Source organism: Phoenix dactylifera, chromosome 14, assembly GCF_051530095.1.
Source record: "Phoenix dactylifera cultivar Ajwa chromosome 14, Ajwa_hap1_PhDact_Kaust_v1.1, whole genome shotgun sequence".
In the NCBI taxonomy this organism is placed as follows: Eukaryota; Viridiplantae; Streptophyta; class Magnoliopsida; order Arecales; family Arecaceae; genus Phoenix; species Phoenix dactylifera.
Window position 1 is genome coordinate 22,188,161 of NC_143203.1, and position 60,076 is coordinate 22,248,236.

Genomic DNA, 60,076 nt, shown 5'->3' on the forward strand with positions numbered 1-60,076 from the left:
TGGGTCTCCTCCTTCTGGCTGTGTTCTAAATAAATAAATACACCTTTCTGGGCCGTTTGGCCGAGATGGAGTGGTTTTGTTTCAAATAAATCCGGACAGCTTCCTGTGGGATTTGTGAGAAGCGTCTCTCTTGTGTGTCTTCTTTTCGTGCCTGGCCCTTCATAAGTTCTCTCTCTCTTCTTCTTCTTCTTCTTTTTTTTTTTTTTTTTTTTGCGCTAAGACGGATGAATTATATTTATGAGTATGGATGCACCTAATAAAGTCGAAAAATAGATTGGAATGCTAAGAGTAACTCCTCATCACCAGTCCACAATATACTACCGAAGTGGTTAGCTACATAAGTAGCCATCCAATCTGCAGTCTCATTAGTTTTACGGAATATATGCTTGGCCTGAAAGGCTCCACTATTTCTCATCTAGCTCATATGTCTCGCAGCAAAAGATGAATGCGACCATTGCCTCTTGAGCCGGCCTCCGAATCCAACTGATGACAATGGCGAGGTTGTGGAGGACTGTTCGAGGAAAAGCGTATCCAAACGACACGTTTAACGCCACTACGCTTTCCATGGATTTGATGGTTCATGGTCACATCACCGCATCGCCTTGGTAGTTTGCTAGGTCCGCACATTCCATCTACATACTAAATGCCGGATGGTCAATTGTCCCGATTTCCATCAAAAAAAAAAAAAATTCTATTTTATTTGTCGTATAAATCAATATTTCTATCAAAACTCGTGCGTGGCATTGGGCACACATGCTGGATGGATGAAGGGGGGATGGGGAAAAGAATCTTTTGAGAAATCTATGTTCAAATAGGTTCTTAGGATATTTTTAAAAAAAATCAAGTAGGATTGGACTGAATTTCTTGTTGGATTTGTAGATTAGTTGGCCTATTTGGCTATGACGTGTTAATCTAATATCCTGCAGCTCGCATTCTGTGGGAAGGAAAAGACTTTTTATGGATTTTTTTTTCTCTCTTCCTGGAAACCAATAGGACCACAAGCTAGGATACCGGCTACATCTTGTGCGGGCCATTAAGAGACTTTGGCTAGGTGGGCTAATATGTCCAATTTCTTTAGGATATTCTGCAGGAATATTTAAACAGGCTCTTAATATTATCTTTTATCAATATGGTTATCTGATTGAGTCCATATATTTGGTTCAATAATTTTATGGTATTTGAATTGGACAGCATTACCTGATCATTTATCATGAAGGAGATTTATTTCTCTTACTGTTTTTAGTCTCCATTGGTTAACATTGTCATCCCTTGTTTGTCTTCCAACTCCTTGATCATACACCAAAAACATTATAAGTTGATATTTTTGAGGGGGAAGTTAATGATCAATCCCTATGTGGACCGAACACTAACAAAAAACCCTTATTGACCATTTTTTTCAAAACACTCGACTTATTTGGTGAAGTTTTTTTTTGACGGCTAGTCCCTCTTAAGCATACAAGTCATAGTTGTTATTCTACATAATACTCTTTTTCTTGCATGCAGGTCCACCGTATGTTAAATTACTGTATTTTTTTCCTAGCTGCTAGAAAAAGCTGGTGGTATCAAATCATATACCATAGGATTTAGCTTGGTTTTTCATGAGGATCTTCTATTTGTTTCTATTGTCAAGTTCAAGGGATTTAAACTTAGTGGTCATGAATCATGATGAGGTTGGCACATGGAACCGTGCTAGCTTATGGGCCATTTGACCTAGCCCTTGTTTTAAGTGGGTGGGGCAGATCTATATAGAGTAGGGCCTAGCTTTGGTCATAAATTTCTGGTCCTAATGAAAATTGGGCTAAGCTTGCTTGAGCCTCAGTTTATCTCTCTCTAGGAAAGAGATTGCATATTTTATGTTAACTTTTTGATCAAAAACCAATGATTTTGATGTTGATAATAGATCATGCAAATTGCAGATCCATATAATTCAAGATGAACTGAACTATAAAAAATCTCTAGAAATCAAAATTTATATATTTTAGTGGCCTCTAACTTATATATTTTAATATATTTTATTTAATCCATTCATTTTTGCTTCCAATAGATGCTTAGTAGAAAGCCCACAAAGTATATGAATCTTGACTTCTAAGTATTTTTTAAATATAAAATATTGTTTTATGATTTAGATTTCTATTTTGGATATTTTTATTAGGAAGCAGATTTTTCGAAGGAAAAACAAAAAAAGATGGCAACTTAACATCCCATTCAACTTTAACATGCAATCTTCTGTCCATTAGCATTTAATTTTATCCCACATACACTTATATAAAAATTTGCACACACTTACACTAGTTCTTCTACACAATTATGCTATCCCTACATATATTTATATCTGTATGTATGCAGTTATTTGTAACACTGTATATAGTGGGATGTAAACGTATATAGCTACTAGGAATCGGAAATTAAAAAAAATTGTAAAACTTGGAGCAGATGTTAAAGTCCCGATTTAGAGGGACTAAAAGTTGCAATCACGTCAATGGAGGGACTTGGCTATAAAATACACAAAATTAAAGGAGGCCACTTTCTAACAATGACGTCACCGCCTCTCGTTCATTCTGTATTTGTACAGAAAGAAAAGGGGGAAAAAGACCAACATTAACATAAGTTATAGTCGTATGAGTAGAGCATACCTCGTTTTAAGAGGCAAGAAAGCCCAACAAATTTTAAGATATCTGAAAACAGTTCATGCATGCGTTTTTAATCACGAGAACCAACTAGGATATGAGAGACTTGAGCAACGACCTCCGAAAGGGAAGTTTGACACAATTAAAGTTCAATGACCATTGTGCAAAAAGATGAGGATAATAATTTTTAACAGCCAATACAAGAAGCAGTAAGCCCTGGAAGCAGTTCTGCTTCCATTTACAAAGGTTTTTATTTTTTACAAGATATTAGACTACAAAATTATCTTACACAACTACACTCCTGATATCCATTTGAACCAGAATAAAGTTTAGATTTATCTCACAAGCTAGGAATTGGAAGGAGTGGGAAGAAAGTCCATAGGAAGTTTCCTTTTATGCAAATCTTAATACTGCCACTGCCATCAATGCTGCAGCTGTGAAGAGAATCTCCCTCATGCTTCTCTCGACCTTGCCCACTATCTCTTCCTCCTTGAGCTTTAGCTTGCTTGAGTTCTTACTGAGATAAATGACTGTATCTCGCAATCTGTTTACTGCCCATGAGAGCCAGAACAATCCAAAACCAAAGCTGGTATTCAGCAACTTGCCAGTGCTGAATGTTACCCTCCCATTAGCCATTTTGCATGCAACAGATAGGAGAACCGCAAGGCCCATTCCAGCAATCCCAGCAGAGAAATGGTTAAGGAGTTGGATAATCTCAGGGCCTGATTTCTTCAGTGAGATGCTTGCTGTCTTGCCCTTCTTGTCTAGAATCACAGACAGGAGGCCTTCACAGGCATGCAAATAGTTCTTATGGTAAAGATCCCGCTCTTTGCCTGCTTTTCTGTTTTGTTTCTTATTTGGCAATGGTTTCAGCTTGACATTTTCAGGGCTGAATATTTTTTTTAAAAAAAAAGTCAGGTAATGGAAAATGAACAGAAGACTGTACATGAATTAGAATAAAAGTCAGGTAAAGGAAAAGGAATAGAAGAGTGTACAACAATTAAGAGTATCATCATTACATAACAGCTCTAAGGCTAGGGAAACCCTATATAAATTCAGCCAGCAAGCCACAAGAAGACCCATGTACGACATCTGAAAATTAGTAGTCAAGGTGCGCTCCAAGACACACCCTCCTGCAAATGTGTGTCATGAAAGAAACCAACAGGGCCAATGGTTTTTCCTTGCAACAAGTATTTGTACTAATGCTTTAGTTGCCCAGCATTTTTCTGGCCTTTTAATTGGTGGCATTTTAATGGCTATTTTGTGTTCAGGAAATAGCCACTAAAAGCCAATGGCAAAAACAGATCAATAAAGTCATGAAATTCTAGATGTTTAGGCCTCAAATGGTAGCATTTGCATGAATGTATAAGGCACCTCATATAAATAAAAACTTTGAAATTCCTCTTTCGTGGATGCTAAACCTACTAAAATGTGGATACATGTGAATGTAGTATTATCACTCAGTAAAACTTGAATTTTAAGCAATCAATCGGAGAGATGACCTTTTTTTAGTATCAGGGATTTGTGCGAAGTTTTTACTCTATGGTCACTCCAGCACTCTCTTGCTCTCTAACATGCAGCAAGAAGGGATTTGAGAAACTTTCATATAGAAGATATGGCTTTACTTACAAAGATCTACTACCAGTGAGGAAATAGTGTGATGTTTAATTATATGTTTATAACACAAAAGCCGTATCAATGAATTGATCGGTAAGCTAACTTTCCTCACTCTAACTTTGCTAATAGTACTATCCACTAGTTCATTGCACATGTAGACAAGGATTGCCATATTCATGATATTATCACATATCCAGCAAATCTGTCAAACGGCACCAGCTTCCACACACAACTCATACAACTACCTCCCTTCCTTTACAAAGGTCACAATATTGTATCCACTAAACCAACTGTTAGTAATATTATAGCCAATCATACTTACACTGCATGCTACTTCAAATAAATCAGCATATTGAATATGTCCCAACAAATACAACAACATATAATTAAAAAATTAATGTGCAATTTACTGTGCCATCAAGTTATCTGAGTATACCTCTTTAAAGGAGCCACCGTTCCTGTTTGCAACTTCAAAGAAGACACTTGGTTGTTTGGTCGTGCATGTCCACGGCCCTTCCTGTTCACACAGCAGATGCACATCTTCATAAATAATACTCATGGCAATGTGAGGCAAAATTTAGACCACAGAAGTCCTTGAGTCATAGGCGAGCCAGTATGAAAATGAAACATAAAGAATACCCATGACAGTTCATGTTAAAAACTATCATGTTTTATTAGCCTGATCCGGATTTAGAAAATGATTATAGAAGTTCTAGATGTACAGTTGGTCTCGAAAAGGGGGAAAAGTATAGCAAATCCAACTTATATTCTATAACACAATTGCTCTAGGAAATGAACTAAATTCAAGTCCAGTTATGACGAACACAGGAGACATGATCAACTTACCTACACAGTTAACAGGTTATTGCAGTGAGCCACGAGAAGAAGGAAATATTTTAATCAGCATATTCAATAAGCAGAATTGTGTTTACAGTTTGGTAACTAAAACTCACAATAGTACTTTAGTACAAAACAAGAAAAAGGAAAGGTTGCCAGCCTTACGATCGCCAATATGGAGTATGGACTACCTAGCCACCTTGACAACTCTATAACCAGCATAAAGAACTTAAGCATGGAAAGCTTACATGCACTTTTCTTGTAACAAGGAGTGGATCATTTTATCAGGAGATAACTCCAAAGAATATAATGAAATTAATATAATCTTTTAAGTATCAAGAAAACAAAATATTTCTCCCAATAAAATGCAATCTAAATCTAATAATCAAGGGTTCCCGACCTGTGGGAAGGAGAAGAATACACAACTGCTAAAAATTCTATAAAGAGATTTAATGTAAATGGAAGTTTATTATTCCAAGAGCCCCAAAACTATAAAACCAAAGCAAAAAATTGAAATTGAAATTTATCATAGTCTTCAAAGACGGACATGTAAAATATTTAAGTGAAGGATGTAAATGTTGACTTGAAAAAGGATTTTTGAATTTAAGAATAGGCGATAATGATCTCTATACCTAGTAAAGTATGGAACTAGCACTGATTTCCTGTCATGATTAGTGGATCTTTTTGATATATTAAACTCTGCAGCGATTGAGAGTAGATTCTTCATCTCAGATCCACTGCCCGTGAACAAAACCTGGCCATCTGAATTTACTGTAATAAATGAAGTATGGGACAAGTTCTGAACAAAATCCAAAAGAGGCTCAGAAGCACAAAACTGCCTTTGATGGAGTAGCAAATGCTGGGAATCATCCATCCCAATCTCATAGAGGCAGAATTTATCATGCTTGGGAACATATGGCTGAGGCCACAATTCAACAGTGTGAAGTCCCATAAGGTCGGACAGTAAAGAAATATTCAGATTTCCTCCTTCAGCTATCTTGGATCCAGACCTAAGAAACTTCAGGATCTTCTCATGTTTTATGCACTGTTCCGCGATCCCAAAACTGAAAAGCACTGAGTCAGGGCGAGAATCTGTTGTCAAAAGCAAGTGCAACAAAATCATCATACAAACAACATGAAACAAAAATACGCTAAATTTACATAAATGTTTGAACAACAGATCATAAAGAAGTGTACTTCTTTCCAAAGAAAAAAGAAAATCCCACCAAATACTGAAGGCTTCTCAACCTCTTGGAAGTTGAACATCTCATCAATTACTATTATTCTTTCACTTTATTGAGAAACTCTGAAAGTTTTTTCTCATATATAAACAATCTTTAAAACACATCAGATGCTCATAAAAATAGCTGTATATAAGTAAGGTTTACATTTTTGTAAATCTCTTACAGAAAAAAATATGCTATTCTTTTTCCCAATATATTGTTTTGTTATTTGTGAGTTTATTATATGAACTATATATTATAGACTGTCTGCAAATGATAACTATTCCTGCACCCCTTAGAGTAGCATCCTCTTATAAGGTATGAGTCCTTTGATAATTGTTACCATATTTATTCTTTAATGTTCTAATAAGGTATCATGCTATGCAAATATTTTTTCCTCAAAGCTTTATCATAGCACACAAAATTGCTTATCAAAACTTCATTTCCACTTTGTAAGTCACTCCATCCTTTGGGAACTCCGAAGTGGACATAAATTCATCCCTTTTATATGCTGAAACTTACACAATCCAGTCGTCGGGCCATAATTAGAGTCAAGTGACCAGCCATCATTTAATCTTTCAAACCTCTGTCAGAATTAGGCAGAATGCAACCATGTTGTTTGCTGTCCTAATGAATCCAACTCCACATACTCACATTCACAAACAGACCACCCCAGAGAGAGAATTGAATTAATCTTGTTTAACCAGTGAATTTTGTCTGGATATTATTGACCAGCATTCAAATACCCAAACACCAAAGATAAAGCTTTTCAAATTTTTGTCCGACTCCTCTTTCATCTCCTACTACTTCTCGGAACATAATTATATAATTTACGAACTTGGCATCAACACTAAAATCGGCTTTCATACAAATCAATTCATGAACTTACTTTGAGCTACTGGTGAAGTATAAAAGGCTGCTTGTGTTTTATCTTCAGTCTTCACCATTTTATGCACCACTTTTTTAGTTTCCTCACTGGCTCCTAGATGTTCTCTTAAGGAATCCAAGCCATTGTCCAGAGCCTCTATTAAAAAATGCTCTCCCTCTCTCTTGCTCTCTTGCTACACCAATCTAAAATAAAAAATTATGGCTCTCATTTTGCTAATAACCTTCTTTCTTCTTTGTGTCGCCAAATGTTTGAAGCAATCTACTTGGCAGACTTAAATTTATTTATTGTGTACTAAGAGAAGATGTTTACAAGGTTGAGATACCTTTAGGGAACTCCACTGAGAGACCGGTTTGTCTTAAGCATGCTGAGGGAGACTCCTTTTTCATAAAATCCTCGAACATCAAGTCTGTGGTTCCCTAGGAACAAACCAATGCTACATTTTTGCTAGTTCAGAGCACTAGCAACAGAACTATGCTGCCGGGCATAAGTTGAGCGGATTATTGAGGACATAAGTTGAATGTTTCAATTGTTCCTGCTCCACATAATTTGGAGGACTCGTAAACACAAGACCTAGGAGAAGACATAATTTCCTCACAAAATTCTTGATGTCTGTAGGTATCAAAAATAAAACCTAGCTGATATATCTTCCTAGACATTGCTGCAATTACTGTTTAGAATATTTGCACAGGATAGAACTTAAGAACCTCCACTGGTGATTATGTAAAATATAGCTAGTTCAATGTATCATTGCTGATGCCAAGTCTGCTTTGCAGGGGTGTTCTTCCAGATCAGAAGAGAAACCTAAAGATGTTGCAATTCCGGAGTGCTGAGAAAACTTCTCAGCATCTAGGACTGCTGCATGAAGCTTGCCATTTGACTAGAACACTAAGAAAAGGTTGTTTAAGCTAATTCAAATGGTCATGTCACCCTCCAACTGCTGGTTATGGAGGAACCCTGTCAGTTTCATAAGGAACCCTTTTGATTTACATAAGTCATTAAAAAAAAAAACAAATTAAAGATTATGGAGCTGAAAGGACTCTTAGCTGGTATCGAGAATGCTTATCAAGTTGATGATAAATGTACCAGAGTTCCAATTGGAAATGGACTCAAGTGCATCAATCAGTAGAATTTGCAGGAATTTGTAATCTCTATATCATGCATTAATTACCTAGATCTGGACAGTATCAAGCAATAAGAGGGAAGGAAACAAGGTGATCAATCATCTTCTAGGAATATTCTTCCAAGTTGTGTTTTTTGAGTCAATTTCTAGGAGTCTCTGTAGTAGTGATGTATATGATCTATATGATCATAGCTGCACTAGCAGATGTGTTGTGTAACTAAGTCATATGTTATTTACTCTCTAAGAGAGAACATATATTGTTATTATTATCTTCTAGATGTGTCCATGTGAGAATGCATGCATGCATATGTTGGATAACAAAAGGGCATCCACATGTGCATGTCTCTTCTTTATTTTCTTTTACTTTTACTTTTGAGAACTAGGACACAAGGAAACGGCTGGAATTGAGTACAGGGTGAATGTGTCACACATGAAAACAATGCAGTTAACTTCACACTTAGTGCTAGACGTATATCCTTCTTAGATGACCAAATAAGTATCAGGCCCCAAGAAATAAACAGTTTTGCAATTGCATAAAGAAAATTTTACAAGGAATTGTACATTCTACGAACTCACTAAAGGCATTGAGCAATTTATGCAGTCAGGTTAGTGAATAAACCACTAAGAGCCTACACGGGCCTATTGGCACAAGATAGCATTAGCCCAGGTGCTTTAAACCTCCAATCCAAGCAAGAGTCCTACATAACACCAAATTGACTTCTCAGTTCCCTAATCCTGGAAGCTGATAGGCAATCTAATCCTCTTTCTCCAGCTAAAACTATACTTAGCTTAGTTACTATTTATGCTCCATTTTATATTTCTCAGTTTGAATTTAGATAGCAACGGCTTATTAAAATAAATAATTTCTGGTCTGACATATCAATTACAAAAGTTCCTCTACACATGTACATTAAGTACTTTTTTCCTTCTTAGTATCCTAGAACTGCTATTCTTTGTTCCTAGACTCAAATCTGCTCCAAGCTACTTCATCTAATGTGCTAAAGGAGAGATTTTTATAATATCATGATATACCAGAACCAATAAGTCCCATACATCAGTAATTGATAGATTCTAATAATTTAAAAATTCAATATAATTACCTATATGACTAATAAATTTGATATTTGATAACTCTCTATATAAAAAAGGCATCCTTAAAAGCAAACAAGAGTTGTCTCCCATAAGAACAAAAAAAAAAAAATACATTTCATATTTGAACCTTATCAAAACAAAGATTTCTATCAGATTAAGTGGCATTGCATAACTATGGTAAGCTGCAAACCTTGCACATTGGTTAGCACAGGATGTTTAACCATCTGATCTGGCAAAACTGACTTACTGCACTCTGGCAAAAGATGCATGGATTGCCCCATATTTTCAAAATTTTGTGCACTGAGCTGTAATGAACCAGGTTTCCATATTTCTGGTCTTTTGCCTTGAAGTGGCAATAAAGCTTGAAACTCCTACATTTTCAGATATAAATTCAACATCATAAGAAAAAAGGAGATGATATTTGAACAACTAATCATATTAAAGGCTAAACCAACCTTTCATTTTATTACAAAACTGTTGCATTCCAATACAATAATCACCATATAGTGGAACTGAAGATGCAGATAAATCCATGTGAACATAAAGGAATTAAGTTCAACACTGAAGGCAATACTCCACTTTGGCCGATAATAAGGTAGCTTAGTAGCAAATATTACGGCATGCTTATGAATGTTTATAGCAAAATTGATTTATAGGTAACTTTAGTAAATGTCTTTTTGGTTTTGAAATGGTCAAATTCAAGCTAGTTACAGCACACAAGTAAACCTTCACAGAAGCTTGAATTTGGGAACTTAAGTGTCGGTGACATTTTTGCGATTTCTATGCTAAATCAGCCAGTGAGAAAACAAACTAATTGAGTCTTCAAGTTTGATAAAATATAAAAGAAGTATCAGCATTCTTTATTTGTACCTGTGCTGGCTCTGAAAAGTCATACCATATGAAATGTTTGACAGAGAGAAGTTGCCTACGCAGGGTTTAACAAGTTATAAAATGTGGACTTTAGTATATCCATTAAATAGATTAGTTAGTGATGAAGCCTAAAGTGATCACTGCTCATACATGATCCAATAACAAGCAAACTTCGAGGAAGATTTGTAGTCATACAAGATCCAAGCATGAGAATTTAGGATTTGAAAGACAGTTTCTTTAGTTTTACCAATCTGTTGAGGTTTTGTGGATTGTTTACCATTACAGTTAACTGTTAACATATGCGGTTAGGAAGAAAAGGAGAAACTTTAAAATCAAGATTTTATTTTTAGTTGAGATTTCACAGGTATATTTTCAACTATATTTAACTGAATAACTTTGCAAATCAGGAAGGAGCACAGCAAGGAAAATGGCACATAACAGAAAAGAAAAAAAAATTGAGGACAGCTAGTATGAGAAGTTATTGATCATTTTCACAATTTTTACTGTCGCAATCATTAGGAGAACAAAATCTGATCACTGATTGTATTCAGTTTGAGGATCTTAAGATCTATACTAGGTTCAGATCCTGATCCTATTCAGAACCTGCATGAACCTGACCTCAACTTATACATATAGGAACTGAGACCTTTCATCTGAAGCAAATCTTTTGTTGCTCTGTAGCTTGGCCGGATGCTATAGTGTTGCAGCCATTTCAATTGTCTCTACATAGCATAAGATCGAAATATATTATCCAATAGGGCACGACAATTACAGACCCGTACAAAGTTTACTCAGAACTAAACTTCACCTGACCATCGTACGTACCTATAGAAGCTTCTCGCACATTGAAAAATATCATTAAATAATGAGATCCATATGACCCTGATTAAGTTGAATCGAAACTCTATAAACATGCCAAATTGATCGATATCAAATTAAAGAATTAACAAAAAAAATACAATTTTCCAAAAGCCTAAACATAAGCAGTCAAGAAACCCAAGTTATCATGAATCATAAGAATTAAAAAAAAGGGGGGGAATTTTGGATTGAGAGGCAGATCAAGAAACCGGGACGAGAAATCATCTTTCCCATTTCTCACCTTGGAAGCCCTACAGAGGCCCTTCTCCTGACAAAAATTTGTCGGACACAAGGCGGCGGAGGCCATGAGGGAGAGCTCCACCATCTTTGACGGATACCCCAATTCCGGGAGCTAGAGATGAAGGTCGAGGGGAATTTCCGCGAATCCCTGGCCTCAGAAGGCCAAGCACAAGATAAAGAATTCCCGAAAGGTGGATCCTTTGGAGGATTTTTATGGGTGGTAGAGGAAATTTGGAGGAGGGATAGAAAGGCGGAGGCGAGCGAGCGTGGGGCTTCTCCGGCTTCTGGAAATTTGTGGCCTTGGGGAATGCCCCCTTGGCCTCTTCCGCGGAAGTTTTTATCTTTTCCCTTTTGGGGGCAACGGTACTGTGAACCAGTATTTAGCCCTTGAGATGGACTCTTGCTTCTTGGTTTGGACTCGGTCTACCTGGCGAGTATTATGCCAACCGTGAGGCAAAATAAAAATGCTTCTATTGGAACACGTCGTCACTGCTCACTTTAAGAGCCGTGGAGAGGATAAATAATAGGCTTCTATTGACCCTAAAACCACTTACAGCAATTGTATACTGATTTTGATAAAATTTTCGCAAAATTAGTCCGAACCTTGTTGATATCATACATGACAAGATGCACTTGCTTTTGTCAAAATATTTGTTTCTTTTTATGAATTTTCATGGGTTTTAGCAAGATGAAGGGTTTTTTAAAGATATATATGCATGAATATAATACTTAAATTGGTCTTGTGTGTGTGTGTATATTATTATTATATTTGAGAGCTATTGAGTTGACGCATATGTAGAATATTAAACATAGCTATACAGAAAAATACTTGCTTTTCCATGCATAACAGAAACTCATTGATAATCCTTTTTCTAGTTTGAATTTTATCATCAATAACAATATCTGCTTTAGACATCCAAATTTTTAGTGCATGTGTACAGTAGTAATATATGTTGTTATGATTAGGCAGAATTTTCTTTTCCATTTATGAGGTTTTAGATATAAAACTTGGGAAGAAATGCCTTCTGAAAGCAAAATTTTTGATGTTTGCATCATAGGAAATGTAAATGAGAGAATATGTGCTTACATGCTTTAAATTCATGAAGATAAATATAAGCTAAATTGAAAATTTTCAAATAGATATTCATGTATTCCACCACCTAAGGATGATAATCTTCCATTGCTGATTGATTTTGTTTAGTGCATGATATCTTAAAAAGAATTTATCTTCTCCAATAAACAGATAATTCATTATCTTAACTATCAACTTTCAGTGATTCTCCATTCTTATAAAAATAATATACTTTGTGGCAGTTTTATCATGGACTCATGATATTGATGATTGACATGAAAAAAAGAGAGATCATTTTGCTTTTTGATTGATGACCGATCACATTTTGAATTTACTGCAGCAACTTTGTTCAGATGCCACAGAGTTGATTTTTGAAGCCTTGATGTAGAAAAGCAGAAGGGAAATATAATCAATTTTTTCGGTGCAAACAAAAGCAGCATGAACTGCCCTTCAATTTATTTTCATGCAAAAGAAGCACAACTTTCATATTCATTTGTAGCTAGTAACTACCACAGGCACCAAATGTTCAATACAAGCATAAATAAACACATCCATGTAGGATGGTTGCACCCTTATTCCAGCAGTAGATGCTGAATTGCACATTATACCGAGATCACACAAAAAGGGAAAGCAGCTCAAACATGGCAGTTGCATCATACTAACACATCAATACTCTTTGTTGCCAAAGTTCTTGCACCAAAGCTGTGAAGGAATTGGACGAACTGGATGATGAGGCCGTTGCTGCGAGCAATACAAAAACATAATAGTTTAGTGACTTAAACAAATCTGGGAGTTCTAGGACTAGCAGCTAGTAGAACATAAGGTAGCAGGACACATACATGATGGGGCATGCAAACATCGTTCCCCAAAAACAAAAGAAAGAAAAAAAGTGACATGCAAAGATTTTTCAGACCAGAAATAGCGCATTCATCGACCCGACTAAGAAAATCTGTATGGAGGTACAAATTTTACATTTAAAATAGCTTTCGGGGGGGGGAAAGAAAGGTCTAATATTAAACAAACTTCAGTAAAAAGCTATTCCTAGACATGCCAAATATTACTTAATTTAACAAAACTTGGCCGTAGTTGTCGAGAAACTATTTTCACGCTCCCAAGCATTACACAGGTTATTTTTAGATTTTGATTAAATTCATTGATTTTGATTCTTCATAATGTGGTAACAAATGGAAAACAGCAGGAACACATGCATAACAAATGTATGATAAAGAGTAGGCTAAAGGTTGTATGCATGTGAAGATTGATGAGGACGTGAGGAGAAAACTAGATCATGCTTAATCGCTATTCAAAAGATCTTGATAAACATTATCCAGGATGTTTTGCATGCTTCCCCTGCATTTCCTGCAATGTATTATTTTTTTCCAGAAGACTCTGATTCCTTCTCTAGCAAGGGTTTTGTGTACCATTTCCACTATTATGTGTGTCTTTGTTCACTTTTTTTAACTATAATGGTGGAGCTTCAAAATCAATAATTGTGTGCCCAGGTAACTCTGATTCTTGGAAATTTGATCAAACAACATTAAGATCAAAAGAATACATAAAAAAGTTTGCACCCTCTTATCTCAAAATAATATTTTAAAGAAGAAAAAAATAGAGATGGAATCTATGAAACAACTAAATATACATTTAGATTTGGCTGAGCCCTCAAAAAAATGGGGTCTTCGTTTGCAAGAACGAAAACGTTGCCACTATTTTGCTTTCCTTAGTTCTCAGTGGGCAGTCGTCTTGTAGTGTGTCAATACTAGTATGCTTCAAAATACTAATCCAATGCACTCCTATAACTTTGGTCAGTAATTTCTATCAGATATTTGAGATGAAAATGTTCTTTTAACTGATTTTAATTATTTTGGTAAAATTTTTGTTCCATTTGAGATAATAAGTCTGTTACTATGGGTGGCTAAGATATCTCAACATTATAAGCCCTAAAGAAGGTGAAGCCTAACACGGCTAAGATATCTCAACCACCGGGTTCTACTCAGTTTGGAGTGGTTTGGCCCCTTACCGACCTTAATAATAGAGAAAAAGGCATCCAGTGGCCTTCTCCTCTCTTTCCTTCAAATAGGAAGTGGGTTTTATGAGAAAAAAATCATGAAAGAGGGCTCTTCTGCCGATTTTGAGCCCAAATGCAAGCCAAATCAGGTATAATCCCCTTCATTCTCTTCATTCTTCTCTTTTTTCTCATTTTTATGCCTAAAAAAAGGGTAAATCATGCCAAAATTTGTAGTGCCCTCGTAGGAAAGAACTTTAAAACATTCATGGGAAGATTGAAATAAGTTGTACAATTCAGCCAATGAACTATAGGCAACAAAACACAGAGAGGCAAAAGGAAATGCGCTAACATATACATGCACATATCAACATTCAACAAAGACCTAGTAAGATGATTTAAATGTGCTTATAATTGGAAAAATGGCAAATAATATTAATACTAAGATACAAGGTAGCCAGTATTTTCATTCATACAAGCACAAAACATCAGGCCTTGACTTTTTGATTGCATTTGATGCATCAGGGAAAATGACAACAAAAATATTCTCCATAACCATAATCTTTAAAGTAAAAATTAAATGTCAATTTTTCCCTTGGATGTTGATTTAATCTAAGAGAAGTGTGAACATCATAATTTAAACATCCATAAATCTTAAAATAATCTTCAAAAACCAAAAAATGAAAATACAAAAAATGCTATGCCGATACTGAACCGATACACATTTGTGTATGATTGTCGATATGGTACAATTCAGTACAATACTGTATCGGTACCTAACCCATACGATACCTGGTACCAAAACTATGGACTTTGCTTGGATGTATACAAGGGCCATGAACACTTGACTTGGGCTTGAGTTTTTAAAGTGTGCATTTTCTATTAGAATATTGTATATTATGTCACTTTTCATTTGTAGATGCTGCTAGTTTCTTAAACCATTTTGATTCAATGAGTTATCAGTACCGATACCGGCACTCCAATATCACACACCCTTTCAAATACCACTCAAACATTAAAAAAAATTAAGTCCAATTAATATCCATAATGAACAACAAAAAAAATGAAAAATAAGGAAAAACTTAAGGGTTCAAAATTGTGTCCCAATATGTTACCGCTATGCAATGCCATATCATGAGTTGGCAAGGGACGAACTAGTATTTTACCAGTCTAACAGATGTCAGTACCTATGTTTGAACCCTTGATTTGATCAAAAGAGAAGACACACAAGTGATGGGAATAGTGATTATTCACATTCTGGCCACAAGATAGACGATCCATTAGTGTTCTAATCCAATTGTTAATGATAGGTCATTCAAACTCAGTATTTCACATCAAAGGTAATGGAATACTCCTTGTGCTATTGAGTGCATCACAAGGTAACATGCCAAAGAGAATGGTAAAGCAGTTGGTTGTGGTGCAAGCCTATTCCAGAAATATGGCCAGGGCAAAGCTTGCTTAACATTATTTTGAGTTGATTGAAGGTCGGACAATATCAAACACTATATTATGATAAATCAGTAACTATCATGCTATACATATGGGATGTGGACAAAAGAATAAAGTGAAAACCTAAAACATGCAAATTTGTAGGCCAAAGGTTAAACACAAAAGTGATATAAGAAATTAAGCAATTCATAAAGGAAATAAGATATGGGATGAAATATATAGTAAGTCGGGATTTAGCACCACTAAGAAAGGAAAGTACTAGTCGACTATTGTGCACAGATTTGCTTGCAACGGGAGATCAATGGTAGAGATGAGTGCTTAGAGTGGTTTTATTTTCAGTTAATGAAGATAAAAAGAAATGAAAATAATGAACCTTGTGTTTATGGGAGTCAGTATGATGCAAGGAGTTGGCTACCTAGATGTGTAGGGCTCTTCTAGAATGTTTCTGTTGCTTTTACTTTAGTAGTAGTTGATTTAGTCGTTTATAGTCAAAACGTAATTCTCAATGTTAACAAATCTAAAACTTATGGATGAATCTTAATGACATATTTAACCATTTATAGCTCAAGACAGACATTATATGCTTCTTAATATATGTGAAGATTAAAAACCAAATGAAGGCGGAGAGACAACAACATAGATAGTGGAACATGTTGAACTTCAATTTTCTTAGAACCCATCAGATTTCTGACAAGTAGAAGTCAATTAACTTGAATCAACACCGGAAGCACGAAGCATGTCACAAACATATATTTATATATGTAATTAAATGAGCCAGAAGAATAATCTTGCTTTGCTCGCCTATATTGCTAAACACCCAAACAGTTGTATAAATCACTACCCATTTAAAATTGTGAAGATCTTTTTAGAGAATGGTCATGTTAACTAGTATAGGATACTCTAGAAATTTAGGTCGTTCCCATATAAGAAGACTAGTTTAAGTTTCAAGTTTAAATACAATAAAAAAAAAGCAACATAGATAGAGAATAAGATCACTTGGCCTCTAATTACTTTCATGATAATGTATTTCAAATAAGTGATGCTTTAGTTTCAGCATGTTCAGAAGATAAGTTTTTTTTTTGTTGTTATGGATTTGGAAAAAAAATTAATTATACAGCTAGCTAGGGAATGGATAGGTCAATCCAACTAAAGAATTTACAAAGTGCAGGGATATATTGAAAATAATAAGGTATCAATGGAATGGGCAATTTCTGATACACATTTAAGTTGTTAAATGATACATCAAATAATACCTGCTTATACTCTTCTAGCATAATCAAAACCATGATTCAAATTAAAAAAAAGAAAGGTAATTTTGAAATATCTCAAGGATTAGATAAAATCTATAAATTTAAATAAGAAATTCAGACAGGTGTGCAGTGCAATCTTAGAAATTAGATATTTTTTCTGCAAGTTGCCAAAATTTATTAAAAACTGCTTTCTTATAATTTTTACTCAATTACTTACACCACCCCTAGTCAACTGCTGGCATACGTGACAGATGTTAGTATAATTCGTAGATCCTTTCAATAATATTGTCACAACTAGACTTAGAGCTCCTCCCTAAACAAGAGCCCATTTGTTTGCGACTGGTTCTATCAATTTTTGTTTCAGTTTCCCTGTTAAGTTACAATAAAATCAAGGGAAAAAGTTAAAAAATGAGACCGTGATTTTTTTTCTTAAACTTAAATAAACTTCTCATTGTGTCTGTTAACCATTTCAATCCTTAAACCTCTATATGACTAATGACAAGCAGAATTAGTAATATTTCAATTACTCCATATTTGTCAAACTGGAAAAAGTAAAATTAAATATACAAATTATAAAAAAATATTATTTTTCTTAAAAACCGCATGTATAAACCTCCATCAACAAACTTTGTCATATATTCTATATCAAATGTTCTGTCAGAACACGAGAAAGTATAACGATCCATTCCTAATTTGGCATCTTAATGTTATTTATATAATTTATATTCATTATGTAGGACTTATAGTTCCATTCCTTTTTGCCTGTCGTTTTACAGACATTATAACTCTTTATAAGTCCTACTTTCAGCACGTAATAGTCAAATCAGCACTTGAATATTGAAGAATCATGCATAATTAGACTTTCCGGTGTTTCAATATCTCCACAATCAAACCGGCGATTTGACCAGCCCCAATTTATAAGCTTGAACAGGTGCCCTAGCCAACCCTCTCGATTTCTCAGAACCAAGATTTAACAAGACAACAAACTAAAAATTCCTCTATTTTGGTAAGAAAAGAACCTCATTGCACCATTCTAGTTTGAATAGAACGAGCAATGTCCTCCGAGCAAGATAGTCAGCACATCAATTCCATTTCTTATGTAATGGGCGATCGTCATAAATAATTAAATATCCTTGAATGAAGGGAAAAAAGGCTCTTTTTTAGCAAGGGAAAATATCGTGAACAATGCCAGTAGATTGGATTTATTCACGGATGATGCCCTAGATTAAGCAATAAAGACGGTAAGAGGAGGGAGGGGTAAGAACCTCGAGCTCGGCGGACTTCATGGCGATGGGGATGCAGACGAGGAAGATGCCGAACATCGCGATGGCGGTGTTGCGCTTCCAGTGCTTGGGGCGGCAGTAGGGTCCGCCCGTCATGCTCCACACCTTTGTCCGGAAGTCCTCCGCGCCATGCGCGCCGCCGAGGTGGTGATCGACGCCGCCGCCGCCGCCCATTTCCCCCAACTCGCCTCTTCCTCTATCCCTCTCCCACCTCCCTCCCCAAGCGTTGAGAGATCTTCTTGGGACGATTTTTTTCACTGTTCTTGCAATATAACAATACCACTTATAACGAATAGAAAATTTTAATAATCTAATTTTTATCATATATTTAAATAACAAATTTTAATTATAGTCAATTAAAAATTGTCATAATAGAGCTAAACATTCGCCATTAATACTACCCATGCCATGCATGATATACGATTTTTCCTTCTCTTTCGGACTATTTCTTTAACAATATAATAATAAATAAAATATAATAAATAAAATATTTTAATAGTTAAATATTTGTTGCATATTAAACAATAAATTTTAATAAAAGTTGAGCATATGGATGCTGATATCATTAATATTTATTGTGTACTAAATAATAAAGTTTAATAAAGTCCTATTTATATCCTCTGCAACTCTTATATAATTACATTCCTTTTGATTTGGTCGATGAAGATCATGTATGGATGGTTTGAGTCGTTTGATATAATCAAATATTTTAAACTACTTATATATTAAAAATTATATAATTTAAAGATTTATAACTTATACATTAAGTAGTTAAAAATTAGACAGTTTAAATAATATAAAATATTTTGACCACTTGATGCATAGATTAGAGGTCTTTTGATTGTATGATTTTTAGTATACAAGCAGTTTAGATGTAGCAGATCACATCTAACGACTCTAATTATTGATATAGAATCCTCCTCATCTATTTTTTTAAAAAAAGTATATATAATAAATGAAATATGCAAAGCAAATGATTGGTCTGAAAATCCATCCAAATAGAAGGCGTGTAAATATAGGGTCAGTTTTTTCTTGAAAGTAAAAAAAAAAAATAGATGCAAGAGTTTGTTGGCCTATATATGTTTTTCTATTAAAGATATATATTAAATTTTTAATTAAAAATCTTCTATAAAGTCATTTTTCATATGCATGTTTTTATATTTTTTATTTATAGCCACTAGCACGTACATGATACACGAGAGCTAAATATTCTGATGATTTAGATGGTATAGAAATATAAATCCATGCATCTATATCAAGTTTTTGTTTTTTTAAGTTCCATATGTTACTGCATGTTTAAACCCTAATTGCTTAGAAAAATAACAACTAGTGATTGCACAAATACCTAATGCATCGTAACCTCATCCTACATGGTTCAAACTCCATATTAAGTTTTGATGGATTTCTTCCTAGTTTTCACTTTTCTCCAATAATTTAAGAAAGGTCATACTACCATGTTGGTCCATGCATGATGCCAAACACAGCCACCTTATTGGATTCTCTTCTTCCTCCCACCTCAAAACCATAATCACATTCATAGTCTCCCTTGTCTACCCTTCACACCCACCCTTATCCATCTCTAGCCTCAAGATTGTGAGGCAGAGGACTCCCCAATAAGCTTAGTTGTCTTCTAGCAAGCTCGACAGTACCAAGCATTGCCTTTTTACTACCTTACGAGACCATCTTAGTGCCCTTGTCTCCATCTTGAAGACAAGACCTCTCTCTCTAAAGTCCAAGCCCATCCCTTTCCTCCAACCCTTCCCTACTTTTGCCACTTTACCTCAGGACTTGCCACATCTACACTCCATTCCTAACACGAGAACCTCATCCTTTATAGCGACGAGCTCCTCGTGATGCTGCAAAACTATATATATCATCTCTCAACCTGAAGACGAGGGATTTCGATCCTCTCGACGCCTCCTCACTGGGTGTTGGGATGTGAGAAAATTAGAGCGAGATGAAGAAAACTGAAACCTGTCACAAGAGAGAGAAGAGAGTTGGCTGCAAGCATGGAGGAGGAAGAGAGAGTGGAGAAGGGAGTTGCATGCTAGATCACAGAGCGAAGGAAAGAGAGGCTAGGGCGCCATGCATGAAGAAATGAGAGAGGGGGAAGTGAAGAAGAGTGTGCGTGAATGGGAGGCAACGTTGCGTACAGTACTAAAGTGTTCTCTAGCATTCCCTCTGGTTTGCTTTAATGTTTCCAGATTTCTTTTTCTTTTATTATCTTCCTTATTTTGACTTTTCCATGAAGTTTTTTTAATACCATTAATCTCTCTCAGCATGGATTACTACTTAGTTTGTGATAGTGAATCAAATATAGAGCAATTGGTGACATAATCTTGTGCATTATCGACCACCTTAGAAGCACTGGAGCTATCAAGATGTGCCTTATCATGTTGTTTGTCATTATTAGCATGTTTTTGGCAACCTTTTGAAATTTGAAGACGCTTGTACTAGTTTGATCTTTTTAGATAGCCAATTTTGTACGTGCCAACCAAATTGTGACCATGTTAGGTTGATCTCCTCCTCCTCCTCCCATGCAATCTTCTTCCAAGAAACTCTTGTTGTCATCAACTACGGCCTATGTGAGGGATTCACAAACATGCAAATTCCATCTCTATTATTGGTGTAACAACCCAGGACCTCATCCAAAATGACTAGCCTGAAAGTATTATTTGGATTTCTTGATCTTGTATAAATACCCAAGATCTACATAGCGAATAATCGATGTAAAACTAAATACACGTCCGCTTGAGTCTTCACATACTCCCCCCGTTTAAGCCCTGACGTCCTCGTTAGGCTAAGGGTTCAAATTCTTTTAAATATAATCACAACATCGCGATCGGCTCGTGGGCAGCCCCAATGGATCCACAGGCAGTATCTCCTAGTTCACATAGGTTATGGGTTGGGTCGGCTCTAATATCATTTGTAAGTTGTAACAACCCAGGACCTCATCCAAAATGGCTAGCTGAAAAATATTATTTGGATTTCTTGATCCTGATAAGTACCCAAATCTACCCAGCAAACAACTAATGTGGGACTAAACACACGCCCCCACGAATCATCACACATATTGTTGCATATTTAATTAAATTCTTATTTTGAACAAAGTTTGGTTATCATTTATCATTTATCAAGAGCAAGAACTCTCTATCCAAACAAGTCTTCTTTAACCTAGAAATTAATGAACCTATAAATGTCTTCGTCTTGTGAGATCTACATCTATCAACAATATTATCTACCAAGATAATGACTAAAACCAAAAAAAAGGTTCTATTCCGAACATCACGAGAAAGAAAGCTAAAGCATTTTAAAGAAAGTGTGACGGAAAAAAATGGCCTGCTCCTGGCTCTGTAGAATTTCTACAGCTTGCTACAAGAGGAGCGCTTTCATTCCCTGCCACCCTCTTTTATAATTGGCTATTCCTTGTCGGCATTCTCCAGACAAGATCTTTCATGATCAATTCCACAATTGGATAAAATAATAATTGGGACAAAAAAATAATAATAATCCAACGCACTAACGATGGACTTTGATTCAGAATTGGCCAACTGGAATGGCAACAACATTCTTCGGATCAATTAACAACTCAAAAGATTTGGCTGGCCAAATGACCAAACTTTATTCAACGTTTGTAATTACAATCTTATTAGGTTCGGACATCATAGGTGTTTGGAATCCACAAACCATTTCAATGGATGGTCAAAATTTCTTTGAATATATTCGGCTTGTGGCAAAGCTTGGATTGGAGAAGGATATGATTCTTGGATTTCTTTTACTGGAGCTATGCTATTTTTTTTATTTTTGACTAGTCTGATGCTTTTTACCTTGAAAAATCACACAAGTCTCAAAAAGTATTTGTTATGCATACCCATCAGAATTTCTTTGTATATATTCAGCTTAAGTAAAACTCAGATTCAAGAATCATATGATTCTTGGATTCCTTTTGTTGGAGCTATGCTATTTAATTTTTAACTGATCTTATGCTCTTTAGTTGGAAAATCACACAAGTCTCCAGAGGTATATGGAATATGCCCGCCAATATATACAGTTTAAGCAAAACTCGGATTGAAGTAGAATATGGTTCTTGGGTTTCCTTTATTGGAGCTATGCTTCTTTTTTTATTATTTTTTATAACTAGTTCAATGCTCTTTACCTTGAAAATTCACACAAGTCTCAAAAAATATATGGCATGAATACGCATTATAATTCAGAGCAACTAAAGGAGTAAGACTTATTATACTTACCAGTTGTAACAATTTAGAATCTCATCCAAAATGGCTAGTCGAAATGTATTATTTGGGTTACTTGATTCCATTCAAGTCCTGCCTCGTCAGACTAGGGATCCAAATCTATTCAAATCTCATCACAAACACTACGATCAGCTCATAGTTAGCCCTAATGAATCCGTGCTGCAATGTCTCTTAGTCCACATAGGCTATGGGCTGGGTTTGCTATATACCATTTGTAATAATTCAGAGCCTCATCCAAAATAACTAACTGGAAAGTATTATTTGGGTTTCTTGATCCTATATAAGTACTCAAAATCTATCCAGCAAATAACCGATGTGAGACTAAACATGTGTCCGTACGGATCCTCACACTAGTTATTTTAATTATACATGATAGGAAATCTATAAATTCTTTCTTGCCAGTTCACTGGTATCAATGGTGAGATTGTTCTTTGAGACTTATCCAGGCCTTCATCTTGCTTGAGAAAATATGACAGGAAAAGAGTTAAAGTTTGGTGACTAAGAAAGGTGACTAGTTAAACCGGAATATCAATAACTAGAGTACGTAGATCAGTTGTAGAAACCCACAACCGACATGGTTGAAGGTGACTTGGCCATGCCGTCACATTCATGCATGCTTGGGATCCGCTTGTCCTTCCACCCCCTTTCTTTTTCCTTCTTTTGTGGAGTGCATATGATCCTCGTTCTTAGGTCCCTTGTAATTTATTAAATTTTTGTCCCCACTTATGTCTTGAGGGGTCCACAACACGACTTAAACTATTGCAGCCACTGCCTCCCACTGCACCACATCACCATTTGATTAAAGCGATAGTTTTTTTACATAAATATCCTTCTAAAAATTTAGATTAACATAAATATCCTCATAAAATACATTTTTTTATAAATATTACAAACATAACGATTCTTCTAACACTATTAATAAAAATTATATTTATTTTAATTATAAATTAAATAAAATTTTAAAATTATTTTTTTGTCTTCCATCGTAGTAGCCTTATAAATATTTCTTTTGCGCACCTATTTATTAAGTATATTTTAGTTATTTTAATTTGGAATCATTATTTTTTTAACGGTGTTAGATGACGTAGGTACATATGCAAAATTAAGAATAAAAAAAATAGTATAGTAAAATAAGTATTTTACAAATATATATATAAATATTAATTTTTTAAAAATATTTTTATATAAAATTTAATATCTAGAAAGGTATTCATGAGAAAACACGGAAGAAATTTAACCTCTTAGCTCTTACATTGCACGCAACCACTTAATTAAAAACATCATGAGAAACATGCAATTTATTAAAATAGAGTATATTAATTAGTTAACAAAACTATCATCAAAAATATTAAGGAAGGAAAGAGACTAAACAGGTCAATTAAGATGACTCCTTTTAGTCAAAGCCAGGTGGACATGCACGTAGCCATCTGGCATCCAGAAATAATATAAAAAATTACAAATAATTAATTAAAATAGAGAGCAATAATATGGCCACACAATCTTGGGTCTCCAACCCTATCATGTTATGCCAAGATGAAAGACCACTCGATTGAAATGAAGGACCCACCAATTGCCGAATTTGGATTGGCTGAGAGTGAACTCACCAAAGTTTGAAGAAAACTCATGTGGCATGGTTCTTGAAAGAATAAAAAAAGTCCCTTTTGTGCAAAAAGGCAAACATTAACATTAAAATGAAAAGAAAAGAGAAGAAAAGAAAAGCTTTATCCAATGCTGTCTACAGTCCACACCATATGTTTCCTACAGTACCCTCTTGCCCACTGCTTCTTCTCAATTGTTTGGGAGTGACCTTAGGGTGCTTGCTGCTAAATTTATTTTGTCCATAAATTTTTCTACACCCAAAATTGCCCCACCAGTGAAGCTAATGGGCAGCGAACTAGGTGGCTGCTTATGTAGCCAGTTATCCCAGTAATACTTTGTGGGTTGGAGATGAAAAGTTGCACTTGACACTTTGAGGTATTTTATTTTCGATTTTATTGGGTATATCCATACTCGTCAGATATGATCCATCCGTCTTAACAACAACTACAAAAAAAAGCCCCACCAGAAAATAGTGCAATAAGCTGCACAAAAAAATCTAAACATTCTTCTAAATATCAAAATTTATATAAATATCTTTTCAAAATTAATATTTACATGTATATCTTTATAAAATACTTATTTTGCTACTTTATCTTTTTTTTATTCTTGTTTTTGCTTATGTGCTTAAAAAATTAACGATTCCAAATTAAAAAAACTAAAATACTCTTAATAGATAGGTGCGTAAAAAAATATTTATAAAACGATCACAATAGAGAACAAAAAAAAATCAAATATTTATAAAATAAATATGGCTTTTATTAACGAAGATCCAATATATTATGAGCATTTGTGCAAAAATAGTGTTTCATGAAGGTATAAAAATAAATATAAATTTCAAGAAGATATTTTGTAAATTTGAATTATTAGCAAAAAAAAAACTCACTATTTCGGCAGAGCGTCTTTTCTTTTTCTAAAAACAATTTTTAATTTAATTCAACATATATTATATTTCCAATAATACCCAGGAGTATACAATGATACCATTTCAAAATTATGTCCAAATATAAAGTTTTTGAATGACACCGAAAAAAAAAGTCGGTAAGTTTACCCGCAAAGAACTTTAACCATCGAGGTGTCGGCCGATCTAGTCTGTCCAATTAGCGAACGCCACTACGGCTGATAAGGCGACGCTAACCTTCTCCGCGGTTTACCATAACACAACCAAGCGCCATCCCACTAGCCTTATTAATATTTCCGTCGGCCCATCCCCTTCCAAGATTCGTTCTCTCCTCTCCTTCCTCCTTCCTGCTCTCAGTTTTTTCCCCCTTCAATTTTGTCCTTTTCTTGGTCAGATTGCTTTAGTGCTTGTAGCGGAGAAGAAGGCCATTTTTTTTTATTTTTTTGAGGTTTTTTTTTTGCTCAATACCGCTGCAATTTATAAGCTTTCAGGAGAGGAAAAGGTGAGTTTTTTACTATTAAAATAGTTTTTTTTTAATCTCTTTTGGGTGGGAATAGATTAAAAAGTGTAGGAGATGATGGGGACTCCGCCTGGGTTGCATGTCAGCCTTGTCAGGTTCTTGGTTTTCCAATGGAGGGTTGGTTCCAGAATATAAAAATTTGAAGGAGAGAACTGGATAGAATAGGGAGGAGGTTCCAGCTGCCTTCTTTGTCCGATCTCCGACTTTTCTTACACTTATGGGTTGTCCGTCCTTGTTTCAGGAGATTATATCTATTTTTCGGCATCTCCAGCTGTTGTTGGATCTCTTTCCATTTCAAAAATCTTAGCTTTCCATCAATCTTTCGATATTTTCTAGTTCTGTCCCTGGAGGCCTTTTAAATGTGTGATTTTTCGCGATTTCTGGTTGATCGGTTGTCTGTTTGAGCTGTGGTCATAGTGGCAGCTACGGAAGAGAGCGTTGGATGTGTTTCGTTGGTCCTTGAGGCTCCTATGATAAGATGCAGCCAGATCAGAGAAGAAAGGTGAAGTTTTTCCTCATTCATTCTTCTTCTTCTTGATTACTTGGTAGACCATATCGGTCTTACTTTGACTGTTTTTGCCTCCTTTTGTCTACTTTGGTATTCTATTGTTGTATTTTGTGGATCGTGTCTGTCTTTAGTGATGTTTTTCTTTGGTAGGTGAGATCTTTCCAGTTTTTGGCATCTGTGTTGAATATAATATAACTCTTCTTGAAAGTGGCGAATTTTATATTCAGAGGATGAAGTGGTGCTCAAATAGACAAGCGGAGAATCAAGAGATTGTTTGAATTTTTCTTTCTCCTATAGCCTTCCTTATCATTTTCAATTTTTGATGTGAATTTTTGAAGATTTCGACGTTTGCAGATTGCGGTGGAATTTCTTGGTTACATACTCAATTTTGTCAAATTTTGTATGCATGTCTCTGTAGAATAAATAATGATGAATTTTCAGTTTGGATGATGTGGTACCTCTCGTATGACCCAAGATGTGTGATGATCTTGTACTGTTGGAGATTGGATAAATTAGCCACGGTCATCTGAGAATAGTTTGGATGTGACACGCTGAGAATAGGTTTGTTGCTTGCTGTTTCTCTAGTGACCCCACTCCTGAAAGCATTGAAATTTTCATCTGATAGTGCATTATGCAAACACATGCAATTAGTTCATCTTGCATGTGGACCAGTTTATCTGCTGATGACTTTTTTGCTTCTTTCTGTCTGATTAAAGGAGGGTTATTCAGTGCAAGGCACTGAATTTGTGTAGCTGCTTAATCACTTGCTTGCATAAGCTTTTATTTATCATGCCCGCTTGTTATGTCATGTTCCAGCCCATTAAAAGTTTTAGAAATGCCAACTCCTATATAGAGATATGAAGGATCTATATAAGGCTTGCAAATATATCTTTTGAGAGCATATTTTACCCTTGATTGGGGAGATATCTTTTGGCATTAGTAAAATATCTTTCGGCAACTTCTATCTTTTGGCACATTTTACCCTGATTGTCTTCTTCCTCCCTTTTATATGTTCAAAATTGTAGTTGCTGCTTGTAGTCTCATGCTCTTTATGTAGTTCTAACTGCCAGCCCATATTCTGGACCTGATGACATTGATTATGCAGGCATCAGCAGAAGTAGACTTCTTCACAGAATATGGCGAGGGTAGCAGGTACAGGATAGAAGAAGTGATAGGGAAAGGCAGCTATGGTGTTGTGTGCTCTGCTCTCGATACTCATACTGGGGAAAAAGTTGCCATCAAGAAGATCAATGATATCTTTGAACATGTCTCTGATGCCACACGTATACTTCGCGAGATTAAGCTTCTCAGACTCCTGCGTCATGCAGACATTGTGGAAATCAAACACATACTACTGCCTCCATCAAGAAGGGAATTCAAAGACATCTATGTTGTCTTTGAACTCATGGAGTCTGATTTACACCAGGTTATTAAGGCCAATGATGATTTGACTCCAGAACACTATCAATTTTTCCTTTATCAACTGCTTCGAGGTTTAAAGTACATACACACAGGTGTAGTACATCAATCTTTTGCATGAGTTTTTATTTTCTATTTCATTTGCTTTTTTAAAAGATGCACGTGCTTATGGACATTGCAACCGTGCTGTAAAAGTAAGGGAGGATGATGCCAGAAGCAACCCTAATGTAAAGATTAGTAGCCCAAGGATTGGGGGAGTATAATGCAAGATCAACTATTTATGGTGCAAGAAACATAATTTAGTTAAATACATATCTTTAAATCTAGATGCATAATAGATGCGAATCAACCAACACAAAATGATTTTTGCTCCATATGCTTGTTACGTGATTTACTGGGACTTGTTTCCCCTGCTTTATTCCATTGTTTCTGAATTCTCTTAGTCCAATTATATGCCATAAAAATTGGCTACTCTTAGGAATATGGGGTTGATTTAAGTTGATTAAGGACTAGAGATTTGTATAATTTTGATACGTAGCTGAGTCACACCTACTCTTCAGTCTTGCTCCTGCTTCTGCAGCTGCTTCCAGGTCCTTCATTGTTCTAATATCTTTCTCTTTACTGCATATTTTTTCAAAATCAATCTTCAATCAGGACTTTTGATTTATTTTTTCATCATTTTTAAATCGCTGTTCATGCATTTCTTGAGAATACAACCATAGGAATAAATTATAAAGTATTGCATAATTCTAATCATAAGTTATTACATGTTTCTGCATCTGTTCTTCATTGCCATTCCCACACTTTTTCTTAACTCAGACAACTAAAATGGTCCCTAAATTCGTAAAGCTCTTCATTTGTTATTCATTCAGGGATAATCCTTTAAATTCTTTTCCCACCTGCCCTTTGCTTGAAACATTGGCTTCTTTTGCCTTTTTTTTTCTTGCTGCTATATAGTGTTTTTGTACTGTATCATGCCAAATGTCAAAACACTAGCAAAAGCATTTAAAGATACTTGAGGTACATAATTATCTTCTTCATCGGGATTATGGTTTTCCAAATCATGCATGAATCACATTGAATGTTGTGTATCGATCTTAATCCAACTTGGTCTTTTTCTTGGCTACTAATTTTATTCTTCTGCTTTCATGCCTATGATTTGCAGCAAATGTATTTCACAGGGATCTCAAACCCAAAAATATTTTAGCGAATGCTGACTGCAAACTCAAGATATGTGACTTTGGACTTGCAAGGGTGGCCTTCAATGACACTCCCACTGCCATATTTTGGACGGTATTTTCTTCTCAGTTAAATATGGCCAGTAGTTTTATAAATAATATCCCTTGGATCTCAACATTGAATTAGCAGTTTGAACAATTGAACTAACCTAATTATTTTTGGCACTACTTGCAGGATTATGTTGCAACAAGGTGGTATAGGGCGCCTGAATTGTGTGGATCATTTTTCTCGAAGGTCTGTAGGATTTATTCATCCTTCATGTTGATTTTTTTTAAAAAAATCAAAGCTCTAATACTGCTTTTGGTGATCTAGATTTTATATGAGCTACTATTTGAAGAATATTTTTCTTTGGCTAAATTTTAATTATGTTCTGTCTTAGTATATTTATAATATTACTTCTGTATTTTATTGGAAAATCAGTGAATGGTCTATGCTTGAATAATTCCCTGCAAAGAAATGTCACCATAACAGTTATAATATTGGAAATGAATGCTTCTCTCTCTTATGTTGCATTATTTAATTACTGAAGATCTAGAAAAGTATGGAAAGTTTTGATGGATATTGACCTTACAACAACCACCAAGTGGTTGGGATGATTAGTCTGGCTCAACCATTATCAATGCACAGTAATTGGACTTTTGTCATCTCTTCTTTATTGAGTTCTTGGTTAAGGAGACGAAAATGATTTATGGGTAGAAGTTAAAATTAAAAATAGGAAAACATTTAATTTGAAACCATGGTTTCAAGTGCTGGCCTGTGCCTTCTGCCATGCACCATGCCAAGCCGTGTTGACACTTGGCATGGATTAGCATTGGCATCTATTGAATGCTATTAATAAACAGGGCTTTTTAAATTCCTTATTTTATTTTATTTAATTCAATTTTACCTTATTTTTTAACATGGACAGCTAGCACATGTGTCTTGTGCCTCTGGCATTTAAAACTCTTGGTTAAAACTTAAAACAGTTCTGTAAATTAGAAGACAAGCTTGGAAAACAGGATGGAGGACCAGAATTATAGAGAAGATTTGATGCAGAGGGAAAGCACCTGAGAGGGGCTGCATAAAAACAAACACTGATGCCTCTGTAGTGGGAATCCAAACAAAACTGGTATTGGATTGATTACTGGAAATCAAAGAGGCCAAGCTATTGACAGTGTTCGAGAAGTACAACTTTTCGGATGAGTACTTTTCACTTGATTTAGAAGATATGACCCCACTTTGGTGGCAAATTGAGATAGATAGTCACTTCAGTCATCATGAAAAAGGGGCGAGTTGCTGGCTATATTCTTGCATAAAGGGGTGATATATCATGAGAGAGCTTGTGGTTTAAATGAACTCTCATAATCTTGCATTGGACTGGTGGATTTGTGACTAATTTTTCCTTGAGCTAGATGAAAGGGGTGGAAGGTCATAAGCTCTCAGCAAAGAGGGGAGCTTGCTGGATGGATGTGGCCCCACATATCAAGTGTTAGAAACTGGGATTTTTTTTTATAATAATACACTCATGCATGTGTGTCTCTTTTTTGTTTGTTTGTTGATATAGTTGGTGTTTCATGTTCATAGTAATGTTGATAGTGTTTTATGATCTGTGAAACATTTGGTCACATAATGTAACAAAGTATTATTTGCTAGTAATATATTGGCGGATTTAAACATTTCTTGGTATTGCTATTGCTCTATGCCATGGCTAGTCTTCTATTTATCACCATAGCGCTAAGAAAAATGAACAAAATTATATCCCTTACCCAAGCAACCTTAGGCTCTTTTTGCTATTTTAGCCTGTGAATAGGCACCTTGATTGTCTCATTGATAAATAAAATTCTGACAATATCTTTGTCCTTAAGTTTATAAAAGCATCTGTACATCTATGTAATTTAGTTTACCATTTGAATCTGTTGCAGTACACACCAGCAATAGATATCTGGAGCATTGGCTGTATCTTTGCCGAATTATTAACTGGAAAGCCTCTTTTTCCTGGAAAGAATGTGGTCCACCAATTGGATTTAATGACAGATCTGTTGGGAACTCCTTCTCCAGAAGCCATTGCCAGGGTCCATGTCACTTCACAAAAACTCTTTAACATGCATGAGGATGTCCTTTTTAGGTCATGGTAATCTGTAGTAGCTACATTGAACCTTTCTTTACTTTCTGCAGGTACGCAATGAGAAGGCCAGACGATATTTAAGCAGCATGCGCAGGAAAAAACCTGTACCTTTCTCTCAGAAATTTCCAAATACCGATCCACTTGCTCTTCGTTTGCTAGAGAGGATGCTAGCTTTTGAACCCAAGGATCGCCCAACTGCTGAGGAGGTACAGTTAGCAGGCTTCAACTGGATTACCATAGTAGAAATGAAGCTTTCTGTTTCTCCTTTACTTTGTATGTAAATATGCTTGCTCCATCTAAAGAAGCTGATTTTGCCACAAGGTGTCAGGCTTTGGCCGATCCCTATTTCAGGAATATAGCAAAGGTTGAGAGGGAGCCTTCTGCTCAGCCAGTTACCAAAATGGAGTTTGAATTTGAGAGACGAAGGATAACAAAGGAGGATGTAAGGGAGCTCATATATAGAGAAATTCTTGAGTATCATCCAAAGCTGAAGAAAGAGTTCTTGGAAGGGACGGAGTCAACTGGTTTCATGTATCCAAGGTATTTTGCTATAATGACCTAATCCCAAAACTTCGGGACCATTGGAGTCCTGATTCCTATACTCGGTTCCTTTGAGATCATAATTACTGAATATACATGCTGGAGGCTTGTATTGTCGCGAAGTTTGCATCTGGCTTTCCATAATGAAATTACCTAAGATGTATCTATTCTGAACTTTCAATGCACTTATCCTGGTTTATGGGTGCAACTTAGCTAAGCTTGGCAAGCCAGTCCTTGTTCTAGCTTGACTTGTTTATAATCAAGCCAAGCTCAAGCTCAGCTTAATAATAATTTGATACTAACTCCTAGGCTTAAAGTTGACTCAATTAATTTGAAGCTGAAGTCAAGTTGTTAATGAGCAGCTCATTGGCAGGAGCTAGAGCCCCACCATGACTTTTAGTATACATATTTAGCATATCTCAATCATTAGATCCTAAATGAGTTTAGAATGGTGGTAACACTTAGTTACTGAACTACATTGATCTCAAATTATTCTTAAATGATAGACTTTATTAGAAATAATAGTTTAGTTGAAACAAATGTACATGCACATGGGCATCCAGACATACTCATGCATACGAGTCATAAACTATTGTTATGGCAGTTCTGAAGCTAAGCTTGAAGTTAGTTTGAGCTCAGTTTCGGGCTCAAGCTTGTCTCATTTACTAATTGAGCAACTTTTCAAGCCAGCTAGCGGGCAGCTCATGGAACTGACAGCTGTACACAGGTTCACTTCACCATTTAGGTGTTTCTAATTGTTCTCATGATCTTAAGTTTCTTTAAAGCATTCATATCTCATAATGATGCTTGGAGAGAGAGAGAGAGAGAGAGATGGGTGTATAGTTCTTAGTGGCCGGAATTTTCTACCTAGGTAATGTACCTGTTTCGGATTCTTACCAGAATCTTGAACCTATAGACATTTCCTGAGCAATGACTAAAACTGTTTCTAAAATGTCCACTTTCCCACACATTCCTGGTTATAATTCCTTTTGTCAGTCTGGAACATAACAGTTGTTTTAGGCCTTAGAAAACTCTACATGCTTGACCTTGGATTCTTATAATTATTGAAATTACCTAGAACAAAGCTGCATATGTGCAAACTAAATTGTAAATCTAAAAATGTCTTAGAGAAGTATTCCCTTGATCATTAATTCAAATTATGTTTTCATGGTAATTTAACAATATTTACTTTACCATTGGCTTCAGTCACCTTGTTCTCAAAAATAGTGTAGTGTAATTGTATACCAATAAATATTTATATTGCCATCCAAGTTCTCAACTGCTGGTGGTACTGGTGGACACATAACAAGTCAGGCCAGTACTGGCATCCAGCATGGGTCAGAATGACACCAATTAAATTACTTTTTATTTTTTTGTTTTTTATTTTGGCATGGAACGGTGTGCAGCACAACATGTGTCACGCTGGCAGGATGGTCACTATCTTTAGAAACCTTTTTGCCATTAATTAATTAGTCTAGAACATCTAATTCCCACTTTTTTTAAATGCTTCTTTCTTAGCCATCAGTGTTAGTGAAAATCTTGAAATTTAGATTCAACTAATTTTGTTTGCAGTGCTGTGGATCACTTCAAGAAGCAGTTTGCTTATCTTGAAGAGAACTATGGAAATGGTGCAACTGTTGCCCCACCTGAGAGGCAACACGCGTCATTACCCAGGTACCTGATATTTCATGCTTGAAGATAGCCAAAGGAATCGGTTTCTCTTTGTGTATGAAACTGATTCAGCTTTGTGTGCATAGGCCTTGTGTTTTTTATTCAGATAACAAGATGCAGAACTCAAGGGACATTACAGAAGATTTTTCTAAATGTTTAATCAAGGAAACTGAGAAGCCAAAACCAGAGAATTGCATGGTCCCTATGACAAGGGCTCCACTTCAAGTTCCCCAAAGATTCCAAGGTAATATAGAGTTCTCTTACAATTTTTCTGCAGCAAGTGAACTTGTTGGCTCTATTTTCCATACTTCTATATGTAATTTCAATTAGTGGATAGCATTTAATCTCATGGGCTGTTTGATATTGAAGATAATCTTAATATACTTTATGGTAGGCATGTTAAAGATATTCATCTGGGAGCTTGATCTCTAAAATAATAAATAGAAATTAAATGACATTTTGAAAGAATAGGAAGAATCATGTGAATTCCACCAATAATATTACTCCACCAAAGAAGCAAAGCTAGAAAGTGATTTAAGTGTCATATAGTTGGCCTGGAGAGCTAACTATGCAACATTGAAACAGCCACCATTATTATGCTTCTGAATGGGGTCAATTTAATTGGAGAACTCTAAGAAAGGGGGATATGCAAATGGATTGCTTCTTCCTGCACTTAATTCAAGTAATCCTAGTACTGCCCCATCTTGCCCCCTTTTCTCAGACTTTTGCCTTATATGATCTTCTTTTCACATTACCTGTCGATCTCAAGAGGTCTTCTTATCTGTGCATTTTGTTGTCATCCATTAATGTACTTGTTTCTACCCTTGTCCTTGTTTTACAATGCCTTGGTCGAAGTATCCTCATCTCCACTATTCATGAATGCTCGTCTCTTTATTTCTGAAGCATGTTCGGTATAGCAGTGGCCACCTTGATCATTCTCTTATAATGTTACTCTTAGTCTTCCTGATATGCTTCTGTTGTGTAGCATCGCTATAGCTCCCCCTCCATATCATTTGGTCCTTTTCTGATCTTTTAAGCCCAATATATATTGTTAACGCATTCCTTAACAGTTTAAGCTTTTGGGGCAAAATGATTAGTTAACATGGTATTAGACCTATGGTTGGTGAAGGTCGTGGGTTCAACATGTGAAAATGACTGGTGCCTCGTTGTTAGCAGATTGTTCTCTATTTTGGTTTGCCCATCTTTTTATCTCCTCATTCTTTGAAGTTTACTCAATAACTCCAATTTGGAGTAGTCTAGTCTATTTAAATGACAGTTCACAAACAGCATACACCATGTTACTTCCTCTTGGATACTAATCTGCTAATGCATCCATCATTACTAGTACAAAAGGGTGGGTCAATCGAAACAAACTTGACATGGGAGGATGTTAGTGCAAAGGAGTTGCAATTTATTAGCAGATTATATTGGAGAGCTACTGCTATAATAGCAGTCATCTTGCATGTTCATAGTTTGCGAAAATCTTGTTGCCTTTTTTTTTATGGTTAAGCAAATCTGCAGAATTTTTCCCCTGAATAAGTTAAACAGAGTCCATTATTTACTGTAAATTTCAAAAAAAAAAAAGAGAAAGAATAGATCTGAACATCTTACGCACATCATCTTTTAGTTTTTCTTCTTATTCTCCTTTAAATAATCTGTCTGTCTGTCTCTATCTCTATATGTATGTATACATACATATGCATATATATATATATATATATATATATATATATATATATATATATATATATATATATATATATATATATATATATATATAGATGTTAACAAATATTAATCTCTTCAATGTTACTAATCCATTAGACCAGAGAAGATGGATCAAACAAGGTTAAAGTGGCATAGTTAAGAAATAGATGGATACAAACATAACAAACCTTCTTTTCACAAACATGATTCTTTTTTAATGCCCGTGTTCTTTATCCCGCTTATTTTTGGAAACTATGTCCTAGAGAGAGGATTCCTTGAATACTTCTTAGATGCATTGTCTTTTGGATGGTATTATGGATGAAAAGGAGCTGTGTTAGTGGATCCTGCCACTTCATTTATTGTCAACGATGAGCTTGTGGATCCTGTCACTTCATTTGTTGTCAACGATGAGCTTATGGATCCTATCACTTCATTTATTATCAAGAAGTACAAGGTATTGGGAGCCTGCAATTTTTTGTGAAGTTTGGTTATGAACTGTAATACCGTATCATGCTGATTCTTTTGAAACACTTTTTCTCAGCTTTTCTACTTATCATGACTTCCTTTTTCTTCTAATTTTACTATTGCCGCGGTCAATTACTTGATTCAAATTTGATGCATATAAACAACTCAGAAAGACAGTAAATGCTACAGAACTACCATAACAGATCAATAATTTTCACTTGCATTTATTAAATAATGACCTAATAGTTTCAGTGGATTTTGCATGTTTTACTGTGTTGTTGCAAAACACAGCTTTTCTTTGGCCACTGAATGATGTGAAGCTCATTATGGATATTGCTTTGCGTGACAGGTGCTGCTGCAAGGCCTGGCAAAGTTGTTGGATCATTGTTGCATTACAACAACTGCACAACCTCGGGTTCTGAGCTGTATGAACAGCGGAGAGCTGCCAGAAATCCTGCCATCCCTGCACAATATGCATCTTCATATCCCAGAAGGAACCCAAGCTGTAAGATTGAGAGAGGAGATGAGGGAATTGAAGGACCTAATATTGTGCAGCCAAAGCCTTATGTTGGAAGTAAAGTGGCTGCAGCTCATGGTGGTCCTAGTAGTCATTGGTAATTTGTTAGATTACAGATATGCAATTAGTTCGCATGTCATGAAATCAACTCCCTGGTGAACTCAGATTGTTCCATTGTCATCATATTCAATATTGCTCGTGCATTGCCAACTGTACAGACTCACTATCAAGAGATAGGACTCTCATTTAATTTCGCTCTAGTATCAGACTGGGAGTCGGGGTTGAAAGATTGTAAAGGTATCCATGATGGGAAGAATTTGGCTTGGCTGAGAAGGTTGTAATACAGCTTACTGACATGACTGTGGCTGTTGGTGTTGCTGTTGCTCGATGTTGAAGTTCATAGTCTGAAGGCAGCTGCGACACTAAACGACGACAAGGTGGGCTACATTGGGCTATATAACAACTGTTATTCTTAAGTCTTTATTTGAGTCAAAGGATTAGCAGGATGCCATATTTGTTGTATTGTATTATCTTATATCAATGCTGCTAGATGCCGTTGGCACACTTCAGCCTGGTGCAGTTGGCTTGTTATTTTAATATATGCCATTTGTCACTCTCTTTTACATTTGGAACAATTGAGCAGATTGTATGGGCAACCTTGCAGTGCTTGAAGTGCTTCCACAGATGAACCTCCTACACTGAGAGCAGGATATCCCATATTTTAGGGGGTAAATGCAGCTGTGATATTCTAGGATATCCCATGCGTGGAACAGGAAAAGTAGCTAAATAGCATGCTGAAATAGGTGGCAATAAAGCTCTTTTGATGTTGGAATTACCAGGGGGATTGTTAAAGCCTTGTGCCTGGGGTGGGTTGTGTGACAATTCTGATTATTGTATTCATAAAAAAATGATTTGCACTATCTTGAACTGTTGGGAAGCCTTCGAAGCTGTGGGTACATATGTTGTTCATGAGCATGATAAATCGTAAATGCAGGATATCTTATGGATGCAGGATACAATAGTCGGGCGTCTAGCTAAGTGCTTGATGGACTATTGAGCTGTCTGGAATAGTGTGTTGTAGCTTTATGATAATGCAACTATGGAAGTTTCCATCTCGAAGATGTTTGAGTAAATATGCTTGCATGAATATGATATGCGCTCTACAAGCGAATATATGCAGCCAATACAAGGAGCAATTGTGATTTGATGACATTTCCTATGGAGTATGTGGTAGGAAAGCTTCATAGTTTGCATGAGAAAGGTGTCTCCAATACTTTATCAAGATTCAAGATTCAAGAAAGTGAAGCTTCATTGGATGAGTACTCTAATGCACTTAACAGCAAATTGCAATATGATGCATCTCCAAGACATATATATATATAAGCAGCCACTTTTGGTGTATTTCAAGGCTTTTAGTTACATTGCTACTAAGAAATTCTAAACCTTTTTTTTTTGGAAAACATCAAAAAGTCGTCAACCATTGTCTGACCCATCTATATTTCTTATAAATTTATATCCGCTCCATTTGGTTTATCTAGGTCCATATCTAATCTATCAACATATTTTTCAGGCTATCATTTATCAATTATGTATTTTAAAAATTAAAAACATAATAAGACCAAGAAGAAGAGATCTAAGATTAGATTTTTAATTAAATAAGATAGAAGAAACTCATTGGACACACACACACACACACAAAAAAAAAAAAAAATGCAATCAATCCTAAACATGTTGTGCACTTCACTTCTCTCTTCTTTTTGTTCTTTTTATTTTCCCCCTTAGCTAACAATTAATCGCATATTTTTTGTAACCACTCAAACTAAACCTTGACACGTGTCCCACAATATTACCATTATTTAATAATCAAAAAGTAGAAATTAAGGGTTTATTTGAACCATATTGATCCTTCGAGAACACCTGAAATATATATATATATATATATATATATATATATATCATATATTTGAACTTTTTTTAATTTCATTAATAAATATAGATATAGATTTTTTTTTAATTTAGGAATATGGATGTCAAGTTGCATAGGACTTAGGTTATCCGCTATGCTTATAACCGGAGTGTTCTCCGATTGGGAAACGCCCGTCACTAATCTCTCGGTCCTGTACTTTTGAAGCCGGAGCAAATCATCGTCAACATACTCCTCCGCTCGAGAGGGGAAAGCGCTGAGGGCGTCTCCTTTTCACTATCGTTCTCGAGAGATCGAAGATGGTATGCTCGAACTATTTGTTCTCTCGTCTGCCTGTTAACATAAATACCTCCTTTGAGGCATTCTGTCGAACGGTTTTCCTTCTTTCCCTCGCAGCTCTTCTTCTCGTATTTCAAGGAGCTGGTGGGGAAGGAAGTGACGGTGGAGTTGAAGAACGACATCGCCATCCGAGGCATCCTCCATTCCGTTGATCAGTACCTCAATATAAAGCTCGAGAACAGTAGGGTCGTCGATCAAGACAAGTATCCCCACTTGGTATTATTCCACCCCCCTTTTTTTTTAATCTGCTGTACTCTCTTTTTGGTTCCTAGATGTAGAACTTGGCTTACTGGTTGTTTAAGATTGTCTGGTACTCTTGAATTCATGCTCCATTTAAAAAAGGGCAAATTTGGTGGTTAGAGTTCATCAGACTTAGAAACTAGGGTTTGTGGTTATAGTTTAGATCTTGTGCCAGGAATATTTAAAGGTTGTAAAGAAACCGAACTTTAGGATGGGAAAATTAAGTGTGTCTGGATAGAGAGACCAGATTTTTCCTTTCAGATTTATGGTCTGTCATTTGGCTGGTCAAGACTCTGGACGGTTATTCTTTGTGCTTCTTCATTCAAGATATTCGAGATGGTAGGATCGATCCGTCCTTCATGAGGACTGATTGCTGTGCTGAAGATCAATGTGTATCCAAGGTGAGAGTTTCAGCATATGGGCAAGGATGAACAGGGTTTACAGGAGATTAGGTTCTTGAAAATAGTAAATGAAAAAAATAGTTAAGGATACAAGAATGTGACTTTACAGAGTTTAACATTAAATTCAGTTAGGTTGAAAACTGTTTTATGGAGTGGTCGTAGGGCAGTTTGCATCTTTTCTGCAGGAAACTTGATCAAATCTAGTATTGGATTGGAGAGAAATAAGAATTCGAAAGGGGGGAAGAGAAGGGGTGGGGGGGAGGGGGCAGGTTTTACGAGGTTAGGGCTTTTTTGGAGTAAGGATAAGAAGTGATTAAAGGGTGAGAGAAGATATAAATGGATGCCCGAGAGGGATGTAAGATCCCCCGAAAGTTATATGATAGGATATGAACAAACAAGATCTAATGATGAACTTGGTTTTAATTCGATAAAGTGACAGTAAGGGATTCATAGTCCAATCTGAAATTGTTGAGATTGGAGTACCGGTAATGTAGGATTTGGAAGAGGAAATAATAGTAGCTGCACTAGAATGTAGGAATAAAATACGTTTCATATATGTGGATCTTTAGTGTTATCTACTCTTTCATTGCTAATGCTCTTTAACTTTTTTCCTTCGTCTCTGTTGACTCTCTTTCCCTTGCCAACTAACCAAAACTAAGACCATTATCATCTCCTGTGTCCGGAATAATAGTCGTTGTGCGATCTTGCTAATTCCACTATGAAGCCTTCTTTTAGAGTTGTTGTTATCATATAAAACAAAAATAGAAAAGAAGCAAAATGACTCTTGAAACACCGCACACTTTGCTCTCCTTAGTCAGCCATCTTCAAATTGCAACAAATAATAGATATGGCTATAGAAATATAAACATGGATTTTTATAGTTAAACAAGAAAAGAAAAAAAATAAACAAATAGCATATGCTATTGATCGACACTAAAAAAAATTCCATCTTCATCTTCATGCATTACCATATAACTGAGAACTGAAGATTTTTCTGGTGGGCTGCAACAGTAAATATGTGTAATGACTTACCACTAACAAATAAAGGATACTGGTGGTATCATCTCTTAATCTTTTTGAGGGAAAAAGGAAGCCTTTGGCATGGTTCAGCACTTGGAAATCTGTAAGCAGTAGCCTGATCATAAGTTTACTTATGGATATCCTCATGAGAAGCTTGGAACCCAGAGTTAACAAATTACTTCTTTCTCTGCATTTATGTTGCAAGTCACGTCAGGTGTTAGGTTTTAAATTTTATTACCATTTATGTATCTTGGAGTAAATTAGAGATGTGCATGTAGGATGAACTATTGCAAGCCATAGTTGGTGCAGAATTCCTCAAAAGTAAGGTATCCTCTATTATTTTACAAATAGCTTTTTGTATATGAGACTGGAATTTACTTATATACAATGAGAATACATGGAGGAGAGAGAGGAGGAACAATCAAATCAGGCCTTTCTTTTCTTTTGTCTAGGATTATCCACTCAACTTTGTCATTATCTTATTCTACCCTTTCATTCAGTTTTGAACTCAGATCTTTGTAAAACTGGTTATACTCAGCCTTTTTAACTTAGTTAATTTTTCCATTAAGTTTCCCCAAGTTGCTTGAGTGTTTTGGCACCTGTTTTAGGTCCAATAGGTCTGGGTGCTAGCCCATAGAGACACATATATAGTATGTATGTATATACATACATGCGATGTATATGTACGTATTTACATACATGCATTATGTACGGATTTATATATGTATAAGAATATAGTTGCTGCCGTATTAGGATTCCAAATGAGATGTTTCTTGAAAATAATGGATATGTTTCTGCATAATTATCTGCTAGAAAGCATTAAAGATCACAGCCCTAAGTCTGAACAATGAGATACAAATGTACCAGGGAAGCTACTCTGCTCTGCACATCTGAATGTTAAAAATAGTCAATGCTTCAACTCAAACTCATAGGTTAGATTTATCTTTTCTAGCTAAATGCATATAGGTCTAAACTATCGAGAAACTTCCTCTCACCCCATTCTCTTGAATGAGGGGCATCTGTAAAGGGTTTTGTTTAAGTAAAACAAAAATTGTCTTGGAATTGGGTGGGGTTGATTCATAAGTATGCTGGACAATTTATGGGATGAATATTGTTCGTTGAGATAGCAAATTATTCAATATCAGCTGTGAAAGAAATTTTTGTTGAATGTTTATTCTGGACATTAATTTAGTGCAATATCATGCATAAAACAACTTTGGAGGAAGGCTGTAAGGGAAAAATCAATACGAGGGAAAACGTTGTGCTCTGGATTTTAAAATAATTGATAGCGTTGTAGCATTTGGGAAGAAATATTTTTATCTGGGAAGATTTTCTAAGAGGCTGAATTCTTTTAAAAATAAAAAAGAAGAATGATAAAGTGGTTCATAATTCTTTTTTCTTGGACAAACTTTTTCTCTATCTACAATCTGGCAAAGACAGAAGTTCTGTGATGGCTTACTGTTGAGAGGGTTGGCTCCATTATATCTTGGCCCCAGCCCATATCATACAACTCCTAACGATGTAGAAATGTTGCTGATGTGGTCTGGTACTTGACATTATAAAGAGACAAAAAAACCTAGAGGAAATTAACCATCTTGGGGAACGGTTCTGGAGTAAAAAGATTTTAGTGCCAGATCCTTTTATGCATCCTTGCTGGATGGTGTTGTTAAATGACATAACATAACTTCTCAAGTTTATTTTTAATGTGAACAGTGTGACATTATAGTAGCTATACCTGAGAGAACCGGTAGCTTGTAGGCTAGCAGGTACTCGGTCTTTTTTATCACTTTGAAGAAGAAGTGAAATTAGAGGATCTAATATTCTTCTATGAGGCAATATATGACTAGTGGGGGAATGCTGGAAGAGCATTTGATTTGCTGCCCCTGTTCCTTATCATATGTTCGGTTCACAGATATGTGGCAGCTGATTGGCCAGATTTAGGACAGTTGTTTGGCTGGTAAGGAACCATCAACTTCTTGAGACTGTAATCCTAGATATTCCTAGATTGTATTGTTTAAGATTTTTTATTTTTTTTGCAGGGTGGGGGGAGGGGGCGGGCGAAGGCGGGGGGGGGGCGGTAGGGCACTGGGAGGGGGTACTCTTGGCATTGGTTCCAGTTCTTAAGCATTGTTGATTGTACTTAATTTATAAGGCAAAACCCACGTACATGGGAAAATATCTGCTGGCTAAGGTTTTATGTTTTAAATTGCATTATCACCAGTTTAAATGTTTGATCTGCATTTGTTTTGTTGAGCTGCATTATTTACTTCAAACAAATTGTCAGCTACTTTTGATCATTACATGTTTGGTTGATCATGATGGCTAATCCTTTTTCTATGTAACTAGAAGAGACAATGTAGTTGATTTTGTCATTGTCGCATGACCATCGTGCTGGTCCTAAATTTTGTATGTCTTGCTCCTTTCTCTGCACCTTTACAGCTTTCACCATTATGGTTTTTCTATTTTTGGCTATTTGTTTCTCTGTCATTGTCTTATTATCTTGCCGCATCTGACCAATTGTAGATTCTTCTTCTATAAGTTACCCCGTACTCTGCCCAGAAAAAGGGAATGCTGCAAAGTCAGAGTTGCACTCCTACGTAAATTGTTGCAAACAAAACTTATACATCATATTTCTGTTCCATAACATCCAACTGTTGATACTTCTTTGATTAGCACCATGGAAGAATGACTTACTATTGTATTATATTATTTAACTCCACTAGTGTTTTAGCATTTTTCGTAGTCGTTAGAAAGGGCTATATTACTAGCTTTTGTTTATAGTTATCGATTTCCCATCCTTTCATTCTCAAATCAATCATATGAAATGATGAAAATATATAATTTTATTGTCTTAAGTCTCTATAAGCTTTAAGCTTTCTTTACTAACATAACATAGATCATTGCGACTTCACTTTTGTGCATCATTGCATCGCTTCTCATGCTTTGTTGTCAAACTTCTACAATTCTCTATCAAGTGTACTGCTTCCCATGCTTTCATTATGCATCAATCATTTAAAGGGCCTCTGTTATTTGTATAGTTTGCAGAGTATAAATTTTTATGCTGGCTCTGTTATTTTGCAGTTGTCGGTAAGAAACTGTTTTATCAGGGGATCGGTGGTGAGATATGTTCAACTCCCTCCTGATGGAGTCGACATTGATATTCTTCATGATGCAACAAGGAGAGAAGCCCGTGGTGGTTGATAGTCCAAGCTCGAACTCGCCTTTTGTTATCAGGGGATCAGCGGTGAGATATGTTCGACTCCCCCTCGATGGAGTGGACACTGATACTCCTGTTAACGCTATAAGGAGAGAAGCGTGTGGTGGTTGATAGGGTGTAGTTTCTTTTGAGGTTTTTGATGCTTGTTATCAATGCTTGCAGCAAGATATCTATGTTACCTTTAAACATCTACATTTTTCTTGCGTTGTTCTTGGTCCTTGGGATTGCAGAAATTTATTCAGTCCTTAATAGCTCAAATATTATGCTTGTTTGATACCTTTTCTTCGTTTTCCCCCTAGAACCTCAACATTTTTATTAGTTTTTCCACTGAGCTAACATGAACCAACTTCATCCAATTAACAAAATGGTGAGTCCATGAACTTATAGAAGGGACATCTAACTATAAGATTACGCCCGTTGGTATCTTTTCTTCTTTTTCTTTCCCCATTTCTATAACCTTGATATTTTTGTAGGTACTTCCATTTGATGGCGTGAAATCTTCCTGTGAAGGGCAATGCTTGTTTGCAGGTAAAGCCTGCAAACTGAGGAGTTGGGATCAGAGCACTGGATATTACTGTGAGGATTTGGAATGCTATATATATATCTATTTATCGCGCCAAAGCAGTTGTTGCAATGTAGCTTTGCCTTAAAATGATGCAAGTGCGCATGCGCTGAGAGAGGAATGCTTGGCTGCTAGGGTGATGTATTGAGTTCATGAATCAGCTTAGCCTATGCACGATAAATTTATAAGCATGGCAAGCAATCTTTCTCTTGACAAGCCTCCTTGTACGAGGCTGGGCTTCACTACCAAACTCAGGGGCTAATCTTAGCCGGTCTGATTGAAAAAAAAGAAAAAAAAAAAAGAAAGAAATTTCCTTGGACCCAGCTCAATTTAGATCTCGTAAGAGTAAAAAAAAAACAAAATAGAAAGATTGTAGATTATTTTTTTTATTAGTTAAAATAGAATACTTACAATCTCTCTATTTATACAAACAATTTTAAAATTCCTGTGACCAGTAAAAATCTATTTTAATTTTGTTTTTAGCTATTTTTGAAGGTCAAAATCTTCTTTAGAATGGACTTTTTTTTTTTATACTTTCGGTATCCTATTTGGAAATCCAAACCTGGAATGCTCTCGATTAACCATGTGAGAATTTATGTGGACGTGTATTTAGTCCCATATCTGTTATTCGCGGGATAGATCTTGAGTATTTATATAAAATTAAAAAATAAAAATAATGACTTCTGATTAGTTATATTTGGATGAGGTCTTGAGTTGTTATAAATAGTATTAGAGTGGATCTAATCCATAACTTATATGAATTAGGAGATATTGCAATATAAATTCATTAAGGCTGACCATGTTATCATGGCATCCGAACATTTCAATATATATATATATATATTAATTGGAAATTATGTTGGAAATCTATGGTTTCGGAAAGTTTTTGGTGTAGATTTTACGCCTGGATCTAGCCAGACTTACCTGAAGTGGTAATAGTGAATCCAATGGGTCTGGGTATCAAGCTAAATTATTAGCTAAAATAAGGCGGAAACGGCAGATTCTTTTTATTTTTGGCTTCTGTTAAGGCTCTCGTCTCTCTCTACCAAAAGAGCTCTCGTCTCTCAGTCGGTGAGAGTTAGCAACCGAGCAAAAGATCTGCGCTAAGAGCTCTCCGTCATTGCGTTATTCTTCACATCCTTTCTTCCACAATCGCAACCGGTTCGTTTATCTCCGGTTTTCCCTTAGCCTACCACCTCGTATGGATCTGGATCCCCAGCCGGAGCCTACCATAACCCGACGGTCAGTGTTCCTAAACATCTCGAGCTTCTCATATTTTCTTCATATGATTTCCTTTTTTGGGGGGGAAATCTAGCACGCGTTCGATTTTTTCCAGGGTTCTGTTGTTGTTTTTTTTTCTTCCTTTTTTTCCATTGGTTTTTTGACTGTTTTGATCTAAATAGGCATGACGCTCTTTATATTTGATTTTATTCCTCAATGAATGGTTTCTCCCGTTGGTGGTTTATTAGCATTTCTCTCTACTGCCGCAATTATACGACTTGTCCTTGGGAAATATCTTTTGATTGGAGTATCGTCCACAGAGGCTCTAACACCTATTTCCAGAAAATGGAGACAATGAGAGAGTTTCACTTCCCCTGCATTCCCACTGCCCGTTGTAGGAAGATTGCCATTCAAAAAAAAAATCTAATATTTTTGATGGTGCTGTTTGGCTGACACATATGTAGTTATGATACAAGGATTTTGCTGAAGCGTGCTTATTTAAAGCTTTACAAATCGCTGCATTTAAAGTATTATCTTTTTTTCTATTTCATACGACGTTGCTATATAGATATGTTATGTGGAAACATTGAATATGCTATGAAAAAAATGTTGTCTAGATTTGATGTTATTAAGGTGGCATTTCCGCTTCTAGTTTTACGGATCCAAGCAGGACCTTTTTCCATTCAATCGGCTTCTTCATTTCTGTATATGTTTATCTATAAGACAAAATGGGTGTGAATAAGGAGATGTTAGATGCTTATGCATGTGTTGATGTAAGTTTTATCTTGTGCCACTTCCTTCAAGCTCTCTGTTGTATGCGTTTAAGGGTTATTAGCCTTCAAAAGGACCAAATTCCTCTCTAACACTGTGTAATCATGCTTATCCTTATGGTTATGTTTTTTGAGTTTGTGCATGGATATGAGGTATGATTATGAAGTAAGATATGTATACTTTATCCTTATTTTACAATAACTCTGTGAGGCAATTTTTCTTGTTCTTTTGCTGGTGAACCTATGATAGATTTTTGCTTGCACCTCGACATATTGACAATTTAGATTAGATGAGAGTCTGGAGGATGTTGTAATGTGGAGCAAATATCAAAGATGGGATTTTTGAGGTTTGAGCTTAATGTCCTTTTTAGGGTTCAGCTTTCAAATGGAAGAATTTATAAACATACTTCTAATTCTTGTGTATAGATTTTGGAGATCAATCATATTTATGTGCAAGTCTCATGAGGCTATCCTACATACATCGCCTTTCTCTCCTCAAAATCAAGCTACTTAGATTCTTCATTTTCTTCATCTGCATATTGTTGGGTTTCACCTCTTCTTTGATGGCAATGCCCGTACATGTAGCCAGTGTTACCTAGAGATGTGGCATGAGTGCAAAATGTCCGAGTGTTCTCAAGTATCAAATATCACAACCTCCAAAAACTTTGACAAAGGGATACAACATATATATACATTGCTTTGGTGTCTATCCAAGAAGAGAAACTGAAAGGAGGAAGGAGAGAAAGACATGGTACCTATAAACAAAATAATAGAACCATGGATTTGCAAGTTGTTTTAAGTTATTTTCTAGGTTCATTTAATATTATTCAAGATGTGTCAAGATACTTAAAGTGATAATTAGCCGTGATAGCTTATACTAAAAACATAGTGACACTTCATATAACAAGTTCTCCCTCTCTCACACACAATTGCCCCCCCCCCCCCCCCCCCCCCCCCCCCACAACACACACAGAGAAAGAACACCAGGGAGGTACAGGAACAGGACCCATTAAACTGGATTTGATTGCAATTCTCACTGCTCCATTCTGAATCTTGGGCAATTTATGATGCCCGCCTAGCCTTGCAGACAAGTTAGGGGGTACCTGAAAGATGCAACAGTCATACTTCATGTTGCAGATTGTATAACTAAGTTTTCACTAACAACTAGAATGCCATTGTTAGAAAAATTGTTTCTTAGTTAGGTTAAGCATTTGGCAGTCATGGACAGAATCATGTTATTTACACCTATGAATAGATGAGACTACCTTTGGTCTTTTTTCTGAAACAACAACAAGTGTACTACTCCATCTTGTCCTTTGTCACTTCATATATATATATATAGATAAATATAACTTAAATCATTGTAATCTTAATACCTTGCTCTGCACTACCTGGAATGGATTATGTTTTTCCAACGGTCTTTGTCAAATAATATCTCATAAAAGTATCGATCAATCTATGTTTTAATATACTGGATTCAAAATTTTTATAGTGCAAATGTTAAATTTTGATAATTCTCTCTCTCTCTCTCTTTATATATATATATATAGGGGATTGATAACCTACTCTCTGTTATAGTAGGTTATCAATCTACCCATTTTTTATTGGACAAAAAATACTCTTACTTTTTATAACTCTTAAGGGTATTTTATGTCTTTTTACAATCCCACATTAACTCACATTCTCAACCCCCTAATTAATACTCTCTCTCTCACACACATATATATGTATGTATGTATGTATGTATGTATATAGATGTATGTATATATATAGATAGATATATGTATGTATATATATATACGTATGTATATGCATACACACAAAACACACACCGGAGAGAGAGAGTAGGTTATCAATCCCCATATATATATATGTATATATATATATGTGTGTGTGTGTGTGTGTGTGTGTGTGTGTGTGTGTGTGTGTGTGTGTATGAGTGTGTGAGTGTGTGTATGTGCATCTGTGGGTGTATTTCTTGTTATATTAAAATATTAAAAACATTACTACTGCACTAGCCGGCTTAAATGTGAAGCCGGCAGAATGCAAAACAAACGGCTCCCCCCCCCCCCCAAATTTATGTACCACAAACAAGCATATCAAGTAGTTTCAGCACATGCGATATATACCAAAATTTGCTTGAGTTATTGAAAACTTATCCAATTATTCTTGATTTTTCATCACAAATTTCGCTTCCAATTTTGTGCCAACTTAATGAGAAGGAAGATTGTGAATTTCTAACAATTTTCACAAATAATTCATGATTTTATGCTAATTGTTTATAATATTTCCGTAACTTTCTAAGTATCTCTTATTCATTGAGATGCCTTTATATCCTTAAATACTTATTTATCGCTTGCATTGTCCCTAATTCCTCACAAACTTTTTCTCCGCATCCATGAATTTTTTCACCAGGTGAAGTAATGTCAAATTAGTTACCAAACTACCAGGTGCATAGATTGTTACATACCACATATGTTAGTGGTTTCACTTCTAATCTGTTTGTGTTCTCTTTAGTGTATAATTAGAGCAAGTCTTGCTCGATGGCTTGTTAGACTTTCTTGCTATTAAATGTTAAATCAAGCTTAAATAGTAATCCTAGCTGTTAACAGGCACAAATGCTCGGCGTGCTACCAGCAATTCAAGAAAAAGGAACATCTTGTTGAGCATATGCGAGTGTCATATCACTCCATTCATGAACCTAAGTGTGGTGTCTGCAATAAGCACTGCAGAACACTAGCATCGGTGAGGGAACATCTTATAGGTATCAATTTAATCATATTTTGAAACTTAAAGTTGATTTACAATTAGCCATATCATATTTAAGCTCTGTATCCTTTTAAATGAAAACTTAGATTTCAATCTTTATGTGATACTAAGAGCATAAGTAAGCTGAATTGGCTGAGGTGGGGTCCATATGATTGCAGTGCTGATGCATTTTAATTTTAACATTGGTCTTTGCTCATTTTGTTATGCTCATGCCATTCATTGTTTTTAATGGATTTGTTTGTTCATCATCATTAATATTTAGGTCCACTGCCAAAGCGCCACTGTGCAGAGGTATTTGCTGCTAGTGGTTGTGATCTTTGTTTGAACATTCTCGAGAGCGCCAATGCTCTCAGACTGCATAAAGACTTATGTCGCTTGAGTCCTGCTTACCACGTAAGTATGTTTGGTTTGCAAAATAAAGACCAAGTTCTCATACTGCAATGCTTTTATAATTGCAAAAGCTTATGTTCCTACTTCCTAGTGCTTTACAACTACTTTTCTTAATGGAATAGCAATTCTTATAGGGAAATATGACAATGTCTATTGTGGAGAATTATGCTCAGGCTGAAACGGATATGCCTAGCTTAATCATGGGAAGCAATGGTAACCAAGTTCCTGAAGTTGTTGCCATGGACTGTGAGATGGTTGGTGGGGGAAGTGATGGATCACTTGATCTCTGTGCGCGTGTATGCTTAATTGATGAAAATGAAAATGTGATCTTCCACTCATATGTGAAGCCTATAATTCCTGTCACCAATTTCAGGTACCTTTCATTCATCATGCTCGAAAACTAGATATGTTATTGACTACAGATTAATCAGGAAACACTAGATAAGATTTGCATTTGGAAATTCTTTCAGATTTGAAGTAACTGGTATAACTGAAGACCATTTGGTAGATGGAATGCCTCTCTTGGAAGTTAGAAAAAAAATTGAGAAGATATTGTATAATGGAGAATCAATATCACGAGCCCGTCTGGAAGGTGGAAAAGCTAGGATTCTTGTAGGTCATGACTTAGATCATGATTTAGATTGTTTGAAAATGAATTACCCTCCTCACTTGATAAGGTAATATTCTGATGTCACTCTTACTGGACTGCTGATGTTTTTAAAAAAGGAATGCTATTGTAACACTCCGCATCTTCTCCTGTTTTTTTTCCTATATGCAGGGATACAGCCCAATATCGTCCCTTAAAGAGAACTAATGATTCAGTCAGCTTCTCACTGAAGTACCTCACTCAGACGTACTTAGGGCAAGTAACCTTTACAATAGCTGAACTCATTTAATGTTGCCAAAATTAAGTCTTTGAATGGAAATATGTTTTTTTTTTCTTTTTCAACATCATGATTGAAAATAATGTCCCTTTGCCTGTTGTAATGGTTTCGAAGGCCCGTCAATTTGTTATGCATATTCATGATGAGAGTATTTAAACAAGCAGCCCTAGTTTAGCTATTTACCCATTATAATGGTCATCTTATGGTGGTAACAGTGCTCACTTTTTGCCTTTCCACTGTTTATCCAATTAATAAAAAAATTTCTAAAATTCAAATAACGATCAAAATCAAATAATATTTTGATCTGTTAACAGTGACAATCAACTATTTAACCTTTATTGTTAATTCCTTTGATAACTTCCAATATTAATCATTATGATAGCCACTATTCTTATTATGAGAAAGATGAGATAAGAAAAGGTTGGAGGTTTGACTGCGCAAATTATGGCTTTTATTTTCATGACAATGATAAATAGTGGTTTCAATAGGTGGTCCATTATCGACAACACTGGCCTTAGAGAACCCCGCAAAACAAAATTGTTACTTATTTTCTATCTAGATATTTGACTTTTGAACTTCAAGTTATAAACACCTAACAACTAGAAATATTCCAATTTCTTATTTTTCTTAATCCCTAATCCTCACAAGCACACCCCCCCCCCCCCCCTCCCAAGGTTTCCCTGTTCGACTTTCCTTCGGCATGCATCATTTTATTCGATTCTAACTGAAAGGGTCAATAAAAAGAAATGCTAATTTATTACTTTGCATCCATTAAATAGTTAATTATAAGTGAAAAAGTAATGTTGCAAAATAAAAGGACAGAAAAGCAATGGTGGGCATAACAAAAATTTACTCTGTGCATTTAAATATTATTCATCTTGCTTTGATTATGAGTGAAAATTCAATCTTAATCATCTTGTTCATTCTTATTCCTTTTTTTTCCACTTTATATATGCTTGGCGAAAATTAACTACTGAATTGAAGTTATTATCTTCATTTTGGATAATCATAATGGAGCATCATTGACACTGTGCTTTGAAAAACATTTGGACCATTGGATTGTGCAGTCTCAATAATTTTTATCAGCTTATTTGTGAAATGTTTTTTTATCTTCTAGCTTGTTAGTATATACTTATGCAATTGTGACAAACTTCACAAAGCTACACTCCACTCAGTATTGGGTATATAATTCTAAGGGTTGGTTCTTGTAGGTATGAGATCCAAAATGGTACACATGATCCCTATGAAGATTGTGTTGCTGCATTAAGGCTATATAAAAGGATGCGATCTCAGATACACCAAACTGAGTTTCTAACGTCAAACGAGAGCAATGTAACTTTTGATACCAAGGCATATAATTGTTTTGATTCCTCAAGGTTGAAGGGACTCGTCAAGATGTCTCCGGATGATCTGCTCGGTATGTCAGTAGCTGATTACAGGTGCTGGTGTCTGGATAGAAGCCAAAACTCTTGACTCAGCATTACTTGCCCAACTTGGATGGATATTTTGGTTGCTCTATAAATAGTTAGGACAATGCCGGTCTTCCATATGTTCGCATCGCAATAGTTTCCATATGTTAGCTCCTGTGGCGGGTTCCTACTGTAAATGGACCATCAAAGTTTGTGTATGTTTTTCTCTTGCTATTTAGCAGGGAAAAAATTATAATTAAAAGGTGAAAAAAATCAGATCTTCGACATCTCAGTTCTAGGAGCAGAGTTATGAGCGGCTTGGATGGGATTGCGTTAAGCGCGGCGCGTGCTTCAGGCGACCTTCATACTCTTGGAGGGTGATTCGGCCACGGTGATCGGCTGGGTCCGACGGGGCACGAGCAGGGATGAAGATGTTCATCCCCTGCTCGGTGATATTTGGTTGATGGTGAGAGAGGGCATTACATTTCAAGCTATGCATGTCTATTGTGAGGCTAACGGGGCGGCTGACTGAGTGGCGGCATATGTAGCGAACCACTCAGAAGGCACCCTGTGAGTTGGGGAGGGTGAGATGCCTGTTGTACTACGAAATCTTTTGTTTACCTATTTTATTGGGTGTATTCCTATACGTGATGTATGAAATGTTCGTTTTAGAAAAAAAAAAAAAAGATGAATTAGAAACAAAAAGATTAGACACATTTCACGCATCGTTAGAGAAGTTGGCATCATATAGTATAACAGATTATTTTTCTCCTTCCAAGATCTATTTAGTTGCATGAATAGATAAAAATTGAGAGAGGAAATCTTTTTCTTTCATTAACTTATGGATACCAGCATCTAAGTTTGTGAATAAACCTAAAAAAAAAACTGAATAAACTTGAATAAAGTCAGCTTATCTAGTTTTACAAATTTATTCATAGCAATGGGGATGATACGATGATGGTAGCTTTTTCTTTAATATAAATTACGGTAAATTGATGGCCGGTACATAGTTATAATCATATCGAGCTTGACTATAACCATATTTTCGTTATAAAAAAGCAATAAATAAAAAATGAGTGCCGTAAATAGGCGAGAAGTCGGCATTCCGAAAAACACGCTTGTAAAGAAAGAGAGACGCATCTAATGCTCGATGCCGCAAGAGGCACGGCCTTCTTCCCTCGAGTTCTCAAACGCTGCCTCCATGCCGACGGCCAACTACCCCTTGAGTTCTCCCTCGTTGCGGCCCTGAAGTCCTCCGCCACCTCCCTCCGCTCCGGCGAGCCCCTGCACGCCCTCGCCTTCAAGTCCGGCCTCGCCCGCTCCAACCACTTCGTCCGCAACGCCCTCCTCAACCTGTACGCCAAGTGCGGCCGCCTCGATGACGCCGCCCGCCTCTTCTCCTCCCCCGACGCCCCCCTGCTCCGGGACGCCGCCTCCTGGAATATCATGATCGCCGCCCACGCCAAGGCCGGCCGACTCGCGGACGCCCGCAACCTGTTCGACGCGGCGCCTCGCCGGGACCACGTCACATTCACCTCCATGATCATGGCCCTCGCCCAGGCCGGCAGCCCTGCCGAGGCCCTCTCCGTCTTCTGCGACATGGCTGCCGCAGGCGTCGCGGCGAATGAGGTCACGCTCGCAAGCGTCCTCTCCGCCTGCTCCCGCTTGAGCTCACCACGAGGAATCTCTATGTCCCACGCCGTGGCCACAAAATGTGGGCTTGATGAGTATGTCCTCTTCGCGACCAATCTGGTCCATGCCTATGCCGTGTGCTCGCAGTTGAGTGATTCTCGAGCTGTTTTCGATCGGATGCCAGAGAAGAACACAGTTACCTGGAATGCGATGCTCAATGGTTATGCTAAGGCCGGCCTCATTGATCAAGCTGTAGACTTGTTTGAGAGGATTCCAGCAAGAGATTTGGTTTCCTGGAGTACGATGATCGATGGGTACTTAAAGGTTGATAGGTTGGAGGAAGCTTTGATCACGCTTTGTGGAATGCTGCAAAATTCTGATGTGAGGCCGAATGAAGTCCTGCTGGTCGATTTGCTCTCGGCCTGCGGCCGCTGCTCTGCAGTTCGAGAAGGTCAGCAATTGCATGCTGCAATTATAAACACCGGATTGGATTCCTACGATTTCATGCAGGCGACACTGATCCATTTCTATGGTGCATGCAAGCTCATTGATCTTGCTTGCCTGCAATTCGAATTGGGATGCAAGTCACATGTTTCATGCTGGAATGCACTGATGGTGGGGCTAGTGCGGAACAACATGGTGGATGCCGCGAGGGAGCTCTTCAATGACATGCCTGAAAAGGATGTTGTCTCATGGAGTACCTTGATTGCTGGCTATGTCCAGAACGGGCAGTCCAATCTTGCTTTGGAGCTCTTCCGAGAGATGCTATCAATGGGGTTTGAGCCCAATGAGATCACGTTGGTGAGCGTTCTCTCTGCTGTTGCAAGTTCCGGCACCCTGGAACAAGGGAAGTGGATCCATGACTATGTGATTAACAGGTCCATCCCTCTAACTGATAATTTAAGCGCAGGGCTTATTGATATGTATGCAAAGCGTGGGAACATCATAGTTGCAATCCAAGTGTTTGATCATGTAAAGGAGGGGTCAGCTTCAGTGTCGCCCTGGAATGCAATAATATGTGGTTTGGCGATGCATGGGCATGCAGATATGTCCCTGAGCATATTCTCCGATTTGCAAAGAAGAAACATTAAACCCAATTCGATCACCTTTATAGGAGTATTGAGCGCATGCTGCCATGCAGGTTTGGTAGATTCAGGGAGATGCTACTTCGAGTTAATGAGAAGAAAGTATAAGATAGAACCAACCATAAAGCACTATGGCTGCATGATTGATCTTCTAGGCCGAGCTGGGTGTCTAGAAGAGGCAGAGCAGATGATCAAGGCGATGCCCATGAAAGCAGATGTGGCGATATGGGGGAGTATGCTGGCTGCTGCCAGGACTCATGGAAATCTGGAGATTGGGGAGAAGGCTGCAGAGAGTTTGGCAAGGCTGGAGCCCACTCATGGGGCTGCCAGAGTACTCCTGTCTAATATCTATGCAGATGCCGGTAGGTGGATGGATGTGTTTCTCGTCAGGAGAGCAATGCAGAGTGGTAGACTGAAGAAGATGCCTGGATGTAGTGGAGTTTTATGAATAATTGCTGTTAGGGACTTGTGACTGAGCCATAATTCAAAGTCTCTATTTTGTAGACACAGTGATCATATTGCCTTTGCCAGATATCCGAGCGACAAAATTCTGCATCATTATTTGATTTGTTTGAAGTCATGATTAAACTGTAGAGAGCAAGTTCTTGGGGTATGGATATGTAGCAAGGGTGATTCTGCGAACTGCGGATCGTCCGTAAGCATGATGTTGTGGACCATTGATGCTTTGCAACTCAACTATTTATGCTATCACAAGGGAATTGAGCAAAGAGGGGAAGGAAAGGAAGAATGGGATGAAAAAAGATGATTTATTGGCAGTACCATTTGCTTTGGATGATCATAAATCCACATATCTGAAGTTGTGGATTCAGTGATATGCCTTAAGCAGGTGAATGCATCATTAAATTCATACCAGAGGTGGGTTATAACATGGAGCACTCAGATTTACAGCAAAAGTACAGCCAACAGATGAACTTCTTCATTGCAGCTGTTTCTTGAGATTTGAGCTGATATACTTAAGCTTGGTTCGAATCTTTTGTTTTATCAGCCAATAAAAGAAGCATATTTGAATTGGTTATTTTCAAACTTGTAAGAGTCTGTAAGCAACTTCTTTTGTCGTGGCTATAAACTTCTTGCACAGAATAGGTGGTTTCCAACACCAGCTATGTCATGGTTATCTTTTTAGTCTTTGAAAATTACAAAATTTTAGATGTGGGAAAATTTTGTTCTGCTATTTTTCTTGAAACTGATTGTTGCCACTAGAATTAGCCATGGATATCATCTGTTTAGTTTGATAGAATGTGGATTAGATATAAAAATATTTTAGACCTTGTTCAGACATGATGATTATCTGTCTATAGTTAAGCAGGACTAGTGTATGTTCAGCATAAATGTTGGTTGGGATTCAGAGATGAAAATCACAAGTCTGAAATATTGATTTAAACCGAGAATGCCTGATCACTACAGCTACATCTGGTTCTAGAATAAGAGAAGTGGAAGGGGAATAGTTATGCCTATTGGTATAGTTATGGCACAAGTTTCTCCCATTTACTTTTGGATACGATCTATGGAAAACTCTAGGCTCAGGTTGTTTTTGTCATAAAAAAAAAGCAGGCACAAATTGAGAACTTTATGCCAAGAATAGTATGTGATATCTTCATTTGGAGTAGCATGCTGGTATAAGCAAATTAACTATTCCTTATGCATGTTTTTGAAAAGCTCTCTGGTTGGTACAAGGCTCGTTCCAAACCTTGTTACTGCTTAAGACTGGCTTCTTTAGGTCATGTAGAGAAGGTATCCATGCCAAACAATCCTGTTGGTCAATGAATGGAACAGTGGATGTAAGACTACTAAAATTAGATGGTGGCAGTTTCCTCATTGCATCACCACATAAACGAAAGGGTGACTGAGATCCAATCTTCGAAGTATCCTCACCTTCAGTTTCAGCCAAGAGTCGCATCTACCGACTGCTCTACTATAGAAATAAATATCTCTTTAAATTACAGCAAGTCTGGCACTCATCCCACTTCATAAGGAAAAGCAATGGGATCCTTCTTAGAAAGGGTATATGTTTGTTTTCTGCTTCACAGTTAAATAAGACACTTAAGCTAGACTAATTGATGCTGGCTTTATTAAAAATTCAGGTGCACCATGTGCAGCAAGTATCATTGCATACATATGCAATATTGTCAAATACAGAATAGAAGAGAGTACTATTAAGTGTAATAAATACATCCTCATATGAATGACTCTTTGCTGCAGTCAGATGGTTAGAATAGACAGTAGCAAGTTCACCTTAAACAGCAAAATTTATTGAACTTTCATTCTGAAGACGAGGAAGTTCCTGACATCCTCAAGTTTCAAGTCCTCTTGATTTCCCTTTCTCAATTAGTGATTTTATTGGAACGAATTGTAAGAATGACAGTCTGATCAGCTTCCCAATTGGCTGATGTTTTAACCGAAGCTATGAAACAAGACCAGCTGATAAATATAATTATCAAGCTTGGCATGATTGAGATTCATGCTCCAGCTTGAGGATGGGTATTTATGAATATTGATGAGGTCAGGGTCTATCGTAAATGGGTTGTTACTTAAGCCTGAAGCAAGCCCAGATTCACCCATGAGGGTTTTGTGGAAACCTGCCACTGTTTACAGCATTTTGGTCCACCCCTCCTAATCAAGTGGCCTGCCCTTTCTTATGAATAAATAAGTGTCGCACGGTTCCTAGATTGATGCTGCGCAGCACATCTTCCTTCTCTTCTTATCAATCTGCTGCTGCTCACCCTCTCTTTTGCACATCTTTTTTTGTCATGATTAGCAGCTGAACCTGTTACATAAGCATGCTCCAGGGCTCTTGACACTAATGCTTCAATCTGAAAATGACCCGTTTCTTTTCCACACTGATGTAGATAGAACAAATCGATGATCCTGCTGTGACATCAACCATTTAGATCGCCCATTAAAAGTTCAGTGGTTTCAGGTTCATATGCAGAAACCTTGATTAGCTGCATCAGCCCATCCAACACCAAATAGATCAAGTCTGCCTTTGGATGCTCCCTACCTCTTGCGATAAATACATGCACCTCCTTCATTACTTCAATCCAACTGTATCCTGGTTCTTTTACTGCCCCGATATAATCCATTCCCTTTCTCACCTTCTCCGCATCTGCCCACATTCCCCTGGAAGCAAATATATTCGACAACAGGACATATGGCCCACTATCTTTCGGATCCTTCAAGATTGCCATTTCAGCTGCATACCTTCCCAAATCAACATTACCAAACTCTCGACATGCGCTGAGCAAGCTCCTCCACAGAACCGCAGCAGGTTCAATAGGCATCTGCTCAATAAATTCCTTTGCCTCCTGCAATTTCCCTGCACGACCCAAAAGCGTAACCACAGAAGCATAATGTTCCATGCCCGGTTTGATCCCGTATTTGTCCTTCATAGAGTGAAAGTGGCATAGTCCTTCCTCAGTGAGCCCTGCATGGCTACATGCTGATAGTACACCGACGAATGTAACATAGCTCGGTTCAATCTCCTCACGTCTCATTAGCTGGAACACTTTAAGGGCTTCTTCTGCATGCCCATGTTGCGCATATCTTGAAATCATTGAGTTCCAGCAAACAACATCCCTTCCATGAGTTGAGTCAAACAACACCCACGCTTCTTTGATGCAACCACACTTTGCATACATGTCAATAAGTGCGTTTGAAACATGAGGATCAAAGTCCAAACCTGCTTTTATGATCTGACTATGGAATTGTAAGCCATGGAACAGGCTTGCAAGATTACTAGCCACTGTGACAAGTGCAACAAAAGTGAACTCATTAGGTCTCATCCCAGCAACACACAGTTGATGGAAGAGTTTGAGAGCCTCTTCGCCTTGAGCATTCTGGGTGTACCCAAAAATCATAGCATTCCACACCACAAGATCTCTCTGATTCATCTCATCAAACACAGCTCTGGCATCATCAGTGCACAAGCACTTTGAGTAAACATCAACCAAAGCACTACCAGCGTAAAGGTCCAATGCCACACCAGCTTTAATGACAAGGCAGTGAATCTGATTGCTTAAATCAATGGCTGATAATGAAGCTGATAACCCAAGGAGACTAACGTATGTCAAGAGGCTTGGATAAAGTGACCCTGATCTCATCCCATTGAACAGGGCAAATGCTTCCACAAGCTCCTCATGCCTCGCGTATCCTTCGATCATAGCATTGTAAGAAATAACATTGTGTTCGATCATAGCATCAAAGACAGCTCTCGCATCGACTAGATAATCACATTTAGCATACATATCAACAAGACCATTACTTACATACTCATCAGACTCCAATTTAGCTTTGATGGCATACGCATGAACCTGCTTCCCTTGATTCGAAGCCATTAAAGAACCGCACGAACTTAAAATACTCGTACAAGCGAACCCATCGGGTTGCCACCCTAATTTGCTCATTTCAAGAAACAAATCCATTGCTTCCAAATCAAATGAATTCTGCATATACCCTGCAATCATCGTAGTCCATGACACCAGGTTCTTGACAACCATCCAGTCAAACAGCCGACGCGCAATCCTCACTTTAGAACACTTGCAGTACAAATCTATGAGCACATTATTTACCGAGACATCCATTTCTGTTCCACTTCGATACGCGTACCCATGGATCCGCCTCCCGCCATCAAGAAAATTTAAGGCTGAGCAAGCACGAACGACGGTCGAAAGAACAAATCTATCAGGCGGGACTCCAGATTCCTTCATTTGGTTAAACAACCGTAGGGATGTCGCACTCTTCCCTATCTGTGAATAACCCGTGATGACCGCCGTCCAAGTCACTGAATTCGTCGCCGGAAGCTCGTAAAATATCGACATCGCCTCATCCATGCTACCAAATTTCGTGTAGAAGTTGATCAGGGCAGTACCCACGAAGACATCCGAATCGAAACCCGACTTTGCTGCAAGGCCATGGACTTGAGCAGCGTCATCGACAGTCCCTGATTGAACACAGGCTCGCAGGACACTGGCGAGGATGAACTCATTCGGGCTCTCGGAAGAGGACCTTCGAAAGGAGGAAAAGAGATAGAGGGCCTCTTCCTCTCTGCAGTGCTGGGTGTACATGGAGATCATCGAGGACCAGGAAATCATATTTCTCTCTGGCATTCCTTCGAACAGTTTCTGCGCATGTCCAAGGAGGCCAGATTTCGAGTATCCATTCAGTAGCAGGTTGTTGACGAAGAGATCCGATCGGAGACCGGCGATGATGGATTGGGCGTGGATCGGTTGGAGATGGAACCGAGGGGTTTGGCCGGAGATGCATGACCGCAGGAGATGGACGATAGTTTGAGGTCGTTTGACGTGGGAATTTCGGAGGAGAGGCGAAGCGACGGCTCTTACGGCTATGGATTCGACCGTCATGCGAGCGCGACGGCTAACTCCTCTTTTTTTTCCCTTTAAACTCCACTGAGGTGAAGAGTGAAGACTCCAATTTTGTCTCAAATAAAAAAATTATCTTATATAAACATCCGTTATAAAAGTGTTTTTTTTTTATGCTTCATAGTAAAAGAAAATATTAGGATTGGATATTTAGTGTAGCTGCTTCCCTTTTTTATTTTTATATCATGCATGCGTTTTACTTCTAGTGGGACTCATCACATTTCTTTAGGGCTCGTTTGGTTCGCGGGAAGTATTTTCCCTCCTAGGAATATGATTCCTGGGAATCAGATTCCTAGGAAGAGGATACCTAGGAAAGTACTTTTGACATGTTTGGTTAACCATGGGAAAGTGACTAATTTCCAAAGTGCTTATGTTTGGTTGACCATCCACTTTCCTAGGAAAGTTATGTATAATTCCTATTATGCCCTTAATAAAAATTAGGTCTTTAATGCCTCTTTAATGCTTCTTTAATGCTGAAGGGTCTTTTTGGGAAAAAATAAAAAAGGAGTGATTCCCACCTCATGGGAAAGTAACTTTCCCATGTTTCTCATGGGAAAGACTTTCCCATGAAGGGCTCGTTTGGTTCGCGGGAAGCATTTTCCTTCCTAGGAATATGATTCCTGGGAAACAAATTCCTAGGAAGAGGATGCCTAGGAAAGTACTTTTGGCATGTTTGGTTGACCATGGGAAAGTGACAAATTTCCAAGATGCTTATGTTTGGTTGGCCATCCACTTTCCTAGGAAAGTTATATATAATTCCTATTATGCCCTTAATAAAAATTAGGTTTTTAATGCCTCTTTAATGCTTCTTTAATGCTGAAGGGACTTTTTGGGAAAAAGTAAAAATGGAGTGATTCCCGCCTCATGGGAAAGTAACTTTCCCATGTTTCTCATGGGAAAGACTTTCCCATGAAATATGGGAATCACATTCCCATGGGAATACAA

The 60,076-nt window shown here is 36.9% G+C and overlaps 7 protein-coding genes across 11 annotated transcripts; 4 read left to right on the top strand and 3 right to left on the bottom strand.

Moving 5' to 3' along the window:
• Positions 1-2,786: 2,786 nt before the first annotated feature.
• LOC103709909 (uncharacterized) lies at positions 2,787-11,782 on the bottom strand. Of its 2 annotated transcripts, XM_088710273.2 has the most exons (7): positions 11,375-11,726; positions 11,101-11,157; positions 10,894-10,997; positions 9,596-9,776; positions 5,714-6,173; positions 4,681-4,761; positions 2,787-3,516 (listed from the first exon to the last, which is right to left on the bottom strand). In XM_088710273.2, the coding sequence occupies exons 4-7, from the start codon at positions 9,684-9,686 to the stop codon at positions 3,021-3,023; spliced, it is 1,128 nt and encodes a 375-aa protein (XP_088566399.2). In that variant the 5' UTR covers positions 9,687-9,776; positions 10,894-10,997; positions 11,101-11,157; positions 11,375-11,726; the 3' UTR covers positions 2,787-3,020. The 2 variants fall into 2 exon arrangements, with proteins under 2 accessions (XP_088566399.2, XP_008793660.3); XM_008795438.6 differs by lacking the exons at positions 10,894-10,997; positions 11,101-11,157 and having other exon boundaries at positions 11,375-11,782.
• A 1,046-nt stretch (positions 11,783-12,828) lies between these two features.
• On the bottom strand, positions 12,829-18,686 carry LOC103709911 (uncharacterized). Its single transcript, XM_008795440.6, has 2 exons — positions 18,415-18,686; positions 12,829-13,186 (listed from the first exon to the last, which is right to left on the bottom strand). Exons 1-2 carry the CDS (start codon positions 18,604-18,606, stop codon positions 13,112-13,114), a joined length of 267 nt encoding a protein of 88 aa, XP_008793662.1. The 5' UTR covers positions 18,607-18,686; the 3' UTR covers positions 12,829-13,111.
• Positions 18,687-25,498: 6,812 nt separating this feature from the next.
• LOC103709912 (mitogen-activated protein kinase 15) lies at positions 25,499-36,495 on the top strand. Of its 3 annotated transcripts, none has more exons than XM_008795442.6 (11): positions 25,499-25,684; positions 25,944-26,204; positions 27,316-27,724; positions 28,795-28,922; positions 29,043-29,102; positions 30,770-30,919; positions 31,023-31,178; positions 31,301-31,512; positions 33,085-33,186; positions 33,270-33,427; positions 35,705-36,495. In XM_008795442.6, exons 2-11 carry the CDS (start codon positions 26,181-26,183, stop codon positions 35,971-35,973), a joined length of 1,668 nt encoding a protein of 555 aa, XP_008793664.1. In that variant the 5' UTR covers positions 25,499-25,684; positions 25,944-26,180; the 3' UTR covers positions 35,974-36,495. The 3 variants fall into 3 exon arrangements, with proteins under 3 accessions (XP_008793664.1, XP_088567222.1, XP_089783249.1); XM_088711096.2 differs by having other exon boundaries at positions 26,120-26,204; XM_089927123.1 differs by lacking the exon at positions 25,499-25,684 and having other exon boundaries at positions 25,762-26,204.
• A 1,454-nt stretch (positions 36,496-37,949) lies between these two features.
• Positions 37,950-43,216, top strand: LOC103709913 (sm-like protein LSM2). Its single transcript, XM_008795443.6, has 3 exons — positions 37,950-38,098; positions 38,193-38,351; positions 42,878-43,216. Exons 1-3 carry the CDS (start codon positions 38,096-38,098, stop codon positions 42,995-42,997), a joined length of 282 nt encoding a protein of 93 aa, XP_008793665.1. The 5' UTR covers positions 37,950-38,095; the 3' UTR covers positions 42,998-43,216.
• Positions 43,217-44,573: 1,357 nt separating this feature from the next.
• LOC103709914 (RNA exonuclease 4-like) lies at positions 44,574-51,734 on the top strand. 2 transcript variants are annotated; one of them, XM_039132276.3, is made up of 7 exons: positions 44,574-44,817; positions 48,179-48,330; positions 48,598-48,728; positions 48,860-49,098; positions 49,196-49,402; positions 49,504-49,587; positions 50,821-51,734. In XM_039132276.3, exons 1-7 carry the CDS (start codon positions 44,777-44,779, stop codon positions 51,080-51,082), a joined length of 1,116 nt encoding a protein of 371 aa, XP_038988204.3. In that variant the 5' UTR covers positions 44,574-44,776; the 3' UTR covers positions 51,083-51,734. The 2 variants fall into 2 exon arrangements, with proteins under 2 accessions (XP_038988204.3, XP_038988205.3); XM_039132277.3 differs by having other exon boundaries at positions 44,633-44,817; positions 48,899-49,098; positions 50,821-51,305.
• A 325-nt stretch (positions 51,735-52,059) lies between these two features.
• MEF18 (mitochondrial editing factor 18) lies at positions 52,060-54,852 on the top strand. The gene has a single exon (XM_017843481.5). The coding sequence runs from the start codon at positions 52,162-52,164 to the stop codon at positions 54,181-54,183; it is 2,022 nt and encodes a 673-aa protein (XP_017698970.4). The 5' UTR covers positions 52,060-52,161; the 3' UTR covers positions 54,184-54,852.
• Positions 54,853-55,802: 950 nt separating this feature from the next.
• Positions 55,803-59,161, bottom strand: LOC103709934 (Tetratricopeptide repeat (TPR)-like superfamily protein). Its single transcript, XM_008795469.5, has one exon. It carries the CDS (start codon positions 59,111-59,113, stop codon positions 56,633-56,635), a length of 2,481 nt encoding a protein of 826 aa, XP_008793691.4. The 5' UTR covers positions 59,114-59,161; the 3' UTR covers positions 55,803-56,632.
• Between the last annotated feature and the right edge of the window lie 915 nt (positions 59,162-60,076).

Coding starts and splice junctions, on each gene's coding strand:
- LOC103709909 (XM_008795438.6), bottom strand. CDS start 11,458: ATGGTGGAGCTCTCCCTCATGGCCTCCGCCGCCTTGTGTCCGACAAAT. Junction 6,174..9,595: donor TGTGCTAACCAATGTGCAAG/GTTTGCAGCTTA, acceptor TTTTGACAACAG/ATTCTCGCCCTGACTCAGTG. Junction 4,762..5,713: donor CTAGTTCCATACTTTACTAG/GTATAGAGATCA, acceptor CTGTGTGAACAG/GAAGGGCCGTGGACATGCAC.
- LOC103709911 (XM_008795440.6), bottom strand. CDS start 18,606: ATGGGCGGCGGCGGCGGCGTCGATCACCACCTCGGCGGCGCGCATGGC. Junction 13,187..18,414: donor TGAAGTCCGCCGAGCTCGAG/GTTCTTACCCCT, acceptor TATTGCTCGCAG/CAACGGCCTCATCATCCAGT.
- LOC103709912 (XM_008795442.6), top strand. CDS start 26,181: ATGCAGCCAGATCAGAGAAGAAAG. Junction 28,923..29,042: donor CCACTGCCATATTTTGGACG/GTATTTTCTTCT, acceptor CACTACTTGCAG/GATTATGTTGCAACAAGGTG. Junction 30,920..31,022: donor CTCCAGAAGCCATTGCCAGG/GTCCATGTCACT, acceptor TACTTTCTGCAG/GTACGCAATGAGAAGGCCAG.
- LOC103709913 (XM_008795443.6), top strand. Junction 38,352..42,877: donor AAGACAAGTATCCCCACTTG/GTATTATTCCAC, acceptor GTTATTTTGCAG/TTGTCGGTAAGAAACTGTTT.
- LOC103709914 (XM_039132276.3), top strand. CDS start 44,777: ATGGATCTGGATCCCCAGCCGGAGCCTACCATAACCCGACG. Junction 48,331..48,597: donor GGTGAGGGAACATCTTATAG/GTATCAATTTAA, acceptor ATTAATATTTAG/GTCCACTGCCAAAGCGCCAC. Junction 48,729..48,859: donor GCTTGAGTCCTGCTTACCAC/GTAAGTATGTTT, acceptor CAATTCTTATAG/GGAAATATGACAATGTCTAT.
- MEF18 (XM_017843481.5), top strand. CDS start 52,162: ATGCTCGATGCCGCAAGAGGCACGGCCTTCTTCCCTCGAGTTCTCAAA.
- LOC103709934 (XM_008795469.5), bottom strand. CDS start 59,113: ATGACGGTCGAATCCATAGCCGTAAGAGCCGTCGCTTCGCCTCTCCTC.